The sequence below is a fragment of the Cupressus sempervirens genome, chromosome 5 (genome assembly GCF_028749045.1).
Source record: "Cupressus sempervirens isolate cs-2001-9-10 chromosome 5, ASM2874904v1, whole genome shotgun sequence".
NCBI lineage: Eukaryota > Viridiplantae > Streptophyta > Pinopsida > Cupressales > Cupressaceae > Cupressus > Cupressus sempervirens.
The window spans coordinates 344263874-344335962 of NC_143122.1; positions in this window are offsets into that span (position 1 = coordinate 344263874).

A 72089-nucleotide genomic window follows, 5' to 3' on the forward strand; every position below is an offset into this window, starting at 1 on the left:
TGTATGACAATAGGTTCACTAATTTCCATCCTTATATATTTCAACATTTTCTTCATCCAAACAACTTGATTGCAATTATTTGTTGCTGCAACATACTTTGCTTCCGCTATACTTTGATATGTACAATCATTCTTCTTACTAAACCAAGAAACCAATATTCCTCCAAGAAAGAAGGCTTCACCACTAGTGCTTTTTCTGTCATCCATACTAACTTCCCAATCTACATCAGTATAAGCACTTAGAGTGAAATCATTTTACTGTCATACCATAATCCAAACTTTGATATTCCCTTTAGATATCTAAATATCTTTTTTACTATTGCATAATGTGCTCCTCAGGGATTAGCCTAGAACCTTGCAATAATTCCAACTACATTTTTTATATCTAGCCTTATGTGAGTCAGATATTGCAAACCTCCAATCATAGATTTGTACTTTTTATACTTAATAGTAGGTGTCTAATCCTTTGTAGATAACTTGTGTCTAGGTACCATAGGTGTTCCAGTGGGTTTACATTTTTCTAATGTTATAAACAATAGTCCACCAACATAACTGAGAGGGGTGTTGAATCAATTATATGAAAATTTAAAACATTTATCCTCTTACACAATCTTGACCATTAAACCAAAGCAAACAACATCCATTAAGAGATGCACATAAATAATTACACTAGATATGTTGACTAGGGAAACTCTCGATTAGAGGGAAAACCCCGATAGAAATGATGCCCACAAAATGATGTACTAATATGAATATTCCTTGTTAGAGGATGGACCCTATTAGGTGTCTATTAAAAAATTTAGTACAAAGAGTCCCTGCTAGGAGACTTTGAATCCCTATTAGGAGATTCTAACCCTATTAGGAGTTGTGGAAGGTAGCTGAAACCACTATCCAAATAGGTTTAGGATCATATCAATGAATCCACTATCCAATTGACCTTGGTACTATTCCTTTTAGAATAATAGATGTGTAACAAGATTTCATTTCTTCCTCTATCGAGTATGTTAGACTCCTTCACCTTCAGATCATGCAATCAAATATGAAACTTAGAAGTTAGTAATAATAACCCTTAAGGTCACTTACACACATAGGTAGGTCACTCTACTTTTGTATCGCTTTACTACTCAGTAATTTGTAAGTTTTCTCTACTCACTCTCCTTTATACCATGCTCAATAATAAATCTTTGAGTCAACTTTCCACATGTTAATTAAATAAAATATGCATTTAATTAATGTTGTCGGCTCACAGTTATACACAAACTTTAACACATGCAAATTTCATACATGTGCACTCTCTGATGTCATCAACGGTTAGTATTCTATCTCTAATTCACTACACAACCCTTCACTACAATTATAATGAACTATAGAAATCATATGATAAGAACTACTTTCCTAATACTCTATTTCCATATAGTTCTCTATAGATCAACCATATCTTTTGTACATTGTTAGATTAGGTTCTATGCACTTTCCTTTGTAACAAATACATACTGTAGTATGCACTAGTAACTGTGCATCATAAGATAAGTAATATAATGTTCTTAATATAGAAATCACAATCTGCTACTATGTCAGTCTTGTACAAACTTATTACTATATTGTCATAAATGACAATCATAATCATGAAAATGCCGCATCAATGTTCTACAATGCTTCCCCATATCATCAATATTCATGCTAACAATCTCCCCCTTTGGCATTGATAGCAACATAGATGAAAAACATCTAAGTTTCAAAAATACCATCATGTTCTGCTTTCTTTTCAATTGAACATTTTTCATGTCATTATCTCCCCCATTGACATCAATGTCAAAGATAATACGCAAATGGTTCAATTTCTTGAACATACAATAATTTATTAGCACAACCACAAGTTGGTATGTTTCTTTACAACTTTGATATATAAATCCATAAACAACTCAAGTGTCTAAAAACAATGTTTCATACCAATTGCCAATTACCAAGAGTCCTTTGCTGACTTTTTTCATCACATATACTCCCCCATTGAGGAAGCATCAACATTCAATCTAGTCTAACAATGGTGCTATGTACCCTAGACTAATGCACTTTTGCATCTTCTATTCAGAAGTAGGCAGGGGCATAACCCCAAGCATACCTCTTAGATACTCAAATTTGTCCTTTTGTAAGGCCTTTGTGAAAATGTCTACAATTTTTTCCTTAGTATTAATATATTCCATTTTGATTTCTTTCTTTGAAACTTTCTCTCCCAACACATGATACTTTATAGAGATGTGCTTAGTCTTAGAATGCAAAATAGGATTCTAAGACATGCGTATTGTACTTGTGTTATCACAGTAAATAATAACAGGTTCTTTGAATGTAATACCAATGTCCTTCATCATCTACTTCATCCATATAACTTGATTATAGTTATTTTTTGCTGCAACATATTTTACCTCTATAGTACTTTTTGAAGTGCAATCTTGTTTCTTGCTAAGCCAAGAAACTAATCTTCTACCAAGAAAGAATGCTCCTCCATTGGTGCTTTTACTATCACCCATATCTCTAGCCCAATCAACATCAATGTAAGTACAAAGGGTAAAATCATTACTTATATCATATCAAATGCCATAATCAGATGTCCCTTTCAGATATTTAAATATCTTTTTTATAACTACGTAGTGATATTCTTTAGGATTACTTGAATTCTTGCCACAATTCCAACCACATTAGCTATATCTAGTCTACTATGAGTCAAATATTACAATCCTCCAATCATAGATCTGCACTTCTTTTTTTCAACAATAGGTGTTTCATCCTTTCTTGATAACTTGTGACTAGTTACCATAGGAGTTGCAATAGGTTTACAATTTTCTAGTCCAAATCTTTTTAGAAAATCTTTCAAATACTTGGTCTGAGAAATAAAGATTCCTTCTTTGTTTTGAACAATTTGCAATCCTAAGAGAAATTTCATTTTTCCTATCATGCTCATCTCAAATTAATTCTTCATTTCTTCTGAGAATTTGTTATTGGCTTCATTATTTCCTCCAACAATGATATCATCAACAAATACAATAATTATTAACAAACCATTTTCTATTTCTTTCAAGTATAAGTTACTATCTATTTTTCCTTTAGCAAATCCAAGTTTTGCTAGGTATTTATCCAACCTTGCATACCAAGTTCTAGGTGCTTGTTTTAATCCATACAAGCTTTTCTTTAATCTACAAACCATGTCCTTCTCTTCTAGCAAAGTTAAACCTTTTGGTTTCTCAATGTGGACTTCTTCTTCAAGTTCTCCATTCAAGAATGCTAACTTGACATCCATTTGATATACCTTGAAATGTTTATTTGCTACATATGCCAAGAACATTTTGATTGCTTCCATTCTTCCTACAATTGCATATGTTTCCTCATAGTCAATTCCTTCTTGCTCAGAGTAACCTTTGCATACTAGTCTTGCTTTGTTTCTTATTATTTCTTCTTATTCATTCATTTTATTTTTGAATAAACATTTTGTGCCAATCACATTTTTGTCCTTGGGTCTAGGAACTAATTTCCATGTGTCATTTTTTATTATCTGTTGAAGTTCTTCCTCCATTGCTTTTATCTAATGATCATCCTTGATTGCTTCATTTGCACTTTTTGGTTCTACTTGAGATATTAGGCATAGTTCTTCATTGATTCTACTTCTTGTCATTACTCCTTTTTATTTAGTTCCTATTATCTTATCAGTAGGATGATTTCTTATCACATTCTTATTTGGGGTAGGAGTTGTTGCTTCAACTCTTATTTCAGGTATTGCACTTTGATGTTCTCTTACTTCTTTAGTTTGCACATTATTCAAGTCATTTCTAGTCTTGAGAAATAATTCATTACATTTTTTGGTCATCCCATAATAATTATCTTCATCAGAGTTATAATCCATCATCTTCTCTTTAGTGCCAAACTTTTCATCTATTCTCACATTTGCACACACTACTATAGTTTTTGTTCTATAGTTGAAACATCTATAAGATTTACTTCTTAATGAATAGTCAAGAAATATACCTTCATTTCTCCTTGGATCAAACTTACCAATATCATCATCTCTTTTGATGTAGCAATTTCTTCCAAATATTCTAAAATATCTGACTGATGGTGAGTAACCAAGCTATAACTCATAAGGTGTTTTTTGCATACCTTTTCTTATCTGTACTCTATTTAGTGTGTACACTATTGTATTGACTACTTCTCTCCAAAAATTATTTGGTACATCATTCTAGAATAACATAACTTTTTCTACTTCAACAATTGATTTGTTTCTTCTTTCAATAATCCCATTCTTCTTAGGTGAATGAGGTCAAGATAGTTGTCTCCTAATTCCATGATCTTTGTAGTAAATATTGAAATCTTTAGAAGTGAGTTCTCCTCCTCTATCAGATCTTAAGCTCTTGATTTTAACTCCAAATTCATTCTCTACTTTGTTCTTGAAGATCCTGAATTTCTCAAATGCCTCTAATTTTTCTTTAAGAAAAGCTACCCACGTCATTCTAGTAAAATCATCAACAAAAAGCATAAAATATCTCTCTCCATAGAATCTTATTGTTCTTGTGGGACCATTCAAATATATATGAACCAATTCTAGCTTTGTGTAGTACCAAACTACATTCTAGGAAATGAAATTCTCCTTACAAATAATGTCAGTGGGCTTAGTGATCTTAGGTAAATCTCTCACAACAAGTATATTACTAGCTTTCACAATGTTATCAAAGTTTATGTGACAAAATATTCTGTGACATAACCAACTATTGTCAACTTTAGCTACTAAACATGTTATTTCAATGGTATTTCACTGAAATACATTACCTCTAGTTCTTGTGCCAGTACCAAGTAATTTTCCTTTCTTGTCCTTGAAGATGCATGTTTCATTACCAAATTATAATTGGTAACCTTTGTCCATATGTTGTCCAACACTTAACAAGTTATGTTTCAGTCCATCAACAAAATAAACATCATCAGTATTTGTTTTATCATCAATTGTGATAGATCTAATTCCTATAATATGACAAGTTGCATTGTTCCCTACTCTGACAATTCCTCCATCATGGCTTCTAAATTTGAAAAAAATTCTCGCATCACCAGTCATGTGATGTGAACAACCACTATCAATGATCCAATCTTTCTTTTCAACATTTGAAATTAGCACGCTTTCTTCTCTGATCTCTTTGTCAAGATAATCCACCTTTATAGCTATGAATCCTAATTCAATTTCACTTTTTTTTTGATTGGATTCTTCTTCTTCTTCTTCATTAGCATATAAACAATTTCTAGGTCTTCTAGATTTGGATCTTCTCTTATACTTTCTTTCTCTTTTAGGACACTTAGATACATAATGACCATATTCATTACATGTCCAATATTTAAAGATATTCTTACCATCTATTTTTCTTTCCACAAGAAGAGCCACTCCTTCTTGGATCTTTTCCTTAATAGACTTGCTAATGCTAGCAATCTCTCCTTGTGCTTTTGCATTCCTTGCTAGACTAGGTTTAATATTTAATGCACTAAATGTTGTCTCAACTTTTCCTAATTATCCAAATTATTTTATATCAAATTCTTCAGCTTCTAATCTACCAAGTAATGCTTCTTTCATGAAATTAGTAGTACAAGGTATCATCACCCAAATCATCTATGTCATTATCTTGAAAGGTGGTGTCAAACTTTTCAAGATCTTCCATATTACTTCATCATCAGATTTCTTTCCACCAAGAGATGTGATTCCTACAACAATCTCAAATATTCTACCAATATAGTTGTTGGCAATATGAAAAATCAATCAAATAAGGTGAGATATGTGGTTGTCATTTATGGAAACATTTTTTTAATAGTTTAGTTGTGATTATTTATGAAGGAAAATTGTCTAAGTATTAGACAATGTTACAACAACATGACAAGATTTGTTGATAGCAAAATATTCCCTTGGAATATTCTCTTGTGTAGTTAACCAAAAATGCATGACATCATCCTAATCATGCATGCTAGTACACATGTCCATACAAACAACTAAGTTCATGTTATGAGGGAAATAGTGATGGAATGATTTCATAGTACAGAATAGAGCATGTCAGTAGAATGAGTTAAACAACTTGAATAATTGTTTTAATTACTAATTATTGATGAGCCAACTCTAAGAATGATATGTGAGCTGACTAAGGAAGAATTTATAATAAGTTTGGTATATATAAAGAGCTTCAATTGTGAAGTTAGTGTGTGGTGTAATGATGAAAAATGTTGTGCAAAGTAATGTTATGTGATATGAAATATAATGCAATCTGGCATATGCCCAATTACTCTTTGTGAAGAACTAACAATTTGAATAATTGTGATGTATAGCAAGTAATTTAGTTATGTGCAGTTATTAACAATCAAAATATTTGTGAAGTACATCAAGTGATTAAGTTTTGTATGTATGTCTATTATCTTGAAGAACTTATTTGTATAGTTGCATGTTAGGGCAATGGGCTCTTCTTGCACACATTTGTATATGATCTACCAAATCCTAATAGGGTTAAAGCAACTCCTAACAAGGTTGAGGCTTCTAACAAGGCCTAGTCTCCTAACAAGGACTCAAGACACTATACATTCTTCATAGACTCCTAACAAGGTCAATATCCTTAAATAGATTCTTTATATAGTGAATCATCTTGTGGGTTCCATCCCTACTAGGGTTTACCCTAGTTTAAAAAATATGGTGTTGTGAGTTCTCTTCATGTATGGTTGTTTAAATTGTTTAGCACTATTGGTTCTCTTTCATATGCTTATGGAAAAGTAATTAATAATATTTAGTTGTGGGTAAAAATAATGAAAATACTGATTCAACACCCACACCCCCCCCACCCCTAACTCTCAGTATTATCTATTTCTAACAATTGGTATCAGAGCCTACTTATTTAGAAGAGGCTTAACAACTTGAATAATATCCCTATGGATATGGAACAATTGAAGAAGAATCTTGAAGAAGCTCTTGAAAAAATTGATCTTCTTACTAATGGAAAGAGATGGCCTAAAAGAATGATACAAAGATGCAAAAGCTCACATTGGTGAACTAAAGGACAAGATAGAGGACCAGAAGCAAAAGAGGCATAGTGAGAAAACTAGTGGATGATATTGAAGATCTAAAGAAATAAAATGAGATCTTGAAACATGACTTAAAAATATTTGAACTCAAGTTAAGTCTTAAGAAAAATGGAGGAAAGAATAACTCTAAAATAAAAGCTAAGAATGTAGATCTAAGATCCTAGTTAAGCAAAGTAACATCTGAATTGGAATCTATCAAGTTAGAGCATGTAGAATTAGAAAAATACAACACTATTGTGAAAGGTGAGTTGGTGCAAACCAAACGAAAATTTGAGAAATTATATACCAGTAGTGAAAATATTGAAGAACAAATATCTATACAGAGACCTAGTTATTGCAAGACTAGACTTGGATTCTTCCTTGGACAATTCACCAAGAAATCTATTGAGAGAAAAGAACCTAATACCCATGAAGTCAGAAAGGATCTAAGCATAAGAAAAATAGATGATACATCTAAGGACAAGGAGAATGTTGTTCACTCTAAGAAATCTAAAGAATCTAATCAAGATGAGGATAAAAAAAGAAAGGAACCTCTTGCCTAGTACAATGAACTTGAACATACTAGAGATGATTGCAAAGGTAAGTCTTTTAAACCTATTTCAAAGTTTTATTGTCATAATTGTCATGGATATGGACATTATGTAGTAGATTGTAAGAAACCTAAATTTTGTAGTGATAATATAAATAGTAGAATGTCAATGAACACCAACCATGTAGGCAATAGAAGAAGATCTCATAGCAATGAAAGTGGAGAAAGAAGAAAAATTGTTTGTTATAGATGCAACAATCTTGGATACATATCAAGGAACTACAGAGCACCTAACAACCAACAGAATGAACAAAGAAGAAATGTACCTATATGTTAGTTATGTAATAACTTTGGACACACAAAAAAGTTTTGCAAAATGAATAGAAGAAACCTAAATAGGAATCAAAATTATAGAAGGAACGATAGAAGAAATGATGAGAGTCTAAAGGAAGAGATGAAGGACCTAATAGAAGAATTTAAGGAAATATTTGTAAAAGCAAGAGAAGCTAGAAGTTCTCACACAGTTCAAGAAGAAGCTCATCCTAATGTATCTGACAAGACAATAAAGCCACTTATTGTCTATGACTCATCCTACTAGAATTAAGTATTCTTAGTGAAACACCATGTCATTTATTAGATACAGATGTTAGAGGGAATATCACAAGTTTCATAGTTAATAGTATATACTAGACATTGAGAGGAATCTATAGTTAAGTGCACATTGCTTAATATGACCAGGACAAGCATCTATAAGAAGAATAACCTCTCTATTATACAAAGACGGTATATTGAACTAGTGGCAGATATACATTTAATGTGAAGTACAAATTGCAAAAGATTTAAAGGATGCAAATTGATTTGTAAACATCATTTGCTTATGCAAAGTCTAAAGTGTGAGATTGAAGCAAGATTTGAAGTCTTAAAGAAATTTGCAAATATGCAATTTCACAAAAACCCTAAAATGTAAAATCAAGGTATTTTTTGAATTTGTTGATTATATTTTCATAAATTATGAGACAAGAAGTTTTTAATGTCAACAATAAACCTAGATAAAAATTCAAGAAACACCCATTTGTCTCTCTACTTGATGAACCTATTGGAGCATTTTTTCAAGTTTTGGAAAATTTTCTTCATGTCAAGGATATAAGAGGTTATATTCACTAGAAAATTGAAAGCATAGGAGATATAGAGATTCATAAAGAATTGGAGAAAATGTGCAATAATGATTTTTCATTAAAACTAGAACATGTACATGTAGAACAACTTAACCTAGTTAAGCATATGTTCAATATGGACTTTGATAATCAAGAATGGACAATAATAATTCTAAGCAAAGTTCATGATTACCTTCTATGGTTGGGAGATTCTATTATATGTAGTGATAATGACCTACTTCACAAGGTCACAAATTTAAACAATGAAGGATGTAATCCAGTGAACATAAAGAATGTGCACAAGTTAGTTGAAACAAATCTCAACACATGTTTTGATGGCAGAAACATGAAGGTCAACACCACACAAGATGATGGAGTGAGCTGATTAGTAAAATTGTGAGATACAAGTTCAACCATGGATCTAGGATAGATTCAATCCCTATAGAATTTATTCAAACAACTTACATGGTAGTAAAGGGTGAAGAGGTAAATCTATGTGACATTATCTGAACACAATTGTTGTATAACATATCAAGAATCAAGAAGTCTAGGAGCATAGTCTTTTGGTTTGAATCTCTAGTGACACATATATTCTTCTCACAACAAAGAAGTTTCTTGGTATCTCAAATTGGGATGGAAGTGAGTGCACAATGCAGATTATCACTCGTGCATATAGAATCAAATTAGAAATAGTCAGAGATAATGATATTGATAGAATGATGAAATCTTTCCAAGCTAAAATGAAGCAAAGGTATAGGATACCTCTTGCTCTAGTGGAAAAATATAAGGATGAACTATGCTTCATGGTAGAAATAGATTTCACAGGTATGGAGGCAGTGGTTCCTCATGTTAAGTTTATAGAACATATGGGTTATGAAATGAGTGGGGAATTGATTGAAGGATATGTGTAGATAATCCTACATTTAGAAGTTGATTCCAAATATCCTAGATGGGGGACATATACTAAGAAAATCATAGAAGTTAAAACAAGTCAGATAATCAAGCATTCCAAAAAGAAGGTAGAAAAAATGATTTATTCTATCTTGAAGGAATCAAGAAAGTCAAGAAAGGAATTTGAAGAGGTGAAAGGGATAGCCATGGAAATGAAGGCTAGTGGTCAATCTGAACTATTGACCCCTACACCTATTGCAATGGTCATACCTACTAAAGAGGTTACAATTGCCTAGACAAGTGTGCAAGCACCTATAGTGCCATATGCAATAGTTGTACAGAAGCAACCTTTAAGAAATCCAAAGAAAATAGAGGAAGTGCCAGAACCAAGGAAGTCTAGAAGGCTTGAATAGACCAAAACCCCTCCTAAGAAGAGAGTTAAACAAACTACAAGTGGTCCAAGAAAGAGGAGAAGAACCCTACAAATTAGTTCCTCTAAATATGAAGAAGAGACTAGTGATAGACTAGTAGAACTAGCAGATTGGGAAGCAAAGACTTCAGTAGGAAGAAAAGCATGGAAACCCAAGGTAGAGAATCTTTACATGCAAATTATTAATGAAAAATAATTTTGTCCAAGTGAATAAGTACTATGATTCGTATAATAATATGGATAGAAGATAGCTAGAGAATGTTGTAGTTAGAAATGTGATCCTAAAAGATAAAAGGTTTGATAGCATAAGAGGTCAGATACCTAAAGATTTGTAGAATAGACTTTTAAACAGAAAAAGTAGAGTTATTGAGGAAGATAAGAAAATAAGGATTAATATGGTGAAAAAGCTATGTATTTTAAATACAGAGGAAGAAATCACTGAAATTTTGAAAGGAATAGCACCATTATTGAGAAATAAAAGGAGATCCATTCTCCTCGTGGGAGGAAATTATGAAGAAATAAATGTGGAAACTCAAAAGGAAACAGTCACATACATGTCTACTATTCCAAAGGAGAGTGCAAAGCCAGAGAAGGCAAGCCCTATGCCTAAGGAGTCTAAGAAGAGTGCACAGATAGAGGAAACAAGTGCTACTGTAGTCAGTCCACCTCACAGTTTTGAGTAACCAACTAATACATCAATTCCAAGTGATTCACCACATATTACCATTTGAAGTGAATCTATGCAAGTGGATAACCCAATGTAATAGTGGATAAAATTGAGGACCCTTTTAAAGATTTTGGTTCCAACATTGTTGGTAATATTGTGAATTACAGTAACTCATCTGATGAAGAAAAAGGTCAGGAAACTAAGGAAGAAGATACACCTTTTGGAAAGAAACTTGAACCTAGAACTTAAGTAGCTACCACAAGTGTGCCTAAAATAATAGTAGCAATAATACCCTCTACACCATCTACTCAAGCAACAATGGTCACAATAGCACTAGTTCAGTCAGATGAAGAAGATGAGGCAAAAAATCTGATATCTTCTTTAAGTAAATTTCTTGAAAAGAAGAAATTAGTCAAGTCTATTGAGAAGACTTTAACTTCAATTTTGGATAGATTGGAGAAGATAGTAAGTCCTATTGATACACCTATAGATATCCACAAAAGACTAGCTATTTTGTGTAAAACTTTTGATAATGAGTTTACAACACTTTCAATGTTGCTACAATTTAAGCACAAAGCATGATGGAAAACTTCTTAATACCATGTGTACAAACATAAGAAATGTTATAGAAATGCTAAATGTATGCATTAAGACATTGAGACAGAGCATAGAAGAAGGGAAATAAACTTATGCTAAGTATAACTTGGCATACCTTCACCTTCAAGGTTTTGATGAGAAAATTAAAAAAAAAGATAACTAAGCTTCAAACACTCATAGATAACTTTCTGAAATAGAATCAAAAGTTGGAAACCCTCGAACATGTAATTCAAGAAATTCATGACAACATCAAGGATTTACAAGTAGAAAAGGAGAAAGCCCTAAAAAGATTTACACTTTTGAGAGATCACTTATCCCCACAAATTACATTGCTAGAAAATTAGCTGGAGGAATGCTTGGCAAAAAATTCCTCATTTGAAAAGTTTGTGGCTATAGATTTGAATGCCAAAGAATTAGCCACATATGCTCTATGTATGTTAATCAATGTGCCTAATGCATTCAAAGATAGTTGGAAGAAACACCTTGCACAGTTGAAGACTAACTTCAGTGATTTTTTTCCAAGTTTTAATGTAGCTACCAGATTTTAACATTTTTTCTCTTTTCCTTTTATTAGCACCTTTGTCATTAATGTCAAAGGGGGGAAATAAGGAAAATTGTAATTGTAAATTACTGAGTTATATATTGAAGTATAGTAGTAATTTTTTCTTTTAAAAAACTTTGTAATCAAAGTGATAAGGGATGTAAACCTTTCAAAACATGAATATAATGTTTTTATTGTGTTATGGTTATTTACTTTGATTGGTATGACATCATGTTTGGGACTTAGCCAATTTTCCCAAAATGTTGCCATCAATGCCAAAGGGGGAGATTGTTGGCAATATGACCAATCAACCAAATAAAGTGAGATATATGGTTGTCATTTATGGAAACATTTGTTTTGTATTTTAGTCATGATTATTTGTGAAGGAAAATTGTCTAAGTATTAGATAGTGTTATAGCAGCATGACAAGATTTGTTGATAGCAAAATATTTCCTTGGAATATTCTCTTACATAGTTAACTAGACATGCATGACATTATCCTGATGATGCATACATGTCTGTACGAGCAATCGAGTTCAAGTTATGAAGGAAATAGTGATGCAGTGTTTTCACAATGTAGAACAAAGCATGTCAATAGAATGAGTTAAATGAGTTGAATAATTGTTTTAATTATTAATTCTTGATGAGCCAACTCTAAGGATTATATGTGAGCTGACTAAGGAAGAATTTATTAATGTGTTTGGTATATATAAAGAACTTCAATTGTGAAGCTAGTGTTTGGCATAATGATGAAAAATGTTATGCGAAGTAATGTTATGTGATGCAAAATATGATGCAATCTGACATATGCACAGGTACCCTTTGTATGAAGAACTAACAATAAGAAGAATTGAGAAGTATAGCAAGTAATTTAGTTATGTGTAGTTACTAACAAATAGAAGATTTGTCAAGTACATCAAGTGATCCAATTTTGTATGTATATATATTCTCTTGAAGGACTTATTTGTATAGTTACATGTTAGGGTAGTGGGTTCTTCTTGCACACATTTGTATACGTTCTACCAACTCCTAATAGGGTTGAGGCTTCCAACAAGGCCTAGTCTCCTAGCAAGGACTCGAGACACTATACATTATTCATAGACTCCTAACAAGGTCAATATCCTTAACTAGATTCTTTATATAGTGAATCATCTTGTGGGTTCCATCCCCACTGGGGTTTTCCCTTGGCCAGGGTTTCCCTAGTTAACAAAATATGATGTTATGATTTCTCTTCATGTATGGCTTTTTATATTGTTTAGTATTATTCATTCTCTTTCTTATTCTTGTGGAAAAGTAATTAATAATATTTAGTTTTGGGTAAAAAGATCGAAAATATTGATTCACCCCGCCCCCCCTCAGTATTATCTATTTCTAACAATATCTTCTCATAGATTCATCTTCCATAATTCTAGTATCTTGGAATGTGAAATATAGATTTTGTAATCTAACTCTTTTTGTATGTGTATTACCCTCATAATTAGCTTCTAAGGTTTCCCAAATTTCATGAGATGTTTTGAGTTTTTTTACCTGGCTATACTCACTTTTAGGGATCACAATATTGCTTCTCTTGCCCTTATGTTGCACATAAATACTTCTCTTTATCCTCAGTACAACTTTCAAGATTGTCTTCTTCCACAATGCTTTTAGATGCCTTGGTTACAACCCAATATCCTAGACCCATGCACAAAAGATGAGTCTTCATTTTATGCTTCCAGCTTTCATAATTTGTGCCATCAAATCTTAGACTTTCCTTTCTAAATATGTTCACCATGGATCTCACAAAGTTGTTAAACTTTTTCTTCAAGGAACTGATGCTCTGATACCAATTGTTAGAAACAATAGTCCACCACTATAACTGAGAGGGGTGGTGAATCAATTATATGACAATTTAAAACATTTATCCTCTTACACAATCTTGACCATTCAAACAAAGTAAACAACAACCATAAAGAGATGCAGATAACCAATTACACCAGATATGTTGACTAGGGAAACCCTTGATCAAAGGGAAAACCTCGATGGGAATGATGCCCACAAAATGATGTACTAATATGAATTTTCCTTGTTAGAGGATGAACCCTGTTAGGAGATTCCAACCCTTTTATGAGTTTTGGAAGGCAGTTGAACCTACCATCCAAATAGCTTTAGGATTAGATCAATGAACCCACTATCCAATTGACCTCAATGTTATTCTTTTTAGAATAATAGATGTGTAACAAGCTTTCACTTCTTTCTCTGTCTAGTATATTAGAATCCTTCACTTTCAGATCATGGAAGTAGATCTAGAACTCTGAACTCATTAATAATAACCCTTAAGGTCACTTACACACATAGGTAGGTCACTCTACTTTTTTATCACTTTTTTGCTTAGTAATTTGCAAGTCTCGTCTAGTCACTTTATGTAAAACATGGAAAACATCTTTCCTTTATACCATGCTCAATAATAAATCTTTGAGTTAGATTTCCACACATTTATTAAATGAAATACACATTTAATTAATGTTGATGTCTCATAGTTACACAAAAACTTTCACACGTGTGACTTCTATACATGTACACTCTTTGACATCATCAATGGTTAGTATACTATCTCCAATTCACTATGCAACCCTTTGCTACAATTATAATGAACTATGGAAATCATACAATAGGAACTGCTTTCCTAATACTATGTTTCCATATGATTCTCTATAGATAAACCATATCTTCCATACATTATTACATTAGGTTTTGTGCACTTGACTTTTTAACAAATACACACTATAGTATGCATCAATAATTGTGCATCATTAGGTAAGTAATATAATGTTCTTAATACAGAAATCAGAGTCTGCTACTCTGTCAATCTTTTACAAATTTATTACTATGTTGTCATCAATGATAAACACAATAATGAAAATGCCACATCAATATTCTGCAATGCTCCCCCATAGCATCAACATTCATAATAACATCCAAACCAAACCTTTCCAGTAAATCCTTCAAGTACTTAATCTGAGAAATAAAGATTCTTTCTTTATTTTGTACAATTTGAAATCCTAAGAAATATTTCATCTCTCCTATCATACTCATTTCAAATTATTTCTTCATCTCCTCAGAAAACTTCTTACTTTCCTCATCATTACCTCCAAATATGATATCATCAACAAATATTATTAAAATCATCAAACCATCATCAATTTCTTTCCAATACAAATAATTATATGCTATACCTTTGCTATATCCAAGTATTGTCAAATGTTTGTCAAACCTTGCATACCAAGTGTTGGGTGCTTGCTTCAATCCATACAGTGCTTTCCTTAGTCTACACACTATGTCCTTGTTATCTATCAAAGGACATCCTTCAAGCTACTCAATTTATAATTCTTCTTCTAGTTCTCCATTCAAAAATGCTAACTTAACATCCATCTGATATACTTTGAATTTCTTCTTTGCTGCATAGGCTAAGAATAATCTTACTACTTCTATTCTAGCCACTGGAGCATAAATCTCCTCATAATATATCTCTTCTTACTATGAGTAACCTTTACATACCAATCTTGCTTTGTTTCTTACAACTTCACCTTTGTCATTCATTTTCTTTATGAATACCCATTTAGTTCCTATCACATTCTTGTCCACCAATCTGGGGACCAATTCCCATGTCTCATTCTTTATTATCTGATCCAATTCATCTTTCATAGCTTGTTTTTAGTAATCATCTTTGCATGTTTCATTTGCATTCTTAGCCTGAACTTGAGATATCAAGCATAGTTTTTCATTGACTCTACTTCCTGTCATCACACCTTTTCCTTTTCTTATGATGATTTTCTCAGATGGGTGATTCTTTATCATATTCTTTCTTGAAGTAGGACTTGCTATCTCAATTACCGGCTCTACTAAAGGTTTTGAGCTTTTCCTTGGCTCTCTATTCTACAAATCAATATTAGTCTCAAGAAATACCTCATCATTCCTTGGCTTAGTAAAAACATCATCATCTGAATTGTAATAAACTATTCTCTCTTGTATGCTAAATTTTTCATCAATTCTCACATTTGTACTTTCCATAATAGTCTTAGTTCTCTAATTATAACATCTATAATCCTTTCTTTTCAATGAATAACCAAGAAACAAATGTTCATCACTTCTAGCATCAAACTTACCAATATCATCATCTCTTTTTATATAACACTTACTCCAAAAAAATTTGAAATACTTAACTATAGGTGAGTGACCAAACCACAATTCATAAGCGGTCTTGTTTGTATCTTTCTAACTTGCACTCTATTCATAGTGTAGACTATTGTATTCACAACTTCTCTCCAAAATGTCTTGGATACATCATTCTCTACTAACATAGCTCTTGTAGCTTCTTTAACTGATTTGTTCCTTCTCTCTACAATTTCATTTTGTCCAAGGGTTCTTGGAGGTGATAACTATCTTTTAATTCCATTTTTTTCACAAAATATGTTAAACTCATTTGAAGTTAAATCTCCTCCTCTATCTTATCTTAAACATTTAATCTTCATACTAGATTCATTCTCAACTCTATTCTTGAATATCTTAAACTTATCAATTACCTTACATTTCTCTTTAAGAAATCCAACCCACATCATTCTAGAAAAATCATAAACTAGAATCATAAAATAAATTTCACCATAGAATTATTTAGTCTTTGTACGACCACTAAGATCTATGTATACAATATCACTTTTCTAGAGTGGTAAACTTCTTTCTATTAGGAATAAGGTGTCTCAACCTTGGATAATTCCTATTCTATTTTTTTGTTTTGTAAATATTTTTTTTTTGTAAATAATGTAAGTGTGAGTATACATGTCTAGTTTGCATGTTGATGTGTTACTTCACTTGTATGTGTCATCATTTTGAATTGTGTGTAAGGATATCATAGCTAAAATGGTTATGATGAATTCCTATGATTTGTAAGAGCTATCTCTAGAAGATTTGATGATGAGTGAAGATGTGAAGACATGTGGAAATTGATATTTGAGTATTGTACAGTAGAATGATAAACCTCTAATATGGTTGTTCTTTGGAAGTTTCCCTAAAATGGAAAGTGTATGATATAAGAATTTTTAGGGTTGCATATAGGAGAGAGTGAAAGGTATATTGTCAGTTGCTACTAAATTTTGTCTTCCATGTCCTGAATGAACTTGCATTGCAAGTGTGTTGTCACCTTTTGTGTTGAAGATAATACATTGTGTAGGTTTTGGAGGGGTCGGGTTGTTTTACCAAAAGGGTTTTCCCCACCAGCATATCTTTTTTTTTATGTATTTTCTTTCTCTATTTATTTTCTATATTCATGATTGATTGCAATATTATTGTTTACATAATATTGAATCTAAAATTGTAAGGATTTAATAGGAATTTTCACAATACTTTGCTTAAGGGTTTAGTGTAGGAAGTTGTTTCTTCACTTGAGTTTCCTTACAAGTGATATTAGAGCTTGATCAAATTTTCATCCTAGCTATTGACTAGGGGTTTTTTTAAGCTAATATTGAGTTGAGTTGGATTTTTCTATAGAGCATTCTGAATCTTATTTGCAGATTGAGATGACTAGTTCATCATACAGAAAAATAAAAGTGGAGAAATTTAATGGCAACAATTTTGAGTTATTGAAACTCAAGATAGAAGAATTACTTAAAGATCATAATCTGTGGGAGGTAGGTTCACTTGATGTGAGACCCACAAAAATATCTCAAGTAGATTGGGATATTAAAGATTAGAAAGCTAAGGGTCTCATTTGACTCTATCTAGTTGATTCAGTTCTCCTGAATGTTCTTGATGAGAAGACTACAAACAATTTGTGGACACAGCTTGGGCCTGTGTATTAGGCCAAATCTTTGGTAAACAAGTTATTCTTGAGGAAGAAGTTTATTCTCTAAGAATGGAGGAAGAAGGATTTTTTATACATCATCTAAATTCTTTTAATTTATTGATTACATAGTTTACATCATCTGGTGTCAAGATAGAGGAGGAGGATCAATGTATGACCCTATTATGTTCCTTGCTAGACTCATGGGACCATCTTGTGATCACTCTTGGAAGTACTTTAGTCACTTTTAGGATGGATAATGTGATTTATTCACTATTATCTAAGGATATGAAGAGAAAGTCTTCAGATTTGGCTAAGGAAGCTCTTGTTATTTATGGGAGATCCAATGATAGAGGGAAGCAAAATGATAACAAGTATAGAAAGGGTAGGTCCAAATCCCATGGAAAATCAAAGACTCTTGGAAAGTCCAAGACAAAATGTTGGAACTATGATAAGATTGGGCACTTATAGAAAGACTGTAAGAGCCAAAGAAGAAGAAGAAGGCCTCAGATTCAGGTTCAAAAAAATCTCAAGAAGATGGTGATGCTTTCATTGCAGTCTTGGCAGAGCATGCATCTGATGATGTGTGGTTGATAAACTCAGGTGCTTCTTTTCACCTAACCTCTCACCGAAGTTGGTTCTCAAAGTATGAAGTTTTCAATGGTGGAAAGTTGTACTTGGGTGATGATTCTCACCTATAGATAGTTTGACAAGGATGGGTCACTATCAAATCACTAATGGATGAGTAAAGGGGATCAACAAGGTAATGCACATCCCTGGTTTTTCACAAAACCTATTATCTATAAGTATTTTGAATGATGTAGGTGTGCAAGTTGTTTTTATAAATATGGATGCAAGATGATGAGAGGAGTTATGGTGCTTGCTAAGGGAACTAGGAGAGGTACTATGTTTTAGCTTCATGCATGCATTTATCAGTGCAATAGTTCTTCTGTTTCAAAGAAGAGAGCAACTATCACTTCATCCTCACCATCTGAATGAGTAGCAAAGAAGGATATGATTATTGGTTCTGATGGTAGTGCAACATGTATACCTAAGGGTGCAAACACATTGGAACACAAGCTTCCTATAGAAAAGACAATGTTGTTGCATATGAGATTTGACCACATTAGTGAGAAGGGTCTCAAAACCCTAAAAATAAGAACCTCATTGAGGGGTTAAATAATTGTAATCTTGAGTTTGACTTCTACAAACATTGTGTCTATGGTAAACAAAATTGTGTTCAATTTTACTCTAGTTCTCACAAATATTCTGATGTTTTGGATCTTATTCATTCTAATGTATTTGGTCCTATAAAAGTTCCTTCAATCTCCAAGTTTTTATTTTTTGTATCTTTCATAGATGATCATAGTAGAAGGACATGGATTTATTTCCTAAAAAGTAAAACACAATTGTTTATTTGGTTCAAGGAATTTAAAGCCCTTGTAGAGAATCAAACTAGTAAGAAGATTAAGTGTGTGAGAACTAATGATGGTGGTGAGTTTTTCTTAGTAGAGTTCCAAAGTTCTATAAAGAATGAGGTATCAAGAGGCATAAGCCAACTCCTTATAGCCCACAAAAAAATGGAGTTGCAGAAAGAATGAACAAGATTCTAATGGAGAAGGCTAGGAGTATGCTTAGTGGAGTTGGTCTTGAACAAAGTTTTTGGGCTAAAGCCATGGCCAATGCTTGCTATTTGGTTAAAAAATCTCCTACATCAACTCCTATTGGTAAGACACCCATGGAGGTGTGGTCTAGCAAGAAGACTTCAATTAGACATCTTCATGTTTTTGGTTGTGAAGCTTATGCACATGTTCCAAAGGAGAAAAGATCTAAGTTGAAAAATGAAGTTATCAAATCTATTTTCATTGGATACAATGTTGGTATAAAAGGATACAAGATTTGGGAGCCTATGACTAGTAAGGTGTTGTATAGTAGAAATGCTATTTTTAGAGAGCTAACATCTTCTCCTATTGTGCTAAAACCATATGAAAAAGAAAAAAAGGAAGATATTGTTTAGTTGCCTCCTACCCCTAAGAAGACTGAAAAAAAAGACCATGTAAGGTCTAATGATGAGGAGAGCTCTAGTAGCTCTGATAGTTTAGAAGAAGAGGAAGAAAAACCTTAACCTCAACCCTTGAGAAGATCCACAAGAGTAAAAAATAGCCATAAAGGTTTGGTTATTCTATGTTAGATTCTAGTTGTGCCTCTACTTTGATTACTAATACTAATGAACCTAGATCTATGAAAGAGACTTTGGATATAGAAGATGCAAGTTCTTGGATTGAGGCCATGGATGATGAGATGGCTTCATTAGATAAAAACAAAACTTGGGACCTTATACCTTTTCCTAAAGGATGGAAACCTGTTGGTAGTGAATGGGTGTTCAAGAAGAAATTATGTGTAGATGGTAGTGTTAAAAGGTACAAAGATAGATTGGTTGCGAAGAGGTACTCACAAGTAGAGGGAATAGATTATAGTGACATATTCTCTCCTATTGCAAAGTTGACATCCATTATACTTTTCTTATATCTTGCTACACAATATGATTTAGAGATAGAATAGATGGATGTGAAGACAACTTTCCTTCATGGTTATTTGGAGGAAGAGATTTATATGTCATAGCCTAAGCACTACATGTTAAAGGTAAAGAATCTCTAGTTTGCAGATTAGAGAAATCTTTGTATGGTTTGAAACAATCTCCTAGGATGTGGTACCTTAAGTTTGATGCCTTTGTGTGGTCAATTGGATTTGTAAGATTAAAATTAGATCATTGTGTTTATTTCAAAGTTGAAAATGGTCACCTTCTTATTGTTGCATTATATGTTGATGATATGTTGTTGTTTGGGAAGGGTAAGCATATGATTTCTAATTTTAAATCTTAGTTTTCAGTGCAATTTGAGATGAAAGATCTTGGGGTATCAAGGTAAATCTTGGGTATGGAAATCATTAGAGAGAGGTCTAAAGAAAAACTTTGGTTGAGTCAGAGTAAGTATGTAAAGTCTATGTTGGATAGGTTCAACATGGCAGATTATAAACCATTGTGTATTCCTATTTCTATGGGAAAAAAGTTATCTATAGATGATTGCCCAAAATTTCCTAGTGAGGTGGAGGTCATGAGTAGATTACCTTATGCTAGTGCAATTGGTAGTCTTATGTATGCTATGGTCTGTACTAGACTAGATATTCCCCAAGTAGAGGGAGTTATGATCTATTTTATAGCTAATCCTAGATAAGTACATTGGGATGCAGTTAAGAGAGTATTCACATATTTGAGGGGTACATCAAATTACTCCATTTGTTATCATGGTAACTCTTCTAGAGATCTACATTCGATTTGTATTTTTGGGTTTGTAGATTTAGATTAGGTAGGTGATATTGATAGAAAGAGTTCCACCAGTGCTTATGTGTTCACTATGTTTGGTGGTGCCCTCAGTTGGATGAGTAAGTAACAACTTGTGGTTGCTTTGTCTACTATAGAAGATGAGTACATGACTACTACTCATTCTTGTAAGGAAGCCATTCAGCTTAAGAGATTATGTTCTAATATTGGTGTTGATGCAGGACATATTACTATTTGGTGCAATAATCAAAGTGCTAATTGCCTTGCAAAGAATCCAACTTTCCATGCTAGAATGAAGCACATTTATGTGCAATTTCACTTTGTGAGAGATATGGTGGAAGATGGAAAGGAAAATTTGGAGAAGGTAGATACTATAAAGAATGTTGCAGATGCATTGATGAAACTAGTGGGCACAAAGAAGTTCATATGGTATTTAGAGTCTATGGGCCTTTTGGCCTATAGTGGTTAGTTCCTGTTATGTTCTTGTTGCTCTTAAAAGGTGTTCAACAAGTGGGAGAATGTTAGGAATAAGGTGTCTCAACCTTGGATAATTCCTATTCTTATTATTTGTTTTTTAAATGTATTTTTTGCAACTAATGTAATTAAGTATGAGTGTACATGTCTAGTTGGCATATTGATGTGTTACTCCACTTATATGTGTCATCGTCTTGAATTATGTGTAAGGAGATCATGGCTGAAATGGTTAGGATGGATTCCTATGATGTGTAAGAGCTATCTCTAGAAGATTTGATGATAAGTGAAGATGTGAAGACATGTGGCAATTGATCATTGTGTATTGTACACTAGAATGGTAAAAACCTAATACAGTTGTTCTTTGCAAGTTACATTAAAATGGAAAGTGCATAACATAAGATTTTTAGGGTTGCAAATAGGAGAGTGAAAAGTGTATTATTTGTTGCTACTAGATTTTGTCTTTCACATTTGAAAAGAACTTGCATTGCAAGTGTGTTGTAACCTTTTGTGTTGAAGATAATACATTGTGCAAGTTTTTGAGGGGTGAGGTTGTTTTACTAAAAGGTTTTTCCCCACTAGAATATCTTTGTGTTTATGTATTTTCTTTCTCTATCTATTTTCTATATTCATGTTGACTACAATATTATTGTTTACATAATACCAAATCTAAAATTGTAAGGATTTAATAGGAATTTGCACAATACTTTCCTTAAGGGATCAATGTAGGAAGTTGTTTCCACACCTAAGTTTCCTTACACTTGGTTGGACAAGAAGTTTTGTTATGTTTAGCCAAAATACACTCCTTACAAATTGTGTTAGTACGCTTCACAATCTTTGGTAAATCTCTAACTCCAAACATTCTACTAATCTTCATAATACTGTCAAAGTTTATATGAAAAAATCTCTTATGCCATAACCAACTATCATCTATCTTTACAAGCAAACATGTCATTTCAGTACAATTCAATGAAATACATTACCTCTAGATCTAGTTCCTATTCCAATTACCTTTTCATCTTTTTCTTTGATCATGCATGTCTTTTTTGTGAACTACAAGTGATAACCTTTGTCTACTAATTGTCCAACACTCAAAATATTGTGCTTTAAACCATCAAAAAAGTATACATCATCAGTGTTAGTTTTACCATCAAAAGTTATAGATCCAATACCTTTAACTTGGCATGTTGCATTGTTTTGAACTCTAACAATTCCTCCATCCTGACTTTTGAAGTCAACAAACTTGTTTATGTCACCAGTCATGTGATGTGAACAACCACTATCAATTATCCAATTAGATTTCTTCTCAACCTATGACACCAAAGCTACCTTTTTTGGACTTTCTTCTTTAATTGCCACAAATCTAATTTCATCATCACTAGAACTTAATGCTTGTTCATCAGAATCATTATCTTCATTTGCATACAAACACTTTATGTCTTTTCTAGGTTTATAATTTCCCTTATACTTTTTCTCTCTTTTAGAACACTTAGATGCATAATGACCATATTCATCGCATGTCCAACATTTAAAAAATTTCTTACCTCCTTTTTCTCCTCTTACCAAAAGGGATACTCCTTCAATCTTTCTATTCTCCTCTAGCAATTGTGCTCCTTGATAAATTAGGTCAAATATTTAAGGCACTAAAAATTGTTTCTATTCTAGTCAATTCTCTAAACTATCTAAGTTCATTCTCAACCACTTCAAGTCTTCCAAGCAATGCATCCTTTGTGAAATCTTTGTTACAAGATATCAACAACTGTATCATCTAAACTGTTGATATAAATTGTGGTGTTAGAGTCTTCAATATTTTCCATATAACCTTATCATCTTCTTTGGTTCCTCCTTGACTTCCATCATTTTAACATCTTGAAATGCACAAATCCAACTTTGTAGACTCAACTACTTAGAATGTGCATCTCCTTCAAAACTATTTTCTGAACATTTCCAAATCAAATGTGAAGTAGCAAGTGATTTTACCTGATTGTAAGTTCAATTTCAAGAAGTGCTATCAATTATGCTTCTCTAGCTCTCATGTTGCACATAAAAAGATCTCTTTTTGCCTCAGTGCAAATTTCCAAATCCTTTTCAGCAATGATTCTATTCTTTGATTTTTTCAAGATCCAATATCCTAGACCCATACACAATAGATGTGTCTTTATCTTTCTCTTCCAGTTGTCATAATTTGTTCCATTAAACTTCAGACTATCTTACCTGAGCATGTTCTCCATGGATCTTGTGAAGTTGTTAAACTTTATCTACAAGGACCTAATTCTCTGATACCAATTGTTAGAAACAATAGTCCACCAAGATAACTGAGAGAGGGATAGGGGGTGAACCAGTTATCCAAGAATTAAAACATTTATCTTCTTTAAGAAAACTTAACCATTCAACCAAAGTAAATAGTAACCATAATAAAATGCACAAGAAAATTACACCAGATATGTTGACTAGGGAAACCCTTGATCAGGGAGAAAACCCTAGTGGGAATGATGCCCATAAAATGACATACTAATATAAATATTCCTTGTTAAAGGATGGACCCTATTGGCTTGGTTTTTCACCCTTTATAATTTTGTTACATCCCATAATGAAAAACCTCTAGTCTCATGATTAAGATTGTGAAATGTTCAAAACCATAGGTGAGATTTTTAATATTTCATAAAATCCTTGTTTTTGTGCCCTAGCCCTCAAAATAGCAGAAAGTAATATTTTATAAATTATGTGGGAAGCCTTTATCCTAAGTTTTAATTCTTACATTTGCCCATAATTTATTTTTAAATTACTATTCATGAAATTAATAAAAGGGAGGTCCTTTTCTGTAATCCTTTTCCTAACCATGGTCTTACCATTTGTTTTTTCTTAATATCTTGCAAAATGTTTTAACCACTATGGTTTAAATCTATTAGTTGTTGATCTTTGGAGGATCAATGGGGAGTGCATGCCTGCATTGAGAAAATGACTAAACTTTAGCAAATGTGAGAATTCACCCATTTTCCACATTGCATTTGGTGACACCAGCTCTTTAATATGCCACAAAAGCTTGGAGATGTCAAAATGGTTTCAGAGTTGTTAAGGGTTGTTAGATCACATTCGAATTACAAGCTATCCCATTAGTCAAGCTAAGTAGTGGGGTCACCTTTTGATTTTAAATTTTTGAACTGTTGATCTAGGGAAGATCAATGGTGGGATTATTACTACTTCATGAAGATGTGAAAAGTTTGCCTAATGTGATAAAGTGCCCTAGCAACATGTGTCTTCAGTAATGGCATGCAAGACATTATAGTATTTCAAAAGGCACAAGATATATACATCATTGATCTTGAGAAGATCAATGGGTAGCGCTTGCCCACAATATGAACATGCTCAAAGTTTAGCTGAAGTGAGGAAGTACCTATGTGCCATGTCTACTGAGATGAGGTCATACACCCCCAATTGAATAAAGCTAATAGTATGACCAGTAGTTGGCAATTGTCAGAATATGTTGGAAAAGATAATGCATTTCGTTGGTTGACTTTGTTAACTGCTCTATAAAAAAGTTAAACTATATAACATTGTCAATCTTTACAAGATCAACATAAGGCGTTTCACCATAATATGAAAATGAGTAATTTTTAACTAATGCAGTAAAGCATCCACTTGCCATGTCGATAAGTGGGGTCAATTTCTTGGAAGATTTCCTAGTCATGCCAAGGTGGAAAAGCATGGTGATATGGAGCACGATGATTGGTAGGATAGTCCATGTGTTCCTGAGCTAGAAAATGATGGTATCAGTGGGCCCATAGTTTTAAAGCTAGAGTCATAAGGATTTTTCTTGATTGTTGATCTTTGGAAGATTGGTAATAAACACTTCACCATTTCATGAGAATGCTTGAACATTATGAAATGCGGGAATCCACCCTGTTGACACATGGCAATTTCCAAAAAAGGTTAATTCTACTTTTTTTGGTTTTAAAATGAACCATCTGATTCTTTGTGATCAATGGTTAAAATTCAAACTTCATGGCATGATGCAAAATTTGACTATTATAGTATTAATTTTGATCAATGTCACTTCATATAAGCTTATTTCTACAGTAAAATTCATAATTCTCCATTATTGAGCCATAAGATTGTAGAATTATTAGAGCACAAATATTTTCAAAACTAAGGGAAAGAGTTTTCAAGGTTTTTGACAACAATAGAGTGATTTATAGAGATAAAAAGGCAACAAAAAGTGGGTAAGTTATCTAAACTTCTAAAAATCAAGAAATTGTGATTACACTAGGGTAAATTGCAAAAATGCCTCCATGCAAGGATTTCTTTGAAAAAGTAGATTACTTGAAAAGGGCAGTTTATGATCATTTTCTAGAACAAATTTTTCTATCAATGAATGAACTAGCTAGGAGTAGAGAATTCATTCTGAAAAGCCCTAGGTTACTAGTTGGAGAGGGTTTCTATGAAAAATATAATTGGTTAAGACATACAGAAGTGTCTATTGGAGGGCTAGAGCTCTTTTGAAAGTGATTGGCAAAGAGAAAATTGGGTACTCCAGTAAGCAATGTCTAAGAATTAGACATAGGAAAATTAATTGTCCCTAGAGTCTTCTTTGATGATGATCTACTAGAAGACATGGAAAATAAATATGATCCAATCATTAGGGTTGTAAAGAAACATGTAGGGGATAATATTTTTAGGGTTTCACCTAAACTAATCAGAGAGGTTTTCAAGATAAACCCTAATTATGTTGTTCATGAGAAAATTGGCATGAAAGACCTCCAAGCTAGATATGATGCACAAAGGATGTATTTAAGGGAAGGGTCATTGCAGCAATATTTTGTTAAAATTGGATCATTTCCCTTGGTCACACAAAATACCCCCAAGCCCTTGTTGAAAAAATATTTTAATACTAGGGCACAGGCCTTGTACTTTTCTCTTTGTAAGATTTTTGGTATGGATGAACAAGATCACCTTCTAGGTTCTATTATTCTCATTATTGCTCAAACTCTTAGGTATGGAATGAGTTCAATCCTTGACTTTACCTCTTTCTTGGCTAAAGAAATTCATAATGGCTTGATTTGGATAGCAAAGGCTAAAGTTGACAAGCCCTTTTGTTGGTATTCTATGTTAATATGTATATGCTTATATAAAGGAGTTACCTTTTTCTCCAAGGAGATGAAATTGGAATTAGAAAGAGATGGAGAGAGACTCCCTATTTAGTTATGGAGTGCAGACATGACATTGGAGGTAACTAATGCCAACTTTGTCAAATTTGATAGATATTTTGCCTCAAGGCTTATATTGTTGTTGATAGAGGATAGCCCTAAAATACCATAATACCTATTAGAATTGATAAGACCTAAAAATCATGCTAAAGGGTTGTTGGTGAGCCATAATTGGGGGGATATTATTCCATATGTTGTTTCCATTGTTTTAGAGTTTATGCATTTTTGGGAAAGCCACATGTATACCATGTGCCTTTGAAGGTAGGGATTGTTGAGTTGTTATGGCAGATTAGATCAGTTGAGAAGAGAGATTTACTTGGTAAATCTAAAGGTGATTACTATTATTCACAATTTTGTTTTTGTAAAAAAGAGATGGAGGAACTTGGTAAAATTCTTAGTCTAATATTAGATGGCCTAGTCCCATGCCCATTTTATTAATTCAGAGGGATTTAATGGTCTCCTCAGAGAAAGGAGTAAGGCTAAGCTTTTGATACAAACTATATAATTTCCTGAAGACATAATTAGAAATAAGTTCTCATTGCAAGAACAAGAGGTTAGAAAATAAAAATGGATAGTTTATAGTAGAGTTTTGGATTTTATAAATGCTTTTGAGCCAAAATATGATCCCTTAGTAGATAAAAAATACTAGGGCATGAAGATATATATGCTAGCGAATAACTTTGTTGGGATCATGCAAACATTGAATGAGAAGAAAGAAATCATAACAAAAGCATACCCAGACAAGGCTATTGAGGTGGAGAGAAGGCTAACCAATAGAATAATTATGACCCCAAGGAAATATACATTGCAAAAAAATGTCAGATATTTAGTGGCCCAAAATATATAGCATATCCCTCCATACAAGAGGTGGAGGTCTAAAAGCCCTCTCAACACACATGCCCCTAAGAAGAAGAGAATAGAAAAAGGATCATCTTTATATGTTGAAGAGTATTCATCTACCTAGCCACCACTCAAGATAGATGATGAAACATCCCTGAGAGAACAGGTGTGACAAATTGGAGGGGAAGGGGATATTGTGATTAAAACTGCTACTATCAAAGGAGGAGCACCTGAAGAGTCTCCTATGCCATCTTTTGATCTAACTATTGTAGATTCTAGAGGTAAGGAAATAGACCCTATGATTTCAAAGCTTCCCAAAAATTCATTAATGATGAAAGTCTTGTAAAGTCTAAAGCCTTTTCCCAATTTTTGTGTAGAAGAAACATTGTTAATTTTGAAAATAAGTGTAAATCAATAAAAGCAGAACAACCAAATAAGTTGGACTCTAAGACTGAAGAGGAAGTTAAAGCTAACTTCATGGAAGAATTTGCACAATTAACCACTGAAGGGAGGAAAAAACTATTGAGAGGCTTAGGAGTTTTAATCTTACTTGAGTGGGACATAGCCAATGCTATGATTTTTGAATTCTATTAGAAAGGCAAGGGGTACTCAATTTAAAATTGAAGAAGAAATCATGCAGGCACATTGAGGATTAAAGTACAACAATGATCACTAGGCATTGGTGGTATGGTCCATTGAAAAAAGGGACAAAATAAGGATACAAGAAATATCAAGTGTTGAGCATACAAGAAGCCTTAGTATGTATAGAGTAGAGGAGGTGGATAGTGAAAATGTTTCTAAAATGACTAGAGAAATGATGGACTTTGGGGTGGAAATTGCTGAAAAAGATAAAAATAAATTTCTAGAGCTAAATGCCAAGTTTGAAGAAATACTGAAGGCATATGAGGAAAGAGAAATAGAGTACATTAGTTAAAGACTCAAGTATCCTAAATGGACAAGAAACTAGAAAAGAGAAAAGTGGGAGAATCTAGTAGGCCCCAAATTACTTATCCTTATCCACCAATAGAGCCTTTTAAATCCACTCCTTGTGTTGAAATTCTAGATACTCCACAAAGGCCTAAATTTTATACTGTAAAAGATTTTGAGGAAGAAAAGAGTAAACTATGGGCATTACATGTGGAACTAAATATTCAATATGAGGATAAGCTAAGGAAATCTCTCATGTATTTACTTAACAAAGTTGATTGGCCATCATTTTATGAGCAACTAACAAAGGCAATAAATATATGGGATGAGATAAAGGCAAATGATGAAGCCTTGAAGCCAATCATCAACAAATGGAGTAAAAGGAGTAAAGGTGTTACACTTCTATGTTTTTTGTCATCAATTTATATAGAAAAGACTTATGATATGACCAATGATCTTTCAAAATTTGATGATAAAAGAGTTGAATTACAAAAGAGGATCACTAATTATCTTGACAAATATAAGAGTATTACTTTTGAACTCTTCCCACGTGCCATAGACAAAAGGGATAAATTGAAAAATAAAGAGAAATGGACCAAGGAATTGAATGACTTATTCTTCCTTTAAATTAATAAGGTCATAAATGAGAAAGGAAATGTAGTATGTTATTCTACATTTTAATTGGCCAGATGATACACTATTTGACAAGTGGAATGCAAATTTTGTTCATGCTAAGTAGTTAGAACTTGATCAAACTGATGATGATCAAGATGAAATTCAAATAATTGATACATCAGTACAAGAAAAAGAGGACCAGAAGAAACAACCAACTTCAGCTACCAAAACCAAGGTCCAAATTGATGATATGGCAACAAAAGAATCAGATGTAACAGTAGTTTTTGCAATATGTGATGACATGGATAGAGACTCTTGAGTTGAAGTAACTCTATAGACATCTAAGGTAGGTCCATCATGTGCAGCTCCATTAGCTACATCTTTTGAGGAGCTACAATAGCATCAAAGCCAATCATCAAATCCTCAATAGTGAAAAGTGTAGTAGATAATGGTCCCCACAAAAGAATATTTATGATGTAAAGTTTTTTTTGTTGCAAAAATTCTTGTCTTTTATGATAGTAATAATGTAAATATTTTTGTCTTATGGACAACTATCAATATTCTCTATGCTCGAAACTTGTTTCATCTCACACTATATAAGTGAGATCCCAAGGCTAGAGAAAGGGTTTGATTTATTGTATAACTTTTAATTTTGTTAGTCTATTTTGGTCCAATTTTTCTTAATATCATCTCTTTGATTTATTTTCTCTGAAAATTCTAAGAATGAATTAATTGTTCATGATTATGATGTCTTATTTTGAGTTGTTCTAAGTATTACCCAATGTTATATAATTTTCAAAGAAGATTAATGAAAAGATGAATTGTACCCATTATCTTTTCTCTCTAAATCTTGTCTCCATTTTTAGTGGCTAGTTGTTTTGAGATTGTATGAGTAAAGCTCAATTAGTTTAATGCAACTAGGATAAGTTGTATGTCAATTCATTTTTTCTTTTGATTCAAAGAATTATGTAAATGCTTTAGTAAATGTGATAGGATCTCAAGGTATTAGTAAGGATTTATGTAAGAATGATTTGTAGGGAGAATCATTGATTACATTGATTATAATAGAGTCAATTAGGTCAAGAAATTGGATAGACTCTAAATCCCAATAGATTAGGCATTGATCAATTATTTTAGTTAGCACATGAAAAGATCTTGGATAGATGTCAAGTAAACATCTTAAAATAAAATCAATTTTACTTTAAATGTATGAAGAATGTCAATGCTGGTCCATACTTATTTACTTTTGATATCTAAGCTTTAGTTAGCTGGTATTGCCCAATATTATTTGTACATCTAAGAAGAATTGTGACCAGTCTATTGTAAGGGATGAATATTGTTGTAAAATGTCATGGAATGAATGAAATGTGAATGTATTATCAGGTTGTGAATCTTTTCTTCCTCAAGTGTACTTGCCTTGGTTTTGCAGAACTAAAAGAGTAGAAAATATTTCATGGTTTTGTTGAAGTTGGGTCCAGATTTGAAGAACATATAATTTTTTTATTGGAAGTAGCTAACCCTTAGGTTATTGTGATCTTCATCATCTTGGTATTAATTATTTTGTTTCTTAGTAGTGTAAAAACACTAATAGACCCTATTAGGAGTCTATTACAATATTTAGTACATAGAGTCCCTATTAGGAGACTTTGAATCCCTATTAGGAGTTGTACCAACCCTATTAGGAGTTGTAGTACAATATATGCAATAAAAGCCCACTGCCCAAACATGCAATTTTAATTACAAGAAGAGCTCACTACTCAAACATGTAATTTAATATTATCTCCTTCTTTTCTTTGTTCTATCAACCAAACCAATCAATGTTAGACCTTTTAGACTAGGTCACAAAGCTAGAATCCAAATATTAAACTCTGGATCACTCAATAAAATCTCAGCAATGAAGTTTCCTTCAATTCTGCATTGCTCTACTCAACTTTGCATTCTACTCTTGCTGCCACTTCTCATTAATCCATAAAATCATTCCATGATAAAGAAAAATGTCCTTCCTTTATACCAAGTCCTCAAAACAATTTCTTGAGTCAGCTATTAGACCTTCTTAGTTAATTACTATAGGACCACATTAAGAACATGTTACATTTAGTGATAACATAGATCTTTCACCTTGTAACTTGAATAAATTATTGTAAACTCAATATTAGCCATGTCATCACCAACATGTATTCTTCATTTCCTCAACCTTGATTCTCATAATATCAACCCTGCTAAGAGATATAAAAAAATTACCAAAAAATGCCTCGGTAAACTCTATCTTAGAACAAACATCGCCAAAACTTACATAAGTTCTTCTAGACTTATCATTTCTTCTTCTAATGTTAACTTCATATACTAGATACTCAAAACTATCTCCCATAACCTCAAATAGTTATAATGCTCAACTAATCATCCATACCTACTTGATCTTTCTATTGTTCTTCTATTAGATACTACAGAAAACTACCATGTTGACATCAATGAAAAACTTAGTCATGAATGTAACATATCATCATAGTAATATATCTACAGTACTCCCCCATAGGAATATCATTAGCATTCATGATTGAAACCAATCTTCTAATAGTTTTTGCTGGGAGAAAGATAGAATATATCAATTTTCATAATAGCAGTGAGTGATCTTGTTTTTAATCAAATGTAATCTCTTATTATGAATGAATAGAATACAAAGTTAAAGTTCCCATCTTTTTTCTTGATCATCTTTTATGTTTACTCATCCAAGGGTGGCCACTTGGTGAGTGAACTACTTTATTAGAATAGATTTCATTTCCCTATTTGTTTCTTTGCAAGGTAGACTTATGGTGTTCCTATAGACATTGATAATGGAATCATTGAATTGTTCCTATAGCATAGGCATAGGTAAATTTTCTATTTGTAGTATTACTCTAAGATCTAAGATAAGATGTCATTTCAATTCCTAGCTTAAGTCTCCTTTAGCATTCCCTTTCAATTTTAACTATAATGACTTAAAGATGAATCAAAGCATATAATTTTCAGCCACCATCTCAAGCTTATGCTCCTAGGTTAAAAAAATATAATAAAGTCAATATATTATTCTTAGAAAAATACATTATTCTATCTAATCATAGAGTCAATGTGAAAGGATGTCCAATCCTTTGTTACTGAGGTATTAAGCTGACTATCCATTTTTGGAAAAGGAAGACACTTGAAGGTTTTTATGAATCTCAAAACGCTTCAATAATTCAACAAATGATAGAAGAGCTGAATTTGAATGATAAATAATTCACTAAAGAAGAGGCTAGAGAGATGGTGAAAATTGTGATATTTTGATACTTCCCAATTTGAGCTTCAAATAATTGTTTCTTCTTGATCAAGTAAGGAACCAAAAAGACCAAACTTTTGTGTTAGATTTTGAATCATTATACAAAATAGAAGGCATATGGTATGATCCCAAAACTCAAACCCTTGATAATTGGGTTACATTCAATGGAAATAAGCCTAAATTGATTGATATTGCTAAAGGAGAAGGGGTGATTCTGGTACAAACTAAAGATAATACTAAACCCATGATTGTTGCATCACATTTGATACATACATCTATTTTTTATTAAGCCAAGATGAAACATATGAAAGAGATAATCATATAATGAGAAAGAAGAGAAATGGAAATATATTTAATCATAAATAAGATGCATGTGAAAACTAGGAGATTGGAAATAGAACTATATGATTCAAAATTTGAAAGTGCTCAAGCCATTATGGTACATAAACTTGTGGATGTTGATGGTAAAAACCAAAATAAAGAAATAACCATAAAAGTTGATCACAAGGAGTGTACTTTCAAAGTACTAGAGGAAATTCTTGTTTATAGAATGAATCTTATTTTGGTTAAATTTGATAGTGTATGAGGGGTTTAATAACATTTGAAATATGTTAGATTTATTTTTAAAAGGAAAAGATGTACTTTTTGAAATAGAGGGGAAATGGGGACCCTCTAGGTGTGAATTAAGAAAACTCTTTGAAGTTACAAAGAAGGATTCTAATGTCCCTATAGAGATAAAATGAACTATTGATTTCATTGATGTTATTACAAATAATTTGAGTTACATAAGCCAACAACATCCAAAATTGGAGGAAAAGTTGAACCTAATTACTATTGTTGACCATTCATGTCTCCCCACCATAAAAAATGAAGAAGGAAAGATCAAATAGTTGGAAGAGTGGACACATGAATTCACAAAATTACCTCAAGTAATAACAGCCAAATTCAAGGAGAAACAAAGTTTCCAAATTGATTCATTTCACATGTTGTTGAATAAGATAATTGCTATAGAGGGGGGGGAAAGAAAGTTCATAACAAATGTGAAGATCAATTAGGGAAAGAAGTGGGTCAATTTGTATGATTTTGCCCCAATAGTTTCAAAATTTATATGGCCTACTCATGACCAAATTTCCAAATGGATTGAAGTCTACCTCAAGGTTCCTAAGGATATTGTTGAAGAGATCATGGTTGTTGATGAAAAAGAGGATAGTTAAAATTATTGTTATGTTTTTCAATTATCCTTTTAATAGTTAGTTATGCTTATGAAGGGGTCAAAAGTGATATTTTCATCTTTTCATTTTTATAAGAAAAGGTACAAAGGCCCTTATTTAACAAAAACTATTCTGAAGACATAGGATGTGATCATTTTGTTTTTTAGATATAAGATATGAGATATTTCTTACAATGGATGGTATGAAGTAATTTTCTATTTTCATGCAATTGTTTTTTTGGATATGCATTGCAACTATTGGTTGGGTTTTTCACCATTCTTGTTTTATTGCATTCAGCAATGAACAACTCTAAGTATGTGTTTTTAAAAATTTGAATTTAGGTCATAACCTTGGGTAAGATTCCTAAAAAATCCTAAAGCCTTATTCAATTTTTCTCTAGCTCTTAAAACTTTCTGGAAAGAATATTTCAAAAATATTTTAGGCATGATAAATTTACCCTAAAAGTTTCATGTTGCAAGGTTTGTTATATATATATATATATATATATATATATATATATATATATATATATATATATATATATATATATATATATATATATATATATATATAAAACCCTTGTTGACCTTGTCTTTATCCACAATTACTATTTTCAATTGTTTTATTTAAGAACCTTAATTACAACATGATTATGATTCACCATTGATCTTGGTAAGATCGACGCATAGTGCTTCCCCGCATTAAGAACATGCAAGAACTTTAAGTAAAGTAGGCAAGTGCCTTTACACCATGTAGCCATTGCTGATGTTGGAACCTCAGTGCACCACAAAGTCTGTAGACTATCAAATTTGTTAGACCCTTTTTCTAGAGTTGTCAGTTCTCATCAATGCACATTCAGTTTTCCTGTGATTTTATTGGTTGGCTCATTAATGAAGTTAATACTATATGATCAATTGTGATGCACCATTGATCTTGGTAATATTGACAGATGGTGCTTCCCCGCATTAAGAAAATGCATGACAGTTACACAAAGTGGGGAAGTGCCAACAAGACATGTAGCACATAGTGATGTCATGGACCCACTTTGTCAGAAAGCAGTAATGACATTTTCTCGTGGAAATTGTTAGATGAGTAGGAGCATAAATTATGTATTTCATTAGTCAACTTGGCTGACTAGATCCTAATGGGAAAAGATTTTGATTCATCGGACAAATAGTGCTTCCCTGCATTATGAACATGCATGAACTTTAAATAGTGTGGGCAAGTGCCAATGCGCCTTCTGGCATAGTGGGATCAAGCTTTGAGAAGGCTATTGAGTCATGGCAGGTTGTAAAGCATTGCTGAATTGGATCATATTCATTGGTAGGACATGACACATATATGCCAAGTTGGAAATGATGTCATGGGCATGGGAATTCTCAAAATTAATATTGTAGTTTGTGCCACTGTTAGACTTGTTAGAGCATGATGGTTTAAAAGGTGACATCCTATTAGCCAAGTTAGCTAACTAGATGATATAAGTATTTAAGTTTTGTTATCATCAATTTGTGAAAGATCGAAGGCCAGTGCTTACCTTCATTATCAAGGTGCTTGAACTTTAAATAATGTGGGGAAGCACCTATTTGACACATGGACGAGATTTTAAAGAACTTTAATGATTTTTTCCTTTTCAAAGTAAAGTTTTCTGATGTTGTATGATCAACAGATGAAATTGAAATTTGAAACATGACACAAAATTAACATCTAAAGGAAATAAATGTGCCTCAGAACTCCTTCATGTGATTTCAATGCCCTAGTATAATTCACGATTTCACCATTATTGAATAACATAATCATAATAGGCTATTAGAGCACAAGGGTTTTCTAGAGCTAGGTCATAGAATTTTACCAAGTGATTTAGTGAATTGCAGCAAAAATTCTATAGAAAAGAGGCACAATTCAACTAGTAAGTACTTTGCAACCTCTGAAAATCAAGGATTTGGTGTTGTGAGGTTTTAATGTTTTCAAAAAATGCCTCCACAAAAGGAATTCTCTAGACACACTAACTATCTTAAGAGGTCTATCCATGACAATTTTCTTGAGCAATTTCTCCCATCTATGGATGAAATAACAACATGAAGGGAGTTCATTCCAAAGAACCCTAGGTTAATAGTTTTAGAGGGTTTCTATGATAAAGCAAATAATTTGAGAGATGCCAAGATTTCCATGGGAGGATTAGAATTGTTCAAAAAATGGTTTGCTAAAAGAAAAAAAGATACCCCTTTAAGCAATGTCTGGGAGTTCAATATTGAAAAATTAGCAATCCCCAGGGTTTTGTTTGATATTGATCTTTTGATTGACTTGGCTAAGAAATGTGATCCAATCACTATTCTTATGAAGAACTATGTTGGTGATAATTTATTTAAGGTTTCTCCTGAACTGATTAGTGAGGTTTTCAACCTCAACCCTAACCATGCTATGCATGATATTATTGATATGGATGACCTAAAAGAAAGGTATGATACATAGAGAGTGTACCTAATAGTAGAGCCTCTACAACAACATTTCACCATGATTGGTACACTGCCCTTGGGCACACCCAATACCCCAGAGCCATTGATGAGAAAATAAGTTAATCCTAGGGCTCAAGCTTTTTATTTTTCCCTCTACTAGATCTTTGGGATAGATGAAGGAGAGCACATCTCAACCTCTATTGTCCTTATCATGTCGCAAAAATTATAGTTTGGAATGAATAGCATTTTGGATTTTTCCACTCTCCTAGCAGAAGAAATTCATAATGGATTGGTAGGAATATCAAATAGAGAGGTAAACAGACCCTTTTGTTGGTACTCTCTGCTCATGCATGTATGTCTTTTTAAGGGAGTTGCCTTTTTCTCTAAAGGTATGGAACTAGAATTGACAAGTGATGGTGAAAAGAATCTAGTCCAATTGTGCAGTGTTGATATGACTTGGGAGGCTAGGAATGCCAATTTTGTAAGGTTTGACAAGTATTTTGCATCCGAGCTTAGATTGCTTTTGAGAGGGGATAGCCCTAGAATCCCACCATCATCGTTGGAATTGGTCATACCTAAATATCATAAAAAATGGGTCTTGGTTAGTCACAATTAGGGGGATATAGTTCCATGTAATGTTTCTACAATAATTAGAGTATATGGTTTTTGGGGAAAGCCTCGTGTCGTACTTTTCCATGTGCTACTGAAGATAGGGATAGCAGAATTGTTGTGGCAGATTGGAACCATTGAGGAAAGAGACATGATTGGTAAGGGTAAAGGCACTTTCTTTCCAATTGTTACTCTAACACATGATTTTTTTTTTTGTGAGGAAGGGATGGAGACATCTAAGTTTATTTTTGAATAAGTACAATGTGGCAAAATCCCATGCAAGGTACATTGATCTAGCGCAATTCTTTGATCTTCTAAGAGAAAGGGAAAAAGCCACTTGTATCATATAATAGGTATATTTCCTTGAGGATTTTATTAGGAATATCTTCTCATTACAAGAGAAAGAGGTGAGGAAAGAAAAATGGATAGTATTAAGCAAAGTCTTGGAATTCATCAATACATTTAACTTTGATTATGATCCTTTGAAAGATAGAAAATATTGGGGAGCCAAAATTCATGTGTTGATGAATAAATTTGTTGTAATAATGCAAACCATGAATGAGAAGAAGGCCACATACATCAAAGTCTATCCTAACAAAGTTGTAGAGGTGTAGAGAAGAATAAACAATAGAATGATAGATGCTAATGGTCAGTACACATTCTAGAAGAGGGTTGGGTATGTGATAGTTAAAAACATACAACAAGTTCCCCCTCATAGAAGACCAAGGCCAAAGAGTGCAACTATAGCTAGTGCTCCAAAGAGGCAAAAACTAGAACAAGGGTCCTCTTTTCATGTAGAAGAGTATTCCCCAAGTCAAACCCTAATCAGAATAGATGATGAAGCATCCAAAGCAGCTGAGACAAATTGGTGGAGAAGGGGATGTAATTGTTACCACTACAAACATGGAAAGAGGAGTGCCTCAAGAGCCTCTTGTACCCTCCTTGGACCTTATAGTTTCTGATTATCAAGGTAAGAAGATAGACCTAATAATTGCTCAAGCTTCTAAAAAGTTTATAAGTGATGAAATTTTTGTTAATTGTAAGGCTTTTGTACAATTTTTGTGGAGAAGGAATATAGGAAATTTTGAGAAAGTGTGCAAGAAAATAAAGGTAGAGTAGCCTAGAAAATCAGATTTTGTCATTGAAGAGGAGGCAAAGTCTAATTTTTTGAGTGATTTTTCCCTGTTAACACCTAAGGCAGGGAGGTAGTTGGTTAAGGAGTCTAGGGTCCTAGTTTTTCTTGAGTGGGACATAGCTAATGCTATGATCTTTGACTCAATTAGGAAGGAGAATAATATACAATATAAAATAGAGGAGGAAATACTATAGGCACATAGGAGAATTAAATTCAGCGATGACCACCAAGCCTTAGTAATTTGGTCAATTGGGAAGAGAGACAAAACTAGAATGTAAGAAATTTCTAGTGTAGAACATACTGGTGCTCTTACAGTATATAGGGCTGGTGAAGTAAGTAGTCAGCAAATTTTGGAATGGCTTCAAAAAGGGTAAATTTTGGGAATGTGGTGTCTAGAAAAGAACAAGTTAAGTTGTTAGAATTAAGTGCTAAATTTGAAGAAGTTTTGAAGGCATATGAGGAAAGGGGTAAATAGATACAATTATTAGAAAATCAAGTAGCTCAAATGGACAAGCAACCTAGAAAAAGAAAGATGGGAGAATCTAGCAGGCCAAGAATTGTATATCCCTGGCCACTAATTGAACCACTTAAATCAACTCTCATTGTTGAGATACTAGACACCCCAAAGAGGTCTAAATTCTACACTGCAAAGGAATTTGAAGAAGAGAAGAATAAATTTTATGTAATGCATGTAGAATTAAATAATCAATATGAAGAAAAACTAAGGCAAACAATTTTGTTCTTGGTAGATAGAATTGACTAGCCAATGTTTTATGATTAGTTGGCAAGAGTTGTAGTTGTCTAGCATGAACTAAAAGGAGATGAAGACAAATTAATACCCCTTGTATAGAAGTGGGGTGAAAGAAATAATGATATTACTGCTATGTGCATATCTATCATCCAATTACCATGTCATCAGATAGAAAATATTTTTGATTTATTAAATAAGTTGGAGGATTTTGATAATCAACAGGTCTTGAATCAGAAAAGAACAACCATTTTCCTCTCCAAGTATATAGCTGAGAAGTTTGACCTTTTTCCTAGTGCTCTAAAAAAGGTTGATAGAATAAAGGAAAAGGAAGAGTGGAAAAATGAATTAGATGAAATATTGCACAAGAGAATGAATAATGTTATAAATGAGAAAGGGCATATACTATGGCCAATGACCAATGAAGAGTTGGTTAAGGTGCAGTTATTTTATAAAACCATCAGAAAGGACCTCATTGAGATAGAAGTAGTTGGAAATTCTATAATAATGGTACAAAAGAAAATCCTAAATTTTGATTGGCCTAATGACATTTCTTTCAATGAATGGAAAGATCAATTTTTTTTTGTAGAATAGATGGCAGAAGATGATGGGGTAGAAGAACATGCAAATGTAAGTACTATTCTAATAGTTCATCATGAAGATAGTGAGAACCCTCGAGTTGAGGTGAGCTTGTAGGTGATAGAATAGCACATGTCACTTTCAAGCTTGATAGCCACCTACTCTAAAGAATCAAATTAATAAAAGAATCAAATCATGGAGTTTTTAGTGTTCCAAGAGATGTTGTTAGATTGTGGTGACTAATCAAGAAAGTACTATACATACTTCATAAATTCTTTGGGGCTACGGGCATTGGCCCAAAAAAAAAAAATTAGGCCCTATTTTATCAAGATTTTTGGCCAACATGCAATTATTAATTATAACCCTAAAGTGGTAAAAATATTTGTATAAAAGAGCTTAGGGTTAGGGATTGTTTCATAAGTTGTGATGTAAACTTGGTTCTTACGATGGTATTGAGTTGTAAGGGATTACATATTGTAATCAGGTTATAATCACTGGATTGCAATAATACCAGACTTGTTGTTTGGTGGATGTAGCCCAAGGATTGGGTGAACCATGTTAAATCTTGGTGTCTTGTGTTCTTTTTTGTGTGATCTATTATTTTCTATCTGTGGTTTAATCCTAACAAGTGGTATCAAAGCAAGGTTGTTCTTTTAGTTATCCTCTCCAAGAAAGTCTCACTTTTGAGTGGGAGTCTCATAGTCGAGTGGGAGCAATGGTAGATGAGGGTAAGCTAAGGGTTGATAGGTTTAATGGGTAGAACTTCCAGTTATGAAAGATGCAAATGGAAGACTATCTTTATTAGAAGGATTTATGGAAGCCATTAGAAGGCAAAACCAAGAATCAAGGATCTAGGTCAAATGATGAATGGGGTCTTTTAGATAGAAAGGCACTCAGAAGCATCTGATTATGCCCAGCACCATCAATAGCATTTAATATTACAAAAGTGAAGATGATAGAAGCAAACCCTAGCGAAACTATATGAAAAGCCCTCTGCTTCAAACAAGGTATTTCTCATGAAGTGTTTATTTAATATGTAAATGAAAAAAGTTGGATCTATTGCAAATCATTTAAATGAGTTTAATACTATTACAAGTCAGTTTTCTTTTGTGGGTATCAATTTTGATGAAGAAATTAGGGATCTCTTGATTTTGTGTTCTTTGCCTAAAAGCTAGAATGGCTTGGTAATGGTTGTGAGTAATTTTGTTCTGATATCTAGTACCCTAAAATGTGAAGATGTGATTAGTGTTATTTTGAGTGAGGAAACTCATAGGAAAACCTCAAGTAGATCTACATCAAGAAGTGCTTTGAATGCACAAAGTAGGGAAAAAATGACTGATAGAGGAAGTAACTCTAGAAATCATGAGAAATCAAGGGGAAAGTCAAAGGAGAGGATCTCTCAATTGAGAGGACCGAATGACTGCTAGTATTATGGGAAACCAAAAAACAAAAAGAAAGATTGTTGGAATCAAAAGAAAAATGAAAGAGATAATTAGATGGAGACAAAGAAGAAAATGTGGTAAGTAACAAATCTGAAGAGGATGTTTTTCTTATCTTTAGAAAGTGCTAATGATTCCTGGGTTTTAGATTCTAGTGCTTCATTTCATGCTACACCTCATAGAGGTTATTTCATTGATTATGTCCAAGAGGATTTTGGACTTGTTTATTTGGGGGATAATGAACCCTATTAGATTGTTTGAAAGGGAAAAGTTAAGATTAAGTTAGAGAATGGGAATCTTTGGCTAATACATGAGGTAAGGCATGTTCCAAGGCTGAGTAGGAATTTAATTTCAGTAGGGTAACTCAGTGATGAGGGTTGTGTAGTTACTTTTAATGATAAAAATTGGAAGGTTTCAAAAGGTTGCCTTGCAGTAGAAAAAGGTGTGAAAGTAGGCACCTTATATCTTTGTATAGGTCATATTGTTCCTTTTACTTTATTTTTTTTAGAGAAAAATGAATGTTTAGGAATAATTGTTGTAGTTGAGCAAGGAGAACAAATAGCTACTATAAATTATGATACAATGCTATGGCACAATAGACTTCGGCACATGAGTGAGAAAGGTATGAAAGTACTTCATTCAAAGAAAGTTTTACCAGGTCTAAAGCATGTTAATGCGTATTTTTGTATTTCAAACTTTTAAAGTGTGTTAATAGAAATCTGATGTATTTCAAACTTTTAAGAAATGGAAATGCTTGGTTGAAAATGAGACTAGTAAGAAATTAAAATGTCTCAGATTTGATAATGGTGGTGAGTATTGCAGTCATGAATTTGAAGATTTTTTCTCCACTAATGGTATTTGTAGATAGAAAACTATTCCAAGGACTCCACAAGAAAATGGAGTGGCTAAACACATGAATAGAACTATAATGGATCATGCAAGGAGCATGAGGTTGCATGCTAGGTTGCCCTTACACATGTGGGAAAAGGTTATCAATACTATTGTATATTTGATTAATAGAGGTTCCTCTACTCCTTTGGGTTGTGGTATTCTAGAGGAAGCATGGACTGGTGAGAAGGTGAGTTATTCTTTTCTCAAAACCTTTGGTTGTGAATAATTTGCTCACATAGATTCTAAAAATAGAACCAAGCTAGAAGCCAAGTCAAATATATTTGTATTTTTTGGATATGGCATTAATGAATTTGGTTATAGGCTTTGGGATTTTTTAAATTAGAAAATTGTAAGAAGTAGGGATGTCATATTCAATGAGAAATTGTTGTACAAAGATCTGTTGCAGCAACATGAGAAGAAAGAAGATGATTATGTAGTGCTAGATGATACTCTAAAAGCTAATGTTCCAACCATTCCTCATGATGTGCAACAATCGCAATAAAAAATACCACACACGCTGATGAATACTAGATGATCAACCAAAAAAATTAGATCTCAAAAATATTTTCTCCCTCTTTGTATTCTATTTTGTTTACTAATGCTAGTGAACCTAAAAGTTATGATGAAGTTGTATAGGTGGATACTAAGATTCAATGGGAGTCTACAATGAAAGATGAAATGGACTCTTTATTGAATAATAGGACTTGGGATTTATGCAAGTTGTTTGTAGGTAAAAAGGCTTCATAGAATAAGTGGTTTTATAGGTTAAAAGAATAGGATGGAGGTGAGAAAATATTTAAAGCCAAGTTTTTTGTAAATAGATATGCACAAAAAAAGGGCATTGATTTTGATGAGATTTTTTCTCCTATTGTTAAAGTGACTTCTATCCATACTATTTTAAGTCTTGTGGCTACTAAAGATTTGCATTTAGAGTAGCTTGATGTTAAAACAACCTTCCTTCATGGTGATTTGGATGAAGAGATATATATGGCTTAGCCATAGGGATTTGAGGTCAAAGGTAAGGAGAACTTAGTGTGAAAATTGAAGAAAAGTTTATATGGCTTAAAGCAAGCACCTCAGCAATGGTATTTGAAATTTGATAGTTTTATGCATAAGCATGGCTATAGCAGGTGTCATTTAGATCATTGTGTTTATTTTAAGAGGTTGGATGATGATAGCTACATTATTTTATGTTTATATGTCAATGATATGTTGTAGCTGAGTCTAACATGGATCATATTAAGGGGTTAAAATGCTAGTTAGCACATGCATTTTCTATGAAGGATTTGGAGGCAGAAAAACAAATCATTGGTATGAAGATTTGTAGAGATAGGAAGAATAGAACATTGACACTATCTCAGGCTGATTATGTTGAGAAGGTGTTGCAATGTTTCTCTATGGAGAATTCTTTAACTATCAGCATACCTTGACCTAGTCATTTGGAGTTGACTAAGGAGATGTGTCCCAAGAAAAAAAAAGAGGAGGATAAGATGTCCAAGGTACCCTATGCTTTAGCTATAGGAAGTTTGATAAATGCTATGATATGTACTAGGCCATACATTGCACATGCAGTGGGAGTTGTTAGCAGGTATATGAGTCATCTAGAAATTGAGCATTGGAATGTAGTCAAATGAATTCTCAAATATCTGAGAGGAACATCCAATAAGTGTTTATACTTTGGGGGCTCTACTACTTATTTACAGGGCTATGTTGACTTAGATTTGGTAGGGGATATTGATACCAGGTGGAGTACTATAGGTTATGTCTTTACTATTGGTGGGGCAACTGTGAGCTAGGTTTTTAGGTTACAGAAGGTTAATGATTTATCCACTATAGAGAAAAATATGTAGCTACCATAGAGGTAGACAAGGAGATGATATGGCTTTAGTTCTTCTTAGAAGAATTGGGACACCCTCAAAAGGATAATTATTTGTTTACAGATAGTCAAAGTGTCATTCATCTTGCAAAGAATTTGACTCTTCATTCAAAGACTAAACACATATAGTTGTAGTACAATTTCATTTTATCAGTTTTGGAGGATGGATAATTAAATCTAGAGAAGATACATACAAATTTTAGTCCTAAAAATATTTTGACAAAGGTAGTAACACTGGAGAAGTTGAACTCCTCTTCCACTTTGGTTTGTCTTCTAGACTGAACATGAATAAAAGAACATTAGAGTCTAGGGTGGTTTGATCCAATGGGAGCCTCATGGAGTAGCGACATAGCTACCAGATCAGTCTCCAAGTGGGAGATTGTTGTTTAGTGTGGAGCTTGATCAATCCCCAAGTGGGAGATTTTTAGATTGTGGTGACTAATCAAGAAAGTATTGTACATACTTCATAAATTCTTTAAGGCTTAGGGCATCACCCTGAAAAAAAATTTGGGCCCTATTTTATCAAGATTTTGGGCCGACATGTAATTATTAATTATATCCCTAAAGTAGTAAAAATACTTTTATAAAAGAGTTTAGGGTTAGGAATTATTTCATAAGTTGTGATACAAAATTAGTTCTTGCAGTGGTATTGAGCTATAAGGGATTGCAGATTGCAATCAGGTTATTATCACTAGATTGTAATAATATAAGACATGTTGTTTGGTGGATGTAGCCCAAGGATTGGGTGAACCACATTAAATCTTGGTGTCTTGTGTTATTTTATGTGTGATGTATTATTTTCTATTTGTGGTTTAATCCTAATAGATGTAACAAAAGAAAGGCCTACCAAAAGAATATTATGATGTATAAGTCTTTATGTTACACATAATTTTGTCTTTTTGTGATAGGTACATGTAAATATCTTTTGTTTAGTTGATAACTATTAGAGTTCTCCATGCCTGAAGCTTGTTGCATCTCACACAATATAAGTGAGATTCTAGGGCTAGAGAAGGGTCTAATTTCTAATGCAATTTTAGTTTACACTAAGTATGTTTCAATCCAGTTATGGAAGAAAACTTTATGATGTATCCTCTCTGCATATTATTCTAAGAATATATTGATGTTACATGATCCTTATGTCTTTTCTAGAGTCTTTTTTATTTTTATTATGATTGTACACAATTTTCAAGGAAAATTAATACAAAGTTGAGTTGTTCCCATATCTATTCTTGGTGAAGTGTGTCTCCTTTTTTTATTACCTAGTTATTCTGATATTGTGTGATTAAAGCTCATCCAATTAAATGCAATTCACTTAGGTTGTATTTCAATTCATTATTGTTATTAATTCAATGAATTAAGTAAAGGCTTTAGTGAGTTTTATGGGATTGCTATGGTAATGGAAAGGATGTCTATAAGAATGAATTTCAGTAAGAATTGCTGATAATATTTGTTGTAATGCAACAAATCAGATCCTATAAATTGGAGTAGACTCTGAATCCCAATGGAATAGGCACTGATCTAGTTAATCCAGTCTGTAGATAGGTAGATCATGAATAATCATCAAGTCTAAAATCAAAGTCAATTTTATTTTACTATTCTGAAGAGTTTCAAAGGTGGTTAGCACTTATTTGTATATAATCTCTCAGTCTTAGTTAGCTACTTCATTGGAAATATTTACAAATCTAAGAAGAATTGTGACCAAATCTACTATAAGGGATGTATATCATCTAAAATGTCAAGGAATGGATAAACTATGTATATGTTAGAGATAGAAGATGAGAATAAGAATGAAACTAATATAATTCTCATGCAACATAATTCATTTGAATCATTCCCTAGGTATACCCCCCTTGGTTTTGCAGAGCCTAAAGAGTAGAAAACCATTCCTGGTTTTGTTAAAGTTGGATCCAAACAATATGAATACATAATTGTTAATGGGAGGTAGCTAATCCTTAGATTTGTGAGTATTATTATCTTGGTATTGAGCTTTTGTTGTTCAATAGTTGAAAAACACCAACATAAACTACTCTACTATATCTCCTTGTGAATGAAGTTAATACAATGTTGATTCCTATATATCTAAAATGGTGTATGATTTGTTAATTTCTCATTTTTAACATTCTCCCTTTGGATTATGATATTGTTTTGATGGATGAGAATAATGCATGAACTTGATTCATCAAATATTTTCGTGCAAATGTGGCATCTATTTGATTGGTCTCCTTGTATTGGGGTTAAAAACATTTAGATAAGGAATTGTATTTATATCTTTTATGTCCAATAGTTAATAGGGTGTATATTATCTCTTAAGATTTGATAATAGGATTATGTGCAAATTGACTTTATACTACCCAAATGGATCAAGGACTAATCTTTGTATATTCATTCTGAGTTGATATGTATAGTTGTAGGCTAGTGAAATTGTATCCACAAGTATTTTATGAATCCATTCTCCATATTTTCATTCACAATTTTTACATTTTATTTCTCCTTGATAAAAAACTTGCTAACTCAAGAGAATCAACTATAAAGTATGCATTGTTAAAGCCTCAAGTTTGTCTAGTAAACATCAACATAGGTACAACTAGCTAGGTCATGTAGATCCTAAAGTGTGGAGATTGGATTTTTTCTTTCAACCTTCTTCATTGACCCATATTGTGTTGAGGTTCCCAGCATGAAGTAGGCAAGGCTTTTAGGAATCCAACTAATAATTTTGAGAACCAGCACAAGTGGCTACTACATCCCGAAGCAAGACTACTTTTTCCTTTGTATTTTGTCCTAATAATCACTATACTCTTTATCTAAGCCTTTGTCTATGGTGATGAAGAATTTGATTCATGTCCATTTTCATAATCTTTCTCCTATTCATCCTATTCATCATAGGAAATCATTGCCTAAGTCTTTTGATTCCAATGCTTTCTATCAATATCACTATCAACAAGGTCATGATACTCAAAACTGTTATGGCTTGAAGAATTCTATTTATGACCTTATATATTATAAGGCTATATCTATTGATGCTCAAATTAATAACACAAATAAATCTATTGCACCACCTAATCAAAATTTGTAGATTTATACTAACCATTTACCTTCTCACTCAATGAATGTTATTAATCAATATTCTTATTTTGATCACCATATTGATTATGATTATAAGATACAAGTGTTAGAATTATATTGGGAAAGTAAGATACTAAAAATTGGGGGTGAATCAGGATCTATAAAAAAATTATCTTCTTGAAACAAATCAAATGTATTCATCATTAATCCATCTCATATCAACATCATGATACATATAACCATACACTGAAATAGATCTAACTATTCATCCCATCCATAAACATGAAGGTAAATATAAACACATAATACAAAAGATTTGGTTTCCTAGAAACCCTCCAAGGTGAAAGTAAAATTCAGGTGGGAATGACACTCACAAATCTTCACTACTACAATAGTAAAGTGTATCTATTAAGGCTACATTATTTCATCACTTATGGTAATCTACTGTATGAGAGGTCTACCCTTCTAAGAGCTTACAAGACTTATTTAGTCTACCTTGATTAAAGGATTTAAACTTAAAAATAAGTAAGCACTCTATTAAGATATTTACAAAGGACTATTAAGACCAATCTATTAAGAGATTTACCCTAATTCACTTGCTAGAATGTATCAGTACCTAATCCTTTGGTTAGCACTTTGATGCTTGATTATGAATCTCCTCTTTCCAATTTTTAATCCTCTATCTAATACAATAACTTATATTATATACTTCACTACTTGGTTTCTCTATCTAGTTCTTGCTTATAACATCCAAATACAACCCCTTCTATACATACACTTCTCTCTTCACTCTCTCTTATGGTTTAGGTTGTAGATCCTCCTTAAATAACCAACTAGAGAAGGTTCTAGATCATGATGAATGATCCATATTTCTCCCTTTTTTTTCATAATCTTTCCATTTATCTAATTGGTTAACTACCTTCATACAATTAATGATCTCAAAAAAAATGTATAAACAACTCCTTAATTGTCTTAACAATCAAATGGCTTACATAAGTGTTTGCGTCATTCCAAACACATTTACCAAAACTAGTTTACTCGATATATGAATATTTTAATTCTCAGTCATGACTAATACTCATGTTTTCACTTAACTTCTAAATTATTGCCACTAACTCTATTTAGCTCAATGTCTACTAAGTTATGACTTACTTGACATAAACTATCACTTGGTCCATACCGATTAGGTGCTTGGAAACCCAATACTTTCTCAGCTTAAACTAAAATGTGAACAAGTCCAAATGCAACATTCCTCCTTCGTTGGGTGGCTCAATCATAGTGATGACTAAGAAAATCTACCTAAGGAATGACTAGGTGTTTGACACTAATACAAAACATGACTTGGAGATCAGCAATCTCCCCATTTGACATTAGTGGCAAAAATAGTTTGTCATGATTGATCATTACATCCAAAATTAAAAAATGTTACTCCTCCTTAGACTATGACTCAATCTTCATTAAGACTTCACTATATACATCATATATACATGTCTTAAAAATGAGTAATATATTACATTATTTAATACCTTCTTGATTATGTTATTGAATTATTGATCTTTAGTTGTTTTTCTCTTGTGACATTCATCTATTCCTATGTCCCCCTTGTATATATATCGTTTCCCTCTTATTTTTGTCACTTATGGTTGTTGGGGTGCTGGGATCAAATTATATTTGTCCAAAAATGATTTTAAAATATATAGAATCATGTATAGTGCATTATCCCAATTAGATCTAACAGATTCCAAAACTTGTATTTTGATTTCTAGCTAAGCATCTAGATCAACCAAACTATCTACAATTGAGAGATGTGGATCTCTTTGTACTAGGTCCTTTACAACTATTAGTTCTTTTTGCATAACCTCCAAATGAGTATTAACATTCTCTTAATTGTAATCAATTTTTCCATTATCTTACCATCATTGGCCATCAACTCAGCTAATCTTCCTTGAGCATAAGTCAATTTATTAAAATGAATGGAACTTAAACTTGCATCCATGGTCAAAGAATGTCATGTTGACTTCAATTTTGCATGAATCTTGTCAATAGAGTTTGTATTTTCCTTAGTAAAGAACTCTATATATAAAATATTCTCATACAAAGAATGAACATTATGTATAACTTCCTCTTAATTATTTTCAAGGGTAGAAAGTTCAACCTACTTAATAACAATCTCTATTGAAACTTTCTCCAAAACTTTAGTCTCAAATTTCTTTTCAAATCACATCATTAACTTTTCATTGGCCTCAATATCATCATTGTTGACTTTCTCAATAATGTGAACTAGTTGATCTAAAATAGGAGTATGCTCATTAATATTCTAAATGTCAAATGTATGAACAAAAATATCCTTTAGTTCATGAAGTTCCTATTTTTGTTGGTGTTCTCTCCTCAATTCCTCTTTTTTGGTCTTCCTCTTCAATAACTCTTGCAAAATTTTCATTTTATCAAACTATGTGCTCTTAGGTTTATACATAGGTAGCACAATGACCTTGTCTAATATTACAAGCTTAATAGGGAACCTGACCTTCTTTTTAAATAATTTATTCCTTGGTGTGTTGTTTCTCAACATAGTGAGTTGTAAAGATGAAATTCCCATGCTCAATCTTGGCTTGCTCTACCCTTAACTAGTGTTAATACCAACTGAAATGGACTCCTAATGAGTATTAATCACTTGTTGTTTAGGTGTATTGAGTATCTTTGTTTTAGTACATGTAGAAGCTTCTACACTTGGTACTTGAACTAGTGCATGTATAGCCTTTTTTTCTTTAGTCTCTTGGCACTCCTAGCTCTTTGAATGTAGAGACTTCTTTTTTCCTATTGGAATTTACAAGAGGAAAGGTAAACTTTTTTTTTTGGGAGGGGGGGGTAATGAATTAGTAGTTTAACCTTGGAACCATAAAAATTTCAGCATTCACTCATCACATGCATTAATAAGTAAGTTGAAATAACATGTAAAGCATATCCATCTAAATCATATAACCATGTAAGAATTCACACACATAACACCAAATATGATTACCTAGAAACACTCCAAGTGAGAAGGTAAAACTTAGGTGGAGGTGACACCCACAAATCTTCACTAGTATAGTAATAAAGTGTATCCAATAAAGGTTACAATGTTTTGACCATGAAAGATGATCTACCCTATGAAAGGTCTGCCCTATTAAAAGACTATTAGGTCTCACTTTGTTATAGGACTTCAACACCCTGTTAGAAGTGTGCCTTGCTAGAGGACTTCAACTTAAAATTAAGCAAGCACCCTATTAAAGGATTTCATACATCCTATTAGGACTACTCTACTTAAGATATTTAACTAAAATCACCTGTTAAAATGTCTCAGCATAGATCCTTCAGTTGACACATGCTTGCCTAATAATAGGTCACCTCTAAACAATTTATTATTGATCCTTCACAATTAGATGTCTCAATCTTGTATTCTTTTCTTTATCCTTTGTTCTTCTCTAACTAATTCCACAATTCACTCTTTCTTCATAACTTCTAACTGATCTTGAATGCTCTGCATGCAAACTATCTTGTATGCTCCTTCAACTCTCCTTCATCCATAGATATTTTACTACTTTTTTCCTCCTTAAGAATACTTAGGTGGCTTAGGGTTAGGTATGAATCTATGACTTAGATTCATCCATTTTTCCACTTAATCTTTCCCATTTTCTGATTGGCTACATGTAATTGCACAGGGAATTATAATAGAGATTTGTTCTTATCTTCAAAATATAAAAATACAATCTTAAGTTGGCTCAAAAATGGTTTACATAGTTGTTTGTTTCATTACAAACAAATATGTCAAAACTGTGTCACTTAGCATATGAAGTCTCTAATACTCAACATGCACTGATCCTTATACTATGACTCGACACCTATATTACTAAACATCCACTATTTACTTAGCTCCTAAATCACTCAACATGGTCTATCTGCTTGGCACTTGAGTGACTCAACACTCATTGCAACTTGACATGGTCTAATATTTACATGTCATGCTCAACATGTATTACTAGTTCAACATTAACTAAGTAAATGGCTTAAGTGTATTGACACTCACTTGTCAAAACCAATCTAAGATCAATAATCTCTACCTTTGACATGAGTGTCAAAAACACTTCAATATACAATATAATTCTTAATTTCTCGAGCGTAACATATCCATGACTTGGCTTATAGACAAGATTTCAAAATTTCAAAAATGTTACACTAACTTATATACCTCAAAATTTGATAACCCCCCCTAAGTTAATATGTTTGTATTGTATCCAAAATTTTGTGCTGCTCTCTAAGAAAAATGTGTCTGTGCTAATGCACTTTGACTTTAATGCACTATGTTACTGATATTCTTTCATCTAATATGCTCTCTCTTAGCTGATATCTATCCCTTTTGCTGCTTTCTCCCCCAAAAATATATATCTCCCCCTTTGTTCTTATTCTCTTCTATTTTATTCTTCTTGTTGCTATGCTCCCCCTTTCTTATTTCTCTCCCTTTTGTTCATACTTCCCCATATTGTATTTCTCCCCCTTTTGACACTTATGTCAAATGGGCTATACACCTATGGTGTGTTTGTCCAAAAAAAGATTGATGGAAATCCATTATTATCCTTAGAATTGCATCCCAATTATCACATGTAACATCCAATGACTTAATTTGGATTGCAAGCTCAATAGCAAGGTGTACTAGACCATCTAAAGTATAAAGATTCGGGCCTTTCTTCAGTAGAGTTTTAGCATAGCCTAGCTCCATGTGCATTATCTCCATATGTGGGGTGAGGGTAGCATGAATGCTTGTCAATTTGGCTCTAATGTTAGCCTCATCTACTATTAAGATACCTAAATGACTTTGTGTCTAAAGCAATGTCCTAAAATGCTTCTCATTCTAAGTTGGATTTGTAGGTAGTCTTACACCTTATGCAAATATTTGGCTTTCTAGGCTCAGAATGTGACTTCTAGTCTCTTGGGTGAAGAGTGTAGGATTGCATATTTTTATGTACAATGATAATATATTCTCAAGTACCTTCTTCACATTATCAAACTTGGTTTCCAATGCAACTTGTTGTAGTGCTATCTCACTAGATATTTTCTCATTTACCTTGCTTTGAAACTTCTTTTCAGACCATTCTAAAAGTTTTGCATTTGTATCAAGGTCTTCATTACTGAACTTCTCCACTATATCTGTTAGTTTTTCTATTAGTGGCTTGGTCTCTTCAAGAGTTGGCATACTAAATGAATCTAGAAAGATGCCCTTAATATCTTGAAGTGCTTACTTCTGCCTATGTTCTCTCGTATGGATTTCTTGATTCTTTTTCCTTTCTAAGGCTTACTATAAAATGCCTATTTGTTCCAATATCATAGTATCATAATCATACTTTGCAATAAAAGTTTCTCCATCAAGGCTTATATCTCAATAATGTATTACCTTTTCAACCTTTGATGAGCTTGGGCTTGGCACTAAGATCTACAATGGAGTAGCATCTATGCTCAGCATTTGAAGAGTTTGTGTAGAAGGAGGGTCAAATCTTGGTAAAGATACTAGTGCTTGGATGGTCACTTGTTCATTCACCTTTGGTTATATCTCTTTAGGCTTTCCCTAGTCTATCTCAATGACTTGGCTTGCACCTTGTTCTTGTGCTATAGGTACGGATGAATTTATCTATCATGTTTCCTTATGTTATCTTCCAATGATGTCTTTCTCTTTCACTTTCTTCTTAATTGTAACAACCTTGGTAGATGTATCTACTATCATTTGGATCAAAGTTTGTACATTAGTAACTCTTGTGAATTCACCTTTTCCCTTGTGACATTGGTTACTACCTTTTGTAATTCTTCTACACTAACCAAAACTAGATTGCCACATAGTTTGGCTTGCAACGTAGATTGATCTAATATCTTCTTTAAATCTTCTATAGTAAGAGGATTGATGTTCTAAACTGATGGATTAGAGAAATCCTTAACAATTATAGTTTAAGTGGTTTTGGTTGTGTCATGGAGAGGACTAATACTTAGCATTTGTGTGTCATGCAAACTCTGTTCTTCTTGTTGCTGCTCATTTGTTGCCTTGTCATCTTCTTTCTTTGTTGTCTCTCCTCCTACTATATTATCTTTGTCATCATCTTCCTTATCATCATCTTTATCATCACTCTTGTCATCATTATTATCCTTTGAAGGGTTAGCTTCTCCTTTATTGACAATGGTTAACCCATAAATGAGTTTCCATGTTTGTGTTTATTTCTTAACAAAATCTTCAATATTATTTTGGAGAATGCTAAAGGCTCTATATTTAGGTGTGAACCTAACTGCATATTTCTTGAATGCCTTAGCAATTTTTCTCTTTATCAACTCTAGCATCACTTGGGCTAGTGTTGTTTCCCTAATTTGTCTTTCCAAATTTAGACAATAATGCCATTTTTTCTCAACAATATCATAAAAGATTTTAGGTATTGAGTTGGAAAATTTGAGTGGTGTGTTCTTGAACTTTGACATCATGGCATATAATTCCTCTTCCACTTGGTTTTTCTCTTCTTTATCCAATTTATCAAAATCAATATGACTAAAACCTAATAAATCAACATTGCTCTTGACATTTTCACATAAGTTCTCAAGATCTGAGAGAGGATTATGACTTACCACCTTGAATTGTCTATTATCATGTGATTTTGTCTTCTCGTCATTAGACTCTAGTTGAGCCACATACTTCCTTATCTGTCTTTTTTCCTCTTGCCCTCCTTGCTCTATCTATTTGGTCTTTTCCTTGGCCTTTTCAGTAGTTGCACATGGTGGCCCTTGTAGTAGGTGTAGTAGGCTTTTTCTGACTTGGTTTTACAATTTTCTTTTCCCTTGCCATGGGTTATGCCTTAGCCTTCCTCTTCTTTGACTTGGTCAGAGTAGGTGCCTCCTTGGCTTCTTCTCCCTCAGTACCTTCAGTCTCCTCCTCTTCTTTGTCTTCTCCCATGCCTTAAGTTAAAGCTAGAGGTTCTTGAGCTTGTGTTTATTCTTCCTCTTCATCCTCTTCTTCTTCTTCCACTTCCTCCTTGGCACCCTCTCCAAATTTTTCTTTCAATTTATTTACCAATGTGTCCTTCTTCTTGATTTTAGAGGTAGTTTTCAATTCCATGGAAATCTTTGATTTTACCATCTCATAATTTCCAAAAGATTTTGCAATCTTATCTACTTCTTTTGTAATTAGAGTTGTTATGGTTGCTAAGGCTTCATCTACATTGACCTCATAACCTAAGGGTTTCAACCATCTTACCCTTGGTGTGATAGCTTGTACAAATGTGTAGTCAACATCAACAAGAAAACATACATCATTATAGTGTTTCTCAACTAATGAAATTGATATTTTGAGTCTCTACTTCATTGACTTTTTGAAGTCTTCAAAGTAACTAGTCATTATGGATTCAAAATTTTCTCCTAGTTTCCCAATGTACTCCCTAATTTGTGTTGCAACTAATATGTTAGTCTTCCATCCTACTATTCCAAATGAGGGAAATGTGTCTTGTACATAAAAGAATATGAAAACTAGTATAGAACCAAACTTGCATTGTGCACTCTTAGTTTTCCTTATTGCTCCAAAGTTCTCCATAAGCTTTTGTAATTGAAGTTCTACTAGATCATATGTATGATCTTTCTTAACAATTTTATAACTAACATCCATAGTTATGCAGGGTATACTATTCAATCTACTAGATTGATAGAACATATGTGAGATTACCCTTACAACAAAATTGATAAGAGGATCTATGATTGTATCTATAGTCATACCTCTCTTATTCTAGACTGCTCCAATGTTCTTCTCAATCATTTCCTTGGAATCACTTCTAAGTGTTTTAGGTTGATCTAGGGTTGGGTAGCCAATAACCCTATAAGTCATTCTCTTAGTTATTTTGATTGGTCCTCCTTCTAGCCACAAGGAACCATCATGAATTAGGCTCAGTACAATTCATATCCACTCTATTTTAAATACATTTGGAAAATCTAAGGCTCATGTTAAACCCTTTTTTTCAACAATTTTGTATTCCTCCTTCAAAACACCATTTTCAAACAAACTTGTTGTATGCACCTCTCATTTCCATCTCACTAATGCTTCCTATCTTGCAATTGTAGCATTTCCTCACATCTTGCACCATTATCACATTTGGATGCATCATATACAATGCACTAGAAGGATCTTGTTTATACGTGATGTCAGGAATGGCTTTAAATACAAGTTTCTTAACTTCATTACTAACAAGATGAACATTTAAAACTTCCTTTCCTTCAATTTTTTTTGAACTCAATGTCATTGTGACAAGCTAGAGTTTATGAAAATTTAAACTACATAGCTCAACTCTTGAAAAATACCTTAGAAAATCTAACGAACTAGCAATGAATCATTGTATAAATCTTTTGCAATCACTTCTAATGAATTTCCAGGTCGCTTCTAGCTCTTCTTGCTCTTTCTCAATTTTGAAATGTTGAAGAATGAGCTAAAATTAATCATATACCCTTTGATAACTTTGCATTTAATACTAAGTTCTTACATAGCTATAAGCTTGACAATAACCAAATTTGGGTTCATTTGACATCCATTGATATTTCCATCACTCAGAAGCTACTACAAGCTCAACATCAACTAACTAGTCTAACAGCTTGACTTCAACTAGCATTTCACTCAGCACATAAAGTAAATTTTTCATACTCAGCAACAACATGAAAATTTTTAAGATTTGTCTTGAATTTCTAATAACATCTTGCATCTTTATCCATGCTAATGTATTATTTTCAGTACTATCTCCTTTTGGAATTGATGCATGATTTAATCTTTAAATATTAGTCCCACATAACTCTTGTTTGCCTAGTTTAATGAGGTATGATCATCTAACCCATTGGGTGAAATTATCCCTTCTCCATTTGATGTTTTGCAAATATCTTTCTTTTTCCATGTCTTTTTCATCTCATCTTTGATGTGTTCAACATCTACCTTACCTTTACCTTTATCAAATTCACAACTTGGTTCCTTTGACCTAGTGGGACAATGTTTACTAATGTGACCAATCTTTAAATAGCTAAAACATGTAGTTTGACCTAACCATCTTTTTTAATTGCCATCGAAGTGTGTCCTAATACAATTCTTAGGAACATGTCCATATTCTTGACAATAATGACAACTATATCTTTTATTATAATCCCAATTGTAAGAGTTTCCATTATTTCTTACCTTTATTGGCTTGTTTGATGACCACATGGATTTGGATTTGCATTCAAAATCTCTATGTCCATACTTCTGACAATTGTAGAATATCCTTTAAATCTTTCTATGTGCATGGTCCTAATTATACATTCATGTGCTTGATGACCTTGCTTGTTGTAGTTATGATAATGAGTCATGTTCTTAGGCTCGATATCCTGATTTGTAGTTTTTCTTCTGCACACATTAGCAGTATATCCTTTCTTACCACAATTATGACAAGTAGGTTTAGAGTTCTTAACTTTGATGTTCTTTTCTTCTACAAATTTGGATGATTCTCCTTCTTTAGTACTTGTGTATCCTAGTCCCGATGTATCATTGTTGGATCTAGGTGATATCAATAATTGCTCAAAATATTTGATGGCTTCATTTGGCTTGTTGAAACTTTCAAAAAAATCATTTTCTCTCTTTAGGTCACTCTACAATTGTTCATTTTGCAATTCCATGTAGTTATCTCAATTTCCTTGACATTCAATTCATAGTTGGCATTCATTATTTGACTTAGAGTATCCAATTGCATGTTGGAAATCTTGGTTAGCTTTTTTGACTTCTCTTCCAATCTATTGGCCAGAATTCTTTTGTCTTCTTCAATCATGGTTTTGTCTTTAATAGCTTTCTTCTTTTGTTCAGTCACCTCACATAGTAGTATAGCTTGTGATTCTTGTTCTATCTTGAGATTCCCGATTTCCTCAGCTTGGACTCTATTCTTTTCCATTAGATATACAACTATTGCATCAAATTCATTAGAGTCACCATTTGCAAATAGCTTGGTAGTTGCTATCTCTCTATTTAGTGTGTCATTCTCTACAATAGCAATCTCTTTCCTTCTCTTCAAGGATTTCTTTAGTTTCTTTCTTGCTTCATTTAGTTGATGTATTTCAATCTCCTAGTTTTCAATAGTTTTTCCCAACTTGTAGACTTCTATTTCAAGATCTTTCCTCAAAGTTGCAAAGCTTCTCTTTTAGAGAACTTGACTCTAATACCAATTGCTGGAATTTACAAGAGGAAAGGTAAACTTCTTGTTTGGGGGGGGGGGGGGGGGGGTGGCATGGTTTGAATCGGTAGTTTAACCTTGTAACCATAAAAAATTTACCATTCATTCATCACATGCATTAATAAGTAAGTTGAAATAACATGTAAAACATATAACCATGTAAGCATTCACACACATAACACTAGATATGATTACCCAGAAACCCTCCAAGTGAGAAGGTAAAACTAGGGGGGATGACACTCAAAAATCTTCACTACTATAGTAATAAAGTTTATCCAATGAAGGTTACAATGTTTTGACCATGAAACATGATCTACCCTATGAAATGTCTATCCTATTAAAGGCTTACAAAGATTGTTAGGTCTCACCTTGTTAGAGGATTTCAACACCCTATTAGAAGTGTGCCTTGTTAGAGGACTTCAACTTACAACTAAGTACCCTATCAAAGGATTTCATACAACCTATTACGACTACTATGCTTAAGAGATTTAACTAAAATTACCTATTAAAATGTCTCAGCATAGATTCTATGGTAGGCACTTGCTTGCCTAATAATAGATCACCTCTAAACAATGTCTTATTGATCCTTCACGATTAGATGTCTCAATGTTGTATTCTTTTCTTTATCCTTTGTTCTTCTCTAACTAATTCTACAATTCACTCTTTCTTCATAACTTTTTAGTCACCTTGAATGCTCTACATGTAAACTATCTTGTTCAATCCTTCAACTCTCCTTCATCCATAGATAGTTTAGGATTTCTATCCTCCTTAAGAAGACTTAGGTGGCTTAGGGTTAGGTATGAATCTACAGCTAAGATTCATCCATTTTGCCACTTAATCCTTGCCATTTTCTTATCATTGCATGTAATTGAATATGGAATCCAAATTGAGATTTGTCCTTATCTTCAAAATATCAAAATACAATCTTAAGTCAATTCAAAAATGGTTTACATAGTTGTTTGTGCCATTACAAACAAATATGTCAAAACTGTGTCACTCAACATATGATGTCTCTGATACTTAGCATGCACTGATCCTTATCCTATGACTCAACACCTGTATTACTCAAAATCCACTATTTACTTGGCTCCTAAATCACTTGGCATGGTCTATCTACTTGGCACATGAGTAACTCAGCACTCATTGCAACTTGTCATGGTCTAATGTTTACATGTTATGCTCAATATGTATTACTAATTTGGCATGAACTGAGTAAATGGCTTAAGTGTGTTGACACTCACTTGTCAAATCCAATCTGAGATCAAGAGTTCCCTCAATGTAAGGTCATGAGGCATCAATTGTAGACTTTTTAACTTTCTCTTTCTCATCTCCTTCTTCTACACCAATGACAAGGTTGGCCCCAAGTGGTGGATGTAGAAGTGTAATTAGAGACCTTCCCTATTCCTCGATACTTACACCTTGTATTCTCTTTTCTTCAACTTTGACTATAGTTATTATAGAATTATCAAGCATCAACGTAGTAAATGGAACACTTTCTATCTTGGGGTAACCATATAATTGTATCAAAATTGGATTTATGCATTGTAGAGGTGTATCTAAGGTTACTTGGATGAATGTGTCATTCTTAAGATCTTCCTCGATAAAGAAATCATTGTTTAACTATGTATCCTTAGGTATATATTCAATAGTGACAATGTCTTTTTTTTCACTCTCTTCTACCTTTCTCCTTATTTCTTCCTCCAAGTTTTATGATTCATTTATATCTTCTCTATTATCTAATTCAACTTCTTCTTCCTCCTTTTCTTCTTATGTTGTTGTAGCTAATCTCCCAAATTCTTTCTTCCAACCCAAATTCATTTCTTATACTACTTACTTAATTTTATTTTGCAAGATTTTGTATGCCCTTAGCTTTGACACAAATTTCTTGGAAAAATATCTTAATGCTATCTAAACATATGTGTCTTGCCTAAATCAAGCATTATCTAGGCTAAGGTTATTTCCCTTATTTTTCTCAAAGTACTTAATGCCTATTTCCATTTTGAATCCATTTTATTATACAATTCTTCTGGTATTTCCTTTCCCAACTCTATACATGTATTCTAAACTTTATCATCATGTCCAAAACTATTTTCTCAATCTTCTCTTTATCAATTTTGTCTAAAGAATCATATTTTACATGCTTAAAACCTGAAATACCTACTAAATTTTTGATGTTATCACATACAATTTCAATGTCCTAAGGAGGTTTCCTAGGAGCAATCTGAATTCTTCTCATATCATTAGATTCAATTCTTTCTCCTTCATCTTCCTCTTTATCATGATGCTCTACTATCAATTTCCTCCTGAGTCTCTTCCTCTAGCCTTGCTTAGTCACTTTAGCTACTAGTTTCCTCTTTGTTAGGGACTTACCCTTAACTAGATTTGTAATTGTTATAGTCCCTTTCTTTGGCTTGGAAGTTACAAGAGATGATGCCTTAGATCCTTTCCTAGTTATTCTCCTTTGAGGTGTAGAGGAGGGAGGTGTAACCCCTTTCTCTAGATTCCTCTTGACCTTTGGATCTATAATCACAATATTCTTTCATTTTGATGCCTAAGACTTTAAAACCACTCATTCTTGTCCTTTTGATTCATCTTCTTCATCTTTTTTAGGCTCTTCACCTTCCCCTTTTCCTTCCATGTCTATAGGGGTGCCTCTCCAAGTTTACCTTCTAGATATGCTATCATTTTCTTTCTTTTTTAATCCATCTTGGGCACTTTTGTTTACATGAGCACCCTTATCTTGGAAGTTTCATATGTGTCAAATGTCTTAGCATTCTTATCAATTTCTTAATCTAGTAATGTTGTAACTAATTTAGATATCTCATCAACATTTACTTCATCTTGCATTGGCCTTAGCCATGGAACCCTTAGTCTACCTGCTTGTGCATAGGTGAAGTTAGTATCCACCATGAAGAAAATGTGATCATAGAATGATCAATGACTAGCTTAGATATTCTCATTCTATTCTTCATTTTCCCTTTGAATTCATCAAAATACTCATCCAAAATAGTTTTATAGTTTTATCCTAGTTTCTCAATGGAACCATTGATCTACTGAGTTATAGGTATAGATTTGTCCCACACAATTTCTCTAATGGTAGGAAATGACTTTTGTACATAAAAGAATATGCACAATAGTAGTAAGTCAAATTTGCATGAGAAGTTCTTATCCTTCCTAATGACTTCATGATTTTTTTGCTATTTGGATCAATTATAGCTGGAACAAGTCCTAGTTTTGATCCTTCATCATAATTTTGTAGCCCAAATCTACTTCTACTCATGGTACATTGTTCAGTTGGCTTTAGTGATAGATTTTTTTTGTAATGACTTGGACTGAAAACTCAATAACAAGATCATTAATTTCATTAAATAGCATCCCTCAGCAATTCCATTCACCTTGATAATTTCTTTGATGATGTTTCTACCCTAGCATCGTACTGTCTTTACTCGATCTAGGGTAGGGTACCTAATCACTTGATGAACAATTACCTTGGTTATCTTGACTAGCCCATTCTCTAGCCACAACTTCATGTCATATATCCTACTCAAAATTATTTTGATCCATTCAACCTTAAATAGCTTGGAAAAAGCTAGGGCACAAGTAAGCCCTTTCCTGGAAACTACTATGTTCTCTTCTTTCAAAACTCCATTCTCACATAGCTTGTCATAAGCATTCCTTAGTTCAAAATCACCAATTTCTCCAATCTTACACATATATCACAATAGCACATCATGCACCACGATGACTCGAGGAGGAATGAATGATAATGTGCCAAATGCATCTCCAATGATTACAACTTCTCTATATACCCTAAATTTTGGCAGAGGCCATACATCATTTCACTCAATTTGAGCTTGAATTTCATTCAAAACTCCCTTCTTTCTACTTTTAGATGCAAATGATGTCATTCTAAACTAGAGTTTGCAAACTTTTCATTAGATCACAAAGCAATAAACTTGGTTCCAAGAAAATTTTCAACCTTGCTTTTTCTTTTGTCGATGGCACACTATTGAATCTCACACTTTTTTGCACAAATTTCTATATCAATCAACTTTGAATTAATCTACAAGTTATTTGATTGCTAGGTGAGTGAAAATTATTTATAAAATTTACTATATAGTTTCAAATGGTCAAATTAGGTCATCAATAAATGCTCCATACATTGGTAGGTACAATATAGCTGGCTCAATCTTAACATAAGAACTTAGTTGACACAATACATTCCTTCCATTACTTGGTCACCATTACCATTGCCACACTTGGATCTGTCAACATATTAGCTCAATCTAGATGGGAGCCTTCTTCACATGATAATACTTGGTCATTATAGACACCAATACTAATGTTAAGCACCAATTATGTATATGAACTCTTTGCTCAATTCTTACCTCAAATTCATCCTAATGCATCTTGATTTATGTAGATATGGACTTTTAAAACGTCTTATATTAGGAACTAGTGTATATTGTAGCATTCAAATGTTTATTTCCTTACATACCTTCTTTTATTAGTTAGAAGTAGTGTGGTCACCTAATTTTTTGGATTGGGTGACCTCTACTTCACTAGTTTCACTATTGCATGCTTCTTCCTTCTTTCTCTAGGCTTGATTCATCAAGTTCTTTTTCATCTTAACATTCTTTTGACCTTTTATTTGTTCATGTCTAAGTGTTGGTGCTCTAGTTCTACAATTTCTTCTTACATGTCCAATCTTGTGACAATTATAAGGAACCAAACTTCCATTCATCCAACTCTTGGATTTACCTCTAAAGTGTGTCCTCATGCAATTTTTTATAATATGACTATATTCACCACAATAATGAAAACTATACCATGAGCTATAATCCTAATTGTAGACGTTACCTTGTTTGGATGCCTTTCCTTAATTCTTGGTTGTCCAATTATGTTTTTCCTTAGATCTATATTCTTGAGTTGTATGTATAGACTCCATACTTCTAAAATTTATAGCAATAGAATTCAAATCTAGGTGCAACTTGTGTATAGTTGGATTTGGATCTACAATCATGTGCTTGGTGTCCTTGCTTCTTTTAATTAAAACAATATCCATTAAATTTTGGTTTATGATTTTTCTCACCAATCTTGCTTCTATAGATATTTTAGTATGTCCTTGTTTCCCATAGTGATGATGTGTAGGTTCATTGTGTTTTTTCTTTGCATTCCTCTATTCTCCACTCTTTGATGATTCTCCTTCTTCAATAGATAATAGGTTTTTAGTATATCCTAGCCTAGAGGTGTCACTAGGTATTCTTTGTATTCTCATCAGTTCCTCAAAGTATCTTACAACTTTATTATTTTTGTTCATCCTCTTAATGAGTTCCTTTTCATATCTTAACCCATTCCTTGGATTTAAAATTTCCATGTCATTTCTATTCAATTCTTGATTTGCAAGTAATAATTGATTTACCATATGAAGCTATTTATTTGTGAGTTTTCTACACATCAGATGTCCTTTTATCAAGTCTAATAGTCATTGTACTTTGTTTTCTTCTACCATTGTTTTGTCTTCCTCAACTTTCCTTTTCAATTCAGTCACTTCACATAGTCTTACTAATTGAATTTCATTATCTCTTTTTAATCCCTTGACCAATTCATTTAGCATGTTGTTTCTCTCCAGTGGGTCTACTATTACTGCATCATTTTCAATTGAATTGCCATTATCAAGTAGTCCTTCAATGTCTTCTTTTTTATATTGAGTGCTATTAGGATGAATAGCCATTTCCTTCCTTCTCTTTAAGGATTTCTTAAACTCCTCTCTTGTTGCTTCAAGTTTTTGTAGTATGATTTCTATGTCAATCTTTTGATTCTCAATGATCTTTCCCAACTTATAAGAATCCATCTCCAAGATCTTAACTCTCAAATGGTTAGAATCTACTAAGAGAACAAGGCTCTAATACCAATTTTTGGAACTCTATTGGGAAAGTAAGATACGAAGAGGGGGTGAACCAAGATCTATTAAAATTTGACTTTCTTGACACAAATCAAATGTATTCACCATTAACCCATCTCATATCGACATCATGAATCATATAACCATAAACTAAAATAGATCTAACTATTCATCACATCCATAAAAATGAAAGTAAATTTAAACACATAACACAAAAGATTTGGTTACCCAGAAACTTTGCAAGGTGAAGGTAAAACTGGGGAGGGAATGGCACCCACAAATCTTCATTAGTACAACAATAATGTGTGCTTGTTAAGGCTACAATATTTGATCACATTTGGTGATCTTCCTTGAGGGACTTGCCCTATTAATACCTTACAAGATTTATTCATTCCACCTTGATTAAAGGATTTACACTTAAAACTAATTAAGCACTCTGTTAAGAGATTTACAAAGGCCTATTTGGACCACTCTATTGAGATATTTACCTAGATTCACTTTCTAGAATGTATCGATATCTAATCCTTCAATTAGTACTTTGATGGTTGATTATAGATCTCATCTTTCTAATTTTTTATCCTCTCTTTGATCTAATAAACTATTTGATGTACTTCACTTCTTGGTTTCTCTTTCTAGTTCTTGCTTCTAACATCTAAACATAGCTCATTTTGTGCATACACTTCTCTCTTTTCTCTCTCTTATGGTTTAGGTTTTAGATCCTTCTTAAATAAAAAACTAGAGAAGGTTCTAGATCATGATAGACAATCAAAATTTCTCCCCTTTTCTTCTTAATTCTTTCATTTATCTTATTACTTGCACTAGCCTCATAGGGATTAATGATCTCAAACAAAATGTGTAAACAACTCCTTAATTGTCTCAACAATCATTAATTCATATATAGAAGTTGGCCAAAACATTTTACATAAGTGATTGTATCATTCCAAATACATATGCCAAAACTATTTTACTTAGCATATGAATACTTTGATGTTTGGTCATGACTAATACTCATGTTGTCACTCAACTTTTGAATGCTCGACACTAACTATGTAACTCAACATGAACTAACCTTGTTTAGCTTAGTGTCTACTAAATTTTGACTTACTCAACATAAACTATCACTTGGTTCATGCTAGGGTTCTTGGAAATCTAAGACTTTCTCATCTCAAACATAAATATTAACAAGTCCAAATGCAACATTTTACCTTCATTGGGTGGTTCAGTCATATTGATGACTAACCAACTTTTCCTAAGAAATGAGTAAGTTTTTTACATTTATAGGCAACATGACTTGAAGATCAACAACAAGAATTGAATCATGTGGTTAATCATGTTGAGTTAGCACCTCAGCCTTTTATTTCTTCTCTACCTAAACCTGAATAGACACCTATTGTTAACTTGAGTCAGTTTGATATGTTTAAGGAAGCTAATGGTCCTCTTTACATCACTTCTAGAGTTTCTCACATCCCTTCTCATGGTAATTTGGTTGATCATTCTTCTATTATGAATTTTATCATCAAAGAATACCTTTTTAACAAACAACTAAATAGAGATACTTACGATACTACTCCTATATGGATTCAAACTTGTAATGGTTTCTTTTATCATACTTAAGGTTCTATCACTTTGATAGTTACTTTATCAAGGAAATTTATTTTTACTAAATTTGTTATTATTCCTACTTCTAATCAATTTCAAGTTAATTTTTGTGTTCCATGTCTTTCTTCCATGCAAGTCATAGCTTCTCCTATTCATAAATATCTTAAATTTCCTTGTGATGGAAATATTATTACTATTAATCATTCTCTTCATAAACCATCATTTTCTAGAGATTGTGCTAAGATTTTTTTTTATTGGTCATCTCATCCTAAAAAACCACCTACTCATTCTGATCATCTCTATAGAAATTATCAACAATACAAAGTAGCTAAGATCATGGAGTTGACTCTTACAAAGGGTTGTTCACTTACACCTATCTTTCCTACTTATCCTTATACTTATAAACCTATTATTTCCTCTACCTCTGCTCAACTTGTTGATGTTCCTTCTTTGAAACCTATGGTAATTGATCCTAATCCTTCTATTGTTTCTTGTAAGACTATTCATAATCAAAATTCTCGTTAGTGTCACAAGAACCATCAAGCTAAAGCTAAGGCTATAGATCATTCTCTTTCTTCTCAACTTTCATCTTCTTCTCAACATTTACCTTCCTTTGATCAAACTTTGCAAGGAATTTAAACAAGGTAACATTTTTCATTTGGATAAACATGATGATTTTGTCCATATTCTAGATTCCATTAATCTAGAGATGGAAGATACTTTAGATGATAGTAGTAATGAATATTTAATTGATGTGGATAATGATTTTCCTATAATTCTTTCTATGCAACTTATAATCAGTCCTATTAATGACCATAGTGACTCTCAAATTCCTCACTTAGAACTCATTGTTATTCCTACTACAATGGATATTGGTCCTCATGAGATTCACCATCCTTCCCCTAGAATTTTGGACAAAGATAGGGGGGTAGAAAAAATGCTTAACATGAGATTTATTCATTATAGTAGTCCTTGTGATTTTGTATTGTATTTTTCCAATATTGTCTTTTATTTTTATGTCTTGTCTTTTGATTTCTTTAGATGATCCTTGTTGCTTTGTTGGGCTTAGGAGGATAACAAAATCATCACATAGTTCGCATTCTTGTATTTTCATAGCTTTTCTTCTATATGTTGTTATGTGTTATGTCATTATTGTTCTATTTTTCATACTAGTTATCTTGTATAGTCTTCTTGGTTGCTTATGATATGGTAGCACCAATTATTTTTGGTCTCCATGTTATGGGCCCTAAAAGACTCTTTTGTGTCCTTTCCTCTATTGTGTTGTAGTTCTACCTCCTTTGGGGAATGATGATATTTACATACTTGATATAATAGTACATATTATCATATGATCTTAGTAACTCCAAAGTGAGTAGATCCCTTTTTTCTCTTTGTTATATGCTCATTTCCCTTGGCATGTTTCTCTTCTTGTGGGTATATCATAGTGGAAACATTATTAAGTGGATGCTTGTATGATTCTATTAAAGCTATTTCTCTCATTAAGGAGTATTCAATCTCTTCAACATGGGGGCATACACTCTTCTCATCATTTTTCCATTAAATACAAATACAAATTTTGTGTATAACTTTGAGTACTTCAACCTTTAGTGTTTAACATGATTTCTAAGGTATACCCAACTATATGCATTTTAATTTCACGTTTATCCCTCTCTTTATTTTTCTTTATAGTTTCTAAGAATTGTTCCTAGGGGATTAGAGTCTTTCCTTTTGGATCTATCTCTAAACTATTGACAATTTGGGAGGCTTGATCCTTGTTTTGACCCTTTTGAATACTAATAGTCTGGGAAGCCCAATCTTGTTCTAGTCCCTTAAAGGATAGAGACATTCTTATGCCTAGGTCTCTTTTTTATTCTTCTTTTTGGGACATGGAGTTCCCTTGAAGTTGAATTCCTTGATGGTCTGACTAACATGCCACACACACTTTCTAAAACATTTGGTTCATCTTTTGATAGGTTAAGTAGCATGTCACACACACTTCCTAGACCATCGAACACCATTCCTTTTTCTTTTGTGGATAACTTTCCCCCTTTCTTTATTTTCTTGTGTGGTTCACAATAAGGCACACAAACCTTATTGGGAAAGTAACTACTTCCTTTTTGTAGCAATTATCTCTCTTATTATGATCCTAGATGTGATAAAGACTTAATTTTATTAGGGTCTTGATGATTTATTTTACTCCTAAGTCACGATAAATTTTTCTCTTGCTCTACTTTATGATGAGTTTGAGGAAACTCATACTCCAATTAAAGTGGGGGCTAAATGTACTATCTTAAAATTGGTGCACTTTCCTTTTAAAACCTTTTAGATCCCTCTTCATAATTCCCTCTTTGGACCATGTATATGAATTTTCTTGATCTTATTTTCCCTCTATCTTCTTCATCTTTCTTCTCTTATTATTTTTTCCACCTGCCTTACTTTCTGTGGTGCCCGAGACTAAACTTCTAGGACCAGATAGACTAAAGTTGATCTATTCCTCCCAAGTCAACCTAGTCCTAAACCAAGTCAATCTAGTTTGACCTAGTCCCTGAGAATTCTAGATCTCAAGACCTGAAAGGCTTGGAGGTTTTAATTAGTTAATTATCATTATCTAGTCAACCTATTTATTTTCTTTCCCAAAAGCTCATATATAAGGAGACTTGCAGGCTTTATTTCACATCTCATCTCATAATTAATATTCACAATTCATTCATTCACTCAAGTGGAAATTTCTATCTTTTGCATTCAAGGAGTTCGAGTATCCAATTTTTTCAAGTATTTAAGCAAGAATATTTCTATCTAGCATTGGAGGATCCTTTATGATAATTTCCTCTTCAATATCTAGTTTATTATTGTCCATCAAGGGAGGAGATATATATTGGTGTTTGAAAATGCTAGAGGATTTTCAATTATCCCAATAAAAATAAGACATATCTAGGGGCAGCTAACTCCCATCTTTAACATATCAATTCAAGCACTAGACCAACTATAAGGCTAGATCCTTCTTCTTCTTCAAGCTCTGCAAAACTAGGTGGGTGGACCTATAGATTCTTTATATGGTACCAATTATCAAAACATACACTGAATCTAGTATAAAGTAGATAAAACCCTTATATCTCCTAATACCTATGCAATAACATAGATCTATAGTAGAAAATTACAATTCTATGATATTCACAAGCTGAGTGAGGGCATCACATTTAGGTTCTTATACATGAAATGGAAATACAATTGATTATTGATGTTGATTTTCAACAAATCCTCAAATATGCAACAATAAGAACAAATTGATCCTACAAATGATCAGTGCCTAATCCATTGGGCAATTCCATGAATTGAATACATACATTTGGGATATCTAAGACATATTTTATACACCAGGATATCAGATCCATTCCATCACTTTGTGATTCAGACATCGGTGTTCATTAAGACCTCATTCTTATGAAATATCCTTCTCAAAATAACTAGCAACCCTATCAAACACATCAAGCATTTACTTGGCCCTTTGTTCCAATAGAAAAACATATGTGACATACAACTTTAAAGGGATGCAAATGGGTCTCAGCTCTTTGTTCCTAGACCACATAAGACTGCAAATTACTGAGATAGGAGATGAGAATCAGAATGAAACTAAAGAAATTATGGCTCACTTGTACTCATTTCCTTGAAATTATACATTCAAATGCATGAAATTCAAAAACACAAACACCTAATAGATCTGATGAATTTAGCTAGGCCCCAAAGTGGGTCTGGCTATAAAAAAAATCATTTTAAAACACCCAAACTGTCAAACTAATCCATTGAACACTTGACTCTGACTAGAAATAATCTATACCATTGGTTCAACTTTTGAAACTCATTTTCACCTCTTTCTGCAACTTGTCTACTTTGTGCCAGGAGGTCCTTTGACTAGCCTTAAAAATTGACCAAAACACCTGACCAAGCTCAAAAATTAGCACACTAATTCTTTGTTCTACATACTCCTACCCTATCGAATCTTGTCTTATGAAGAATTCTCAGTCAAAAGATATCGACTGTCAAAGTTGCCCTTTTAGAACTGTCTGCAAGAAAATATGTCAAAAAGTAATAAAACACGTTCGGATTTGGCTTTGAAAATTGGGCAAACTAACACTTGGGGAAATAAAAACTGGGGCATTGGTTCTCTATCACGAGGTGAGAATTAATCTGTGATTTAGGATCATGATGAATAACTGGGCGCAAATGGTGAGCGGTCAAAGTGGGCTACTTGGATTTTGCAAATTAAAACAATGGCAGAAAGGCATTTTTTGCAAATGGAATTGACCTAGGAAAGTGTGCAAATAGATTCGTCATGACTTGCAAATTGACACACTTGGAGTATTTTTAGAGTAAAACATAGTGGTATAATCCATTTGATCTCACCTATCATGGATTAGGAGTTATAATGTCACAAAAAAGAGTTTCGAAAAATCTACAAATGTTGATAGTAGTAAAATGATAAAAATTGCATTTGGAATTGCATTTGAAAACTAAGCAAACAGATTCATCATGAGCTGAAACTTGAAACATAATAAGTCTTTGACACCTTCAATGTAACACAAAAAGAATTTCAGCATTTCATTCAACTTGATCAAAATTATAACACATCAAATAGGGCTTCCCAGAATTATATGCAATGTGCATCAGCATGAAAACAATAAACTGCCAACTTTGAGGGATTCAAAACCTAGTCAAATGGACTCAAAATGGCTTGAAATCTAAAACATAGGTTTTTAGGTATGGAAACTAAACACTCACAAAGTGAAAAGTTATGAAACATTTCTGGGTGCAAGATATTCAATTGCAAACATAGCCTCCTGTCGTTGTTTGACACTTGGTTGAAAATGCAAAGTTGACACTAGCTCAAAACAAGACTTCACGAAATGGCTCGAAATGGTGATTTATCATCATGGAACACGTGGATGGGCTAAATGGAGGGTGTTAGAAATATTAAACACCTTAGGGGCCTCAGAGGTACAACCAAGTACAAATGCATTTATGGGGCTTGATTTGACTCAAAATTTCAAATAGACGCTCAAAATGAGAACACAATTTTGAGCGTCAACAGTGGCTCTATCTGGGGATGCATGCCCCTTGTGAGAATAGAAAGATTTAGATCTCTAGGAGAAGTAGACCACACATCTAAACTTCAAAAACTTCTCTCGAACAACTTTATTGAAAACAGGAAACTAATACACCTACTATGTACATATGATGACCTCGGGCCACCAAACTTTAGCAAAATTGTTTACCTCTATCAAAAACTTGATTCTCATTTACATCTCTCTAAGGTAAGCTGAAAATATCTTTCTCAATTTTACCAATTAGATTAACATCTTGAAACAAAATACTCAGTAAAACTGAATTCACACATTCATTCTCATAGTGCATGTACAAATAAGTATTAACTTCTACACCATGCTCACTATGAGAAAATGAATCAGCATGCTCATTACTACACCAACTGAACTAAGAATCAAAATCCAATAATGATTCATGCATGCTGATCAAAAACACAAAAACTTCATGTTCTACACCATTCACTAAGTTTCATGTACCAAAAACTTGCAACTCACCTTGTGTCTCTGACTATGAAGAGTATGTGAAATTTGATTGTTTCCTACTCACAGTCATGTCATTCACTAAATCAGATTTATTCTCCACTGAAACCTCTTCACACTCAAACAATTGATTAGTCACCAAAATTTAAAACTCATTCTAAAAGTGTTGATCGACATTATGCTGACCACAATCATTTTCTTCATATAGCTAAATGTCGGAAAAAAACTTGAACTTATCTTTACAAGACTTATCAGGATATAAAGAAAATCCATATTCAGATTGACAACATTCACTGTTTTCCTTTTCATCACATGAAACATCAAAACAAATTTCTACAAGATCAACATAAAAATAATTTGAAATAGCATTAACCTTCCCTTCATTAACATTTCTTGCATCCAAAAAATTGTCATGTGCAAAGACATTTGAGGTACTATCATCTACACCTCCAAAATCTGATAAGGATTGTTCGAATTCCACATCTCTTTTTGCATCAAACTTTGGGGAAGTAACTTGATTGAATGAAGAAACATTATGACAGAAAATATGAATATCCTTAGAAACACTTGCTTTTCAAAATCATGAACCAACAAATTTGAGATTTCATCAGAGCTCAATAAGACTACCTCACAAATCTTCTCCCGATTGTTATTATCATTTGGATAACATGGAGAACTAACAACAGCAAGATCATTAGTATAACAATCTGGAAAATCAAAATTATTACAACATTCATTCTTGTCATAGCAATCATTATCCTTACTACTGCTACAAATTTCTTCAACTTCATATTCACTGTAACAAATTTTATTTTCACTTTTATATCCATCTTCATTATGCTGATTGCAATTACTCGATTCACTTGCATTTGAATCCTTCTCTTCACATTCAGAAAACAAATCATATTTATATATGGATTCATTATATTCACTAATACCTTGGCCTTTAGCACACTTATTATCTGATGAGTAGGAGATAGTTTCCATAGCAAGTCAAATTGTGATATTGCTATCCAGATTTAACTGCATGATTTTTTAGTCAAACTCATTGACCCATGTTTCATGAGTAGTGACTCAACATGAATCCATCTCTCATGAGAATAAATGGAACACTTAGCACTCATTGGATCTAGGTGATGCTCACAGGGGTGAAGCACTGGGACTTCCTGAGAGGTCACACATCCCAGTACTACTCCAGCCTAAGCGCGCTTAACTATGGAGTTTCCTCCATGGTTAAACCCAAAGCTTGCAACCCCATTTACAAAAAGTTCACCAAGTTTTGTGCCTTATGAACCATTCATTATAAAGCATCACCTAGATCTAATGAGTGCTAAGTGTTCCATTTATTCTCATGAGAGATGGATTCATGTTGAATTACTACTCATAAAACATGGGTCAATGAGTTTGACTCAAAAATCACACAGTTAAATCCTGATAGCAATATCACACTCATTATCATTAGAAGATATGTCATGAAATCTATAATCACCACTTTCCATTTCCTCAATGAATCTTTCAATTTGCAAAATTATTTGCAATCTTATAGGTGCTAGCCAATTGACTAAATCAGGCACTAAAACATCAAGGAAAACACTAGGTAGGGAAGATTCCTCAAGTCTACAATGAAAAAGCATCTTACTAATTTTTTACTTAAACCTTAAATAACATTGTTTGACACTTAAACCTTGAGTATTTCCTACCTCAATTCTTATAAGATTGAGAATCCTTTTGTAGACCATTGTATTCAACATAGCAATTTTATTATTCACAGTTTCTAAACTCTCAAAATTTGGCAAACTAATCTTAGATCTGAGATCTGACTCCATTGGAGAACAAAATCTCTACCTCTTCCTTCTAGTGCTGAAAATCACTAAATAGAGGCACTGATTCTAACATTTGACTTCCATGAAAAGGAAACATGAAAACCAAAATACCTCAAGTGTTGATGCTGAACTTCAATCTATTAATTTGGCACAAGTGCAAGACTGAAAATCCTTTACACCACTGATCAAACTTTGTAAAGTCTCCACTTCCTTTCAAGAGGATAAAGAGATCACTGCTATGATTCACTTTTTACACTTCAATTTCTTCTAACAATAGATTGCAAACAACACTTTAAAACTTATCAAGAATTTAAAATTCTTTTCCAAAAGACTATCAATAGCTTATGATCTGCCCATAGAACTAAAAGTCCTTTGAAATTTTAAAATAAAATCAACTAGAAACATACTGGTACAGAGATTTGAGAGTCATCACTCACTTATGTGAGAAATAAAACATAATTTGTCACTTGACAAATCTAAACCAGGCCTTCAATGTAGGAGAAACTTGTAGATCATTATCATCTTGAAAAGAAACTACACTTTATAAATCAATTCTTC